The sequence below is a fragment of the Lathyrus oleraceus genome, chromosome 7 (assembly GCF_024323335.1).
Source record: "Lathyrus oleraceus cultivar Zhongwan6 chromosome 7, CAAS_Psat_ZW6_1.0, whole genome shotgun sequence".
Lineage (NCBI taxonomy): Eukaryota > Viridiplantae > Streptophyta > Magnoliopsida > Fabales > Fabaceae > Lathyrus > Lathyrus oleraceus.
Window position 1 is genome coordinate 85,888,347 of NC_066585.1, and position 72,089 is coordinate 85,960,435.

The 72,089-nt window shown below is 36.1% G+C and overlaps 2 protein-coding genes across 4 annotated transcripts; one reads left to right on the forward strand and one right to left on the reverse strand.

The window, feature by feature from the left end:
* The first annotated feature begins 13,198 nt into the window (after positions 1-13,198).
* On the forward strand, positions 13,199-18,995 carry LOC127100730 (chromatin assembly factor 1 subunit FAS2). Of its 3 annotated transcripts, none has more exons than XM_051037999.1 (12): positions 13,200-13,432; positions 13,528-13,639; positions 13,804-13,830; positions 13,931-14,003; positions 14,700-14,803; positions 14,938-15,149; positions 15,238-15,334; positions 15,708-15,780; positions 15,948-16,036; positions 17,712-17,850; positions 17,949-18,049; positions 18,134-18,995. In XM_051037999.1, exons 1-12 carry the CDS (start codon positions 13,319-13,321, stop codon positions 18,676-18,678), a joined length of 1,686 nt encoding a protein of 561 aa, XP_050893956.1. In that variant the 5' UTR covers positions 13,200-13,318; the 3' UTR covers positions 18,679-18,995. The 3 variants fall into 3 exon arrangements, with proteins under 3 accessions (XP_050893953.1, XP_050893956.1, XP_050893954.1); XM_051037997.1 differs by having other exon boundaries at positions 13,201-13,432; positions 18,131-18,995; XM_051037996.1 differs by having other exon boundaries at positions 13,199-13,432; positions 17,949-18,995.
* Positions 18,996-19,573: 578 nt separating this feature from the next.
* On the reverse strand, positions 19,574-22,214 carry LOC127100731 (protein trichome berefringence-like 7). Its single transcript, XM_051038000.1, has 4 exons — positions 21,061-22,214; positions 20,559-20,717; positions 20,050-20,361; positions 19,574-19,972 (listed from the first exon to the last, which is right to left on the reverse strand). Exons 1-4 carry the CDS (start codon positions 21,900-21,902, stop codon positions 19,960-19,962), a joined length of 1,326 nt encoding a protein of 441 aa, XP_050893957.1. The 5' UTR covers positions 21,903-22,214; the 3' UTR covers positions 19,574-19,959.
* Between the last annotated feature and the right edge of the window lie 49,875 nt (positions 22,215-72,089).

The following is a 72,089-nucleotide window of genomic DNA, read 5'->3' on the forward strand; positions in this document are numbered from 1 at the left end:
TGCATTTCAATAGGGCTCTCCTTGTATAAAGCCACCAAAAAAACTAAAAAAAGTCATGCCTGGTCTGGTAGCTACTAAGTACATTAGAATTTATACCATTTGTTTGTAAATGGTAGCCTCATAATCTTTTCCGTTTTCATCCTTCACTACATTCAGGGACAATAAGAATACACACTTTTTTGCATCCTTCCATACCAAACCTGAATAATATTTCAGTTGCAAACTTTTATTGATGGATGAAAATTCCACCTTTACTTTGCTTTACCTTAATCCCCAAGAAATGTCTCATCTTTCCTAAGCTAGTCATGGGAAACTTTCCTTTCATCGAACGCTTAAATGCCTTCGTCATTTGAAAATTATTGCTAGTGTAAATGAGACCATCCACATACAAATTGGCAATACGACTTTTTCCCTTTCTTCCATGTTTGACAAAAAGAATATGTTCATAATGACATTTTTTTAACTTGACAATGCAAAAGTATGAGTTTATTCGGCTATACCAACCAATCGGTGTTTGTCTTAGGCCATATAGAGTTTTTCTCAACACATAAATCATTTTAGGTCTCTATTTGTAATAACAAACATGTTGGTTTATGTAAACATCTTCAACTAACTCGCCATGTAGGAATTCACTTTTAACAATAAGTTGAAAAATACACCATCCCTGGTTTGTAGAAACTATTGGAATAGTTGTAATTATATCCTACCTAATCATAGGTGCAAAGCTTCCTCGTAATAAATGACATGATTTTAAGAGTATCCTTTTGCCACCAATATGAATTTCATTGTATTTTGTTTTCTAGATCCATTTTACTCCATTGGTTTTTAGAACTTCAAGGAGTGTGGTCAGCTTCCAAGTGTCATTATTCTCTATGGATTCTATTTCAATATTCAATGCTCTTATTTAAACCTATGATTGGTAGCTTCTCCATATGTTTTAGGGATTTCATTTGTGTTGAACACTGCAAGATAATTCACTACACATAGTCATTAATATGTCTTAGAGGTCTTCTAATTCTCCTAGATGACTCACTAGACTCATCATTGTTATCTTGACTTTGATTTCATGCTTTTTCATAATTGTTCTCATTTGCATTTCCATCAATCACGTCATGATTTTCGGCCACACTTGGAATTTCTTGAGGTTCAGTTTCACTTTCATCATCTAATTGTGCATGAATTTTTTATATACTTGTTTTTTCCTCCTTGTTAAATTCCCAACTTCTTAATTCATCAATCACAACTTCCATGCTAATGATGATTTTTCCTTCAGTAAGTTCATACAATTTGTAGGCCTTGGATTCTTCACTAACTCCAAGATTTTTACACTTTTGTCATCTATTTTATTTCTTTTTATGCCAGGAACATGAGAATTAGCCACACAACCAAACAACCTAAAGTGATGTAATGAGGGATTTGATCCACTTCATACTTCTTTAGCAGACTTTTTTGACGGTAATGGTAAAACTTGTATTCATGATATAAACTTTAGTTTCACACTAACTCTCCAAACAACTTATTTTGGAAAATGATCCATGTGTTTCTTCCCCTACCAAGAAATAAATGTACCTTTCTTATATGTCCACCCGGGTTGAAAAACCTCTCACCATTTCTTTCTTCTTAAGTATTCCTATACCCATAATGCTCAGGTGTCCATATCTGATATGCCACAATTGAGATGCCATTTACTTGGTTGTATGAAAGTACATTGACATAGATTTTGCTATGATACATTTGAGTGGTTATAATCAAGCTTATATCTTCATGAAAGATTTGACAAATGTCACGCTTAAACATAATGGTGATATTCTTCTACTGCAATTGTCCAATGTTGAGAAGACTATTTCTAAAACAAGTTAAGTAATATACACCAATGATCACATGTGTTATGCTACCAACACATTGCTTTAAATTTCCTCTCCCATAATATACATCTCGGAGTTGTCTCCTAATTTGATATTCTCTAAAATTGTCATCAAATTCGAAGAATCAAGCCTTAGTTCTAACCATATGGTTGTTGCACCAAGAATTTAGATACCACATTTCTTCTTTAGCATAATTCATTGATTCATTATTGGCCATCCGAATAATTTATTTTTCATATTGAATTCAACATATTTGGCATTTTCCTCCCATCTATAACACTCACCTTGTTAGTGACATAACTCATGACACTCACAACATTATACAAGTTCTCTATTTTGTATACCTCTTCCATGATATCTAGTTGAGAATATTCTTATACCTCTCCCAGATCCTTTTCCTCCATTAGAGATTTTCAAATCTTGTTCTTAAATTAAGTCTTTTTGACCTATCATTCTTTGTTTATGCACAAGCGAGCTACTCTGTGATTCATCGATGGAAAAAGTTGTTGCATCATTAGACTCTTCAATTGAGCAAACAACATAGTTGAATATTGATGTCACGAACCTCAAGATCTTATCAAAAACCAAGACTTACTCCATTATTTCTCCATGTATTGTCATTTAATTAACAATATCAATCATTCTTGTAAAGTACACATCAACTGTTTCAGTCTCTCCCAATGCAAGAACCTCAAATTATTGACACAGAGATTGGAAGTGAACACATTTAACCATTGAATAGGCATTATACTTGTAACATATTATCGATCCATGTTCTTGTAGGTGTATAAACAATAAGTGATCCAAAATGGTGGAACTCATGGATATCAAGATACAAGTCAATCATTGTCTACTTAGTTTTGATGATGACAATACTTAAATTCAAATAATTGTTGAAGTTATATCAAGCGGTCAAGGATGCTCAAGGTGTTTGATCAAGCTATCCTACCGAATAAAGCGAAAAACATTTGTTTAAAGTCAACATTTAGTCCAACGACTCTCAAGTGAAAACTTAGGGTTTATGGTCACCAATAGTTTAAAATTTCAACATTTCAGATGATGGTGGTTGATATGGAGATATCTTAAGCCTCATAAAGAAGATGCAATGTTCTTGTGTGACACAAAAATCAAAGATGATGATGATGCCAAGACTTGAAGTTTCAACGTGTAAAAAAGAGGACGTGTGAAAGCTCCACCGATCGTGTTTGTTTTAGTGAACAATGTCTTGTAAAGACACGAGGCATTTTGGGAAGTATTATGGCTAAATCACACACATATTTAAAACATTAAAAAAACTCTCACTTTTTAATTAAAATAACCAAAAAATGTTTTTGGAGCCTAGCTGGTCGATTATGATTGATTAGGAAAGCCTTTTTTTTCAAATTGTCTAATCAATTAGATTTATAGCCTAATAGATTTGATGATGCATAATCGAGTATCTAATGGATCATAATAGTCTCTAAATGATTGGAAATGGCTATATATTTAAACCTCCCATTACGGGCAACCACAGTCGGTTGTTGGCGTTGCCTAGTCGATTAACCTAACCTATTTGGTCATTTAATTGGCTCATATATTATTTCCAAATTTACACTATTTATTGGTGTATAAATGTAGAGATTCTCTATAATTTCAAAGCATTAAAAAAAGTGAAAAATCTCACTTTTCATTTATCTCATAACCTCTCTAAATCTTTCATACATTTCTCACATATTTTATCCATAATTCTTTTGAGAGTGTTCTTGAGTCTCATTGAGGATATTTTTTTATGAGAATAAAGTATAATTTTAAATTTACCAAGAGTTGATTTTTCCTCTCAAGTAAATTATTCTTTCGTAGAAAGTGATTATTTTAGATGGGAGTTAAGCCACTTAAAAAGCTCTTATTTGTTTATAGGGGGGTCATTTTAAGTCTTCGTTTGGTTTGTGAGTCCCGTCATTAAAAAACTCTCTTTTGGTTCATGGAAATCAACCAGTGAAAATCTCTATAATGGTTATTTAGCTCAGCCTGGTTATAATCTCTTATGGCTTATGAGTTCAGCCTTGTATAAAAACTCAGTAGGTTCAAGATCAACTCAGTTAAAATCTCGGTTTGGTTCTTGGTCAGCCCGTGTAAAACCTCAGTTTGGTTCAGAAGATAATCAACTACAAAATCTCTATTGGTTCAAGATCAATAGAGACTAATCGCTTTAAGCATGTTCACTATTTGGTTTAGAGACTAATAACTTCAAGCCCATTTCGTTGTTTGGTTAAAAGTTATAATAAAAACTTCATTTCCTTGTATGGGAGAGGGGAGAGGTCATGGGCTTAATCTTTTAAAAACTATCAAGCAATACTGGATACTCTCAAGATAAATTATTGGGGAAAGGAATATGTCACTTCATTAGGCCGAACCTATATAATTCCCAGGTGTCATTTCTTTTTTATTTTCTATTTAATTACTTTACTTTGAATTTGCGATGCGTACTTATTCAAATGTTTTTGATAAAATATTTTCAAACTCTGATTTTGAAAACGATTTTGTTTTAAATCAAAAATTTTCAAACCTCTACATTCTTCCTCTCCCTCATCTTGTGTATGGAGTCACATGTTCGAGAAGTGGCACCAGAGTGTGACTCATATTTATAGACTAATTGTCTTAGGAGGAAGACGACTTCTAATACTATTTTTAACAAAAGGACTTTCCTAAACACATTTCCACCATTTAATGGTGATACATTTGAATTGTGGAAAGTGAGATTTAAAATATTAATTCAATGTTTTGATCTTGAATTGTAGGAAACAATAGTCAATGGTCAGTTTATCTCTACTCATTGCTTAAATGGTGAAGTAGTAAATAAATCATATTTTCTTTGGACTGTAGAAGAAAAGATAAAGTTTGAAACTGATTTTAAAACTAAAAATTTCTTAGTCATGTCTTTTAAATGGAAATATTTTTTATATGTCCTTAATTGTAATTTCACCAATAAAATATGGGACACTTTGAAATGATCTATAGAGTTTCTCCAAGCATCGAACAAGAGAGAATGAACATATGATGCAAAGAAGATGAACGCTTTCTTCATAAATATTTTTCAAACTTTAGAAGTTTTAAAAATAATGTTAGAACCTTCTTCACCAATACATATCTAAGAAATAAAATTTAGAATCACAAACATGATCCAATCCTTAAATCAAGAGATGCGAATGTTTACAATTTTTAAGAAAAATCCGAAAAGGAAAAAATAATTGAGAAATTGAATGAGCTTATTCAACTATTAAAGGATGGAGGCATGAACTCAAACCTAGAAAAATTTATAGCAACTTCATAAAAGAAATCTTATGAAGAAGAATCAACTTTAGTAATCTTCTTCGAAAGAACATTCTCGGTGGTTGAACGATCCTCGAAAGATTCAATGTCAAATGGAAAAAATTCATCAAGAAGAGAATACGAATAAAAAGAAGTTTCATTCAGTAGAATCCTAGAAATAATAAAGGATAAGGAAGTCTCAATGAGAAATATATTCGGAGGCTTAACATAAAGGAGAACTCTCGAAGAATTAACCTCTGGTAGTGTCTTCGAAGAATCTTCTTCTAACGAATAAGATGAACAAGTTTGCTTGAAAGTCTCTCACAAAGAAGATGATTGTGAGGTGACAAACATATCATACAAGCAGTTGTTTAAATTAAACTCTAAACTGATAAAAGAGCATGATAAGATTGAAAAATGTAACATATATCTTAAAGACTACATAGAGTTTCTAGAAAATAGTAATGAACACTTAAGTATGAAATAAATATTATTAGAAATCAAGCTCGAACATGTGAGACTTGTATATTAGTGAATAAGGAAGTGAATGATCTTCATGAAACCCAAAGTAAATTCACCAATTGGAAATAAATCCTAGATTTGATCCTATCAAATAAAAAAGGTCTTCCTTAAATAAAACTAGATTAAGGTTTAATTCTAGTAGACCGTATAATAAAGAGTTTAATAGGAAGAAATTGAATCGTTATGTTTACAAATGCTTCTACCATGATAGATTTTGCCACTTAGACACTTTTTTTATATAAATTAAGAAGGTGTAACAGTAGTAACCCAAACCTCTTAGAACTCTTAACGCACCATGACCCAAGAAATTTGGGTACAAAAGGTGAAAACTTAATGTGTTTTGTAGTAATGTTTTGCACCTTTAATGAAGCCATAATGTGTATTAGACGAAGTTGTGAAAAGTAAGATGTATACCTTTGATTATATTGATGCTTGTGATCCAAGAAGGCTCGTTGATGGTGTATATCATTGGTCGTGATCAAAATAAACTTTCATTGAAAACAGTCTCAACACTTATGGTATTTGATGATCAATTAACCTCTTAGCAAATTTTGAAGATAAGTGTGTAGTAGATCTATCTATCTTATGGTTTCAACCAATCATAGCATCCAATGATTCACATAGAAGGATTTACAACATTATTTTTTCAGTTCCCTCATGGGTGGGGGGCGTTATCAAGTTTACTTAATATTTAAGGTGATACAGTTTTTAGAGGTTGAATAATAAAAAAACTATGACTAACCTTCTAAATAAGTGGTTTAATATTATCTCATATTTTAAAAATTACTAGTATTAATAAAATGTACGAGCTTCTATCACTTTTGAAGAAAGAGTGTAAAAAAAAGTAGTATGCCAAAGCCAAAATCCAACCCAAGGCCCAAAAGCGCAAAAAAGGTTGGAAAGTAGGGAAATAATTGATTAGGCTAATCAATTAGATAACCTACACATTTCAAAATTCAGACAAAATCAGATTAAATTTTTGCCTCCAAGCAAAACAAATCAATGCATTAAAGAAGAACACATGGATTCTCCAAAATCATCATTACCGGGAATACAAATAATCGATTGGATGAATTATTTAAGAAAATTTTAGTTATAATATTTTCTGGGCCAAAGTTTAGTTATAATATTTTCTGGGCCAAATATTTTATGAAGTTTTTGTTTTCCCAAACCGCCAAAAAGAAAAGTATAAATATGTAATTATATTCCCTTATTTTGCATTTTTTTTTGTCTTCTCTCCTCTTTCTTGCTCTTTCTCTTCCCATGTGTGTGTAAGAGTACTATTTTTGTATTTCATCATCATCACCATTATGCCACCAAAGAAGTTGAGATTCTTCTCTCATGTTCTTCTCACTGATTACTTCTATTCCCAAGAACAATAAGATATATTCTTTAAGGAATTCCGAAACATGACGATCTTAGTAATTCAAACCTTGGATACCAAAATCTTTTAAGAATGTGAACTCTTTAAGATGGGCTTAACAATATTCGTATGCAGCCCTCCAAAGAAAGTGTATCCATATGTAGTCACAATGTTCTTTTTGAATCTCTACCTCACTGATATGATCATCTACTCCGAAGTAAGAAAACACAATACATTTATTCTCTTGGATGAGTTTGTTGGTATTTTGGATCTACCCCATAATGGACCCTACTTCAAGTCAGATGAACAAGTAAAAAGTGACAATTTCAACTACAAAAGTGTTGCATCTTTTTTTCTAGTGAATCCAAAATTATTGATATCCTTTCCATTCACTATAGGCTTTATGCCCCAAATATTCGACTAATTCATTATGTGGTAAATCATATACTATTTCCAAGAAAAAGAAACTTGAACCACTTAACAATACTTGATGTTGCAATAGTGTGGATGCTTGCCAACAAGATTGAGACATACTGGGCAAGTACAGTGATCCAACATATGTTAGGGAGCAAAAGAAAAGGAATATACTTATCATATGGTAACTTGGTGATAAGTTCTAAATTGGGCTATAATTGATATATAAAACCTTGGCATTTTTCAGACTATTTTGCGATTTCATTGTTGAATTCCCCATGTTTACCATCGAATGTCATATAAATTGAAATTGGCTTTGGTATCCTTAATTTGTGTATTAATGTGAAGGAAATGTTGCAAGAAACCATAGAAAATGACACAATTCAAAGAACAAGGAACAAAGCCAATATAGAAGTTTCAGCATGCTTGTCGAGCGAGAGATGGCGAAGGAAAAGGGAGCAAGCTTTGGCGAGCTCGGGGCGAGACCAGATAAATGAAATCCAGGGGAAAATTTGTGTCACGGTTTCCAGGCGAGGCTTGCGACTTTTAGTTCGACGGGCGAGAAAAAGATATTTTTCCCAATGACGGTTTGATGCTCTCTGAGTGCCAAAAAGCAACTTTCGTCGGGCGAGACAGTAAATTTTCAACTTTGTATAAATAGATCCAAATCAGATTTTTGGGCATCTCTTTTAGTTTTTAGAGACTCTCAACAAATAGATAGTTAGGGATGAAGAGAAAACCCATTTTTGGAGAGAGTGAGGCTTAAAAAACAACAAGTTAAGGGTGCTTCTTGAAGATCAGAAGCTGAGTTCAGATCAATCATTGGGAAATCAAGGTTGATTCATGTTGATATTCTCTCTTCTCTTTATATCTGGCTACAATGTGTAGCTAAATCCCTCTCTTGTTGGAATTGGATGTAAGTTTACTGTTATAATATGTATTTTTATTAATGATGGCGTTGTATATAGTCTATTCACGAATCTCTGTCGATGTTATTCTTCTTTACATATTTATCTTATGATTTGAACTGGTATTGAGAAGTACTCTTCGAATATAGACCTAGGATAAACATTCTGTTAGATTCTAAACTCTAGATATAGATTTAGGTTTAACATTCACCGTGAGTATCGATTCTTAATGCTCTGTATTGTTTAATAGGCTGAGAGATCATCAATTAAACAATAAGGTAGAAATCTCATTGGAAGTTTAGACATGAACTCTTTTGTGAGTGATACATGATGATATTGACGAATGTTTATGATTGTGTACAACTGATTGGTAAATTAAGCATTTGATTGGTAGATGAAATTCAACCTTGACAAGTTTTCACCTCTCTGAAACTTTATTTTTTTGTCATTTGTTTCACATAACGTAGCTTTTAAAATAAACCTTGTAAACATAAGCTTACAATCTTAGTAATTATTGAACCACATTGATATCACATTAATCCCTATCGAGACAATAAATAAATACTTACCCATAATAGCACTCATTCGAACACTTGATCACGAAGATTTTGGAACACAACAGATACAACTTTGAAGGGGGGAAATCCGTGCAAGATGTTAAAAAAATAGGCTAAGCAACACTAGAGATGATGCACTACAAAATTATAGATGGGAAAATGATTCAAAAATCTCCTAAAGGGAAGAAAATAAGCATGAAACAAGATGAAGAAGATTCCATAAGTCTAGAAGATTACAACTATGATGTCCCCAAAACACCATCAACTGGAGATTTGATCAAGGACATCATCAAGAGACTAGAGCAAACTAATGAGAAGATCAACTTCTTGGTCTCTCACTTCACCCAAGACTTAAGGCATCTACCACCGAGAATGTTCAGTGATGACAACGAGGATACTAGAGAATATTTTCACTTATGTGTTTTAGCTTTAATATTCAAGTGAGTTTAATTTTTTGTGTTTTCTATAATTATTTCAACCCCGTAATTTCCTGCTTATGCAATTTCAATTATAGATGGATGAATTACGATAATTTCCACCAACATTAACCAACATTCATAGAAACTATCGAATCTTGGAATTGCAGGCTCGATGAATTACGATTATTTAGTCATGGTGAAGAGGATCAAAGCTAAGACTTGGAACTAGAGTTCAGGAATAGAGAATGAATGAAGCAATGAAACCAAAAACAATTAGCATTTATAACTTAAAAAACTGCAATTTTTCAATACGAGAGGGTATGGATTAAACTAGTTGCGATGATACCACTTGCTGAATACAATGGTATTTATCTCATGTATTTCATTAGCACAAGAAGCTTTATATACACACCATATTAAATTATATAAACATGACTTATATCTCAAGTAAAGTTAAGCTTATTCAAAACTAACTAGCAACAAACTTTTATAATAGATTTATGAGTGACGATTTGATATATTGATTGTAGAATTACAAATCTTGTTTAATATTTGTTATTTTAATAATTATAATTATTTATAAAATAATTATGATTGAAATAAATAAATTAATAACAAAATTATTATTGATATTTATTATGAACACTAAATTTATAATTTATTTGTTATTTATTTATTATTTGAAGTCCGTATTTTACATAAATTTTTAATCTAAATCATCTTTATGTTGATCTGATCTTAAATGGACATCCGCGTTAGATGTGTCTATACAAAATTGACTTTTATCGCATAGAATCGGGATCTTCAAATATTTAACACATATTAATAAAAAAATTAGAATTAAAAAAACTGCATACCAAATTATTCATTTGAAGTACTTAGGTAAATAAATGAAAGAAACAATAGATGAAATATTTATTTATTGACGTATTGAGTTTGCAAGTGTGCGTAACAATCAATTATAATATAAAAAATATCGAACCCACGTAAACAAATGTCAAACTAATATGATATATTACCGTTTTATAAATCTAAGACTATCAAAAAATAATTTATTTTGAGAACGTATGTAAATTAACTGATTTTAGAATTTAAATAAACTGAGATTAGAAGATAATTTCCGGATACCTTCGGGACTTAGATGAAATTTAGCATTCCTTTTGATTTTAAAATATTTTTTTGGACGAAATACTAATTTAAAAATACTACTTACTTTCGCGCATTCCTTGTTATGTTTGGGAACCGTAGTTATTTGTTGTCGCTACGCAAGTTACAATTCAAAATAATTTTTGAAAATCGATAAGTCATAATTAATTAATAAAACGATGCCGTTGTTTTAGAAATAAAAAATATAAATTTTATGATCGGATACCAGTCTCACGCCGTCGCGCTATTAATTGATATCTGAGTGCTTTCGCAGTCGCGCAAAACTTTAACTAAAAAAGAAATTTAAAACTGAAAAAATAATTTAATATTAAAAATCAATACCGATAAGTTTTATCAAGTCCAGTTGAAACGACAATCCTCACGTCCCGGACTCTAGGAGCTTAACCGAATATATTTTCAAAAAATATACTGTAATTATATATATATATATATATATATATATATATATATATATATATATATATATATATATATATATATATATATATATATTTGTTTTCACGTAGCAGACAAAAAGATGTATATATGTTTAGATACCTGCAAGCAAGGAAAATAAAATCAATATGTAATATACCAATTGAATCTGAAATGTAAAACAGAATAGTGTAATTAACCATAAAAGCAATATAAATTAAAACAAAATTTATTGACAAAAACATTGAACAATAATTCAGACCCGAAAGTAAGATCAACACTAATAAACAATAAAAAATGATAAAAACAGAAAAAATAAAGCTGAAATAAATAAAGCAGAAAAGTAAAGCAATAAATAAATGAAACATGCAAATTAAAGCTGAAATAAAAATGGATTATGAAATTAATTTGTAAATAAATTCCAACAAGATTGTTGAAATGTTGATTCGGGTACAAAGAAAAAAACTCCTAATTCTAAGATGCAACCATCTCTCAATGTGAAAAACTGCAACTTTTTTAATAGTTGAATTTCTGTTTAAAAACAATGCTCTTAAAACTCTAATAATTTGAATGGTGAAAATTTAGAATTATGGTTATATGTAATGCTAAGAACAGCTGAAAAGAGACTCAATTTGTGTAGGAGGAATGAGAGATTTTTCTACTGAAGTGGGAGATAACTGAGTATGACAGTTACTATTTTTCAGGCCTCAGAGCCCATGGCGGACGCCATGAGTGCAAAGTTGGTAGAACATAGATTGTAAGGTCTATGACGAACACCATGGGTGTTGAACTGCGCTCTTTTGACTTTTCTTTGTGCTTAGCTAGAGTCAGGACTGCCACGTCATGGCCTGCGCCATGACAAATGCCATGATGAACGCCATGAATGCATAACTTATCATTTTTCTCCATTCTTTACTATTTTCGTTTTGATTTTTCGCACGAGTACTTATTCTTGAAAAATACTTGAAATAAACACAATATACCAGCATAAAGCCATAAAATAAAAATAAAACAGACTAAAATGACATGTGTATCGAGTCAGAAACATGATATGTTTCATGATTATCAAACCTCCTCATACTTGAACCTTTGCTTGTCCTCAAGCAAGATGCTACACACATGAAAATATTTGAAAAGTGCATCATTATAATATAAAGACTTAAAAAATAACACTCAAATACTCATACTTGGCTACACAATCTACTTCAGTTAAAATTGTCTTTATAGGTACTAATTATACACTAAAGATATAGTAAAAAATACAATTCCGTAATTTTGCAGTCACAAGCCTCACTCTTATGCAAACTAATATGAATCATGCTATTATTCTCAAGCCTAACTCACTCATTCTTTTTTTTTTTGTCATTTTTCATTCTAGTGCAAGTATTTACGGAGATGCATCTTCAGACTCACATTTTACGCATACGGAGATGCATCTATGAATTAAATTTTAGCATAATAGAGGTGCATATTTAATTTATTTTGAGAAATGGCTTAAAAATGCACATCCGAAGATGCATCTCTGGACGCTAGGGGCATTCACGATTTTTCATTATGTTGGAGGAGCACCCATAAAGGTGGAAATAGCAATCCATAAATTTTTCTTTGAATAACTTTTTTCTAGCAGGTTGACCAAACATTTACTAAGAAGCCCAAAAGAAGGCCGAATCCATAATAAAGAAAAATATTCAGGAACTAACATATCCATGCACAATTTTTAGATGTCCACCACCGGTGAAAAAAAAAAAAAGAGAGTTAAGAAAAGAATGATGTGCATCATGATCTTGTGTTTATCGAACATTTTAAAAAATCCAAAAAAAAAAAAAAAAGCATCCTACCAATTTTTTTTAATATCTAGTACATCACTGTACCAACATTTTGGAAAGCTCGATAAATATGCAGTCAAGCACATGGTTTATACCGAATTAAAAATTCGGTAAAAAATACTAGCATTTTAATATATCTAGTATAACTTCATGTTTTTTTTCAAAAAAATATAGTATTCTAGAAAAAAGTCAAGTAAAAACTCAAATAAATGCTAGTGACTATGGTTTTCGCGAAAAATCCGGCATGTGATCCAAATATAATTTCTATTTTAAAAAAATCGAAACTATTAGATTATATTGGTTGAAGGGTATTATGGTAAAATTGTAGGCCTGTGGGGGTGCTAGGTTAAATTATTAGGGTGCCAGGTTAAAATCTCAAACTTTCACTAGGAAGCCCAAATGAAGGCCCAAATCTACGACACAATATTTTTGTTTCCCGCCAAGTAAAAAAAATCAAGAAGCGCGAAATTCCATTTCTTTCCCTTACCTCAGCGCGTGTCTGTTTGTGCACTTCACTCTTCATCTCCAAAACCTAAATTTCCAATTAGATCGAAAATCGACGCAAAGAAAGAGAAATGAAAGGTGGAACGGTTCAAATCAACTGGCACGAAAGCAAACCCGTCTTAACCCTAGATTTTCATCCTCTCTCCGCCACTCTCGCCACCGCCGGCGCCGATTTCGACATCAAGGTACCATTACCATTCCTTCACTCGCACTATTCAATTAACTAGTTAATCATCAAATCAAGCTCGCATTGAACTGATTTGTGTTCTTGTGTTCACAGTTATGGTCAATTAAACCTTCTGGATCACCGAAGAAGCTTCCAGTAGTTACTTATCTCAACAGCCTCTCTTACCATAGTTCGGCAGTTAATGTTATTCGATTCTCTCCTTCCGGTAACATCACATCACATCGCATTACCGATTCTCGTTTTTTAGGATTAGGATAAGGATAGATCTCAATGAGTGAAATTTCAGTTTTTTTTGAGTAATTTGTTGTTTTAGTAAGAGAATGAAGTTATATTTTCTGTAAGTAATAATTTTAATTTGTTATGCTTCAGGGGAACTATTGGCTTCTGGTTCTGATGGTACTGTCTTGATCCCTACAGTCGAATGTTTTTGAGTTTTTTTTAGATTGAATTGATGTAAGTAAGTAATGTTTCTTAATCGGAATTTTCCTCTTTTCAGGAGGTGAACTGTTAATATGGAAGCTACATTCGATGGATACTGGACAGACATGGAAGGTTCTTAAGATGTTAAGGTAACTTCCTTGCTTTGATTCCTCAATGAGCCTTTACTTGCATTATTTATTAATTCCTTTGATCCTTATTAGCTGCCATTATTTTGAAAATTGTGTTTTTATTTATTTGCAATTTTGGAATTCAATGCAATTTTAACAACTCTTAGTAATATCCTTCGTTATCTAAAGCTAAGCAAGAAATAGGAGCAATACAATGAAAAATAGACAAGGGTATCATAGAAAAAAGAAAATCGTTTTCATCAATACATAAAAAAGTTATTGATTTCCTTGGTTTCTATAAAACACACTTAAGCAGCACTTGAAAAAAAATGAAGATAGTACGTTTTAAAAGTAAACTTTCCCAAAATAAAGACCGGAAGTGTTGTAGGTTTTTGTGAATTTAGTTGGTTAATATGCGTTATGTTGTGCAATAGCATGTTTCACCAAGGTGTAATGTTGTCATGGTTACTTTTAGATGCAAATTCAGAGTTTATATGTTGCCTGTTTTAATTAAAAATAATTATAACAATTTTGTTTGATTTCTTTCTGAATAACTAGATATGGAAGCAAAGGATACTATTTCATAGGAATTGCAAACTATGATTAAGTGCATTCACAATGATCCATCCCACTGTTTTATTTTTATACTATTCATTTTGACATTTATGTTTTATTGCTTCAATTTGCTGGTTTTGATTGATCTTTTGTGTGAATTAGATCTCATATAAAGGACATTATGGATCTGGAGTGGTCTGCTGATGGTGCATATATGATATCCGGATCAGTTGATAATTCTTGTATTATATGGGATGTTAACAAAGGTACGCAGCCGACTACTTATCGGTTCTGAACATGCTTTGACGGTGGTACATGGCAGTTAATATATGAGGTAAATGCAATGGAAGTAGGCATGCTTGGGTTATGTTCTCATAGCACTTGTTTCATTTTGTGTCAGGAACTAACCTTCAGACGTTGGATACCCATGCACACTATGTTCAAGGGGTAGCATGGGACCCTTTAGGAAAGTATGTTGCTTCTCTAAGTTCCGATCGGACTTGCCGAGTTTACATCAGTAAACCCCATAAATCAAAAGGTGTTGAGAGAATCAACTATGCTTGCAAGCATGTTATTTCCAAGGCAGAACAGCCATTATTAAAGAACTCTAAGGTTAGTTTTAGATATCTATTTTTGTATTTGATTTCACTATTTATAGCTAGTACATTCACTGACATCAAATGTAATTGTTGTAATGCAGTCAACAAAATATCATCTCTTCCACGATGAAACATTGCCCTCTTTCTTTAGAAGATTAGCTTGGTCTCCAGATGGTTCATTTCTACTTGTGCCTGCAGGTATTCACTTAGGCAGAAGTTAATCTCTTATTTTTTTTGCCCTAGTTTTGTGGATAAGCTATTGTAATTGCATAGAGATTATTATATAATCAGGCCAGTTCTTGGATCTTTCATAGTCTATCATATTCCATTTACAAGAAAGTGGATGAAGTGGTTAAATTAAGAATTTTAAAATTTATGTATTAGTTGCATACTGATGTCCAGACAGCCTTTCATTCCCACCGCCTTGTTGTTTAGTCAACATCTGTATAATTTAGATTCAACTTATAGGCTGAACCATATATATTGTTTTCTGCCTTTAGAGATGAATTTCTACTTAGCTTTTACTACATGGTTTGCTTCTAGTTAAAAACTTCACTTTTACCCATTTCAGGTTCTTACAAAATCGGTACTGCGTCTGAATCTGTAAATGCGGCTTACATATTTTCTAGAAAAGATCTTTCTCGGTATGTCTTTCAGCTTAGACATTATACAATCCAAAGCATATGTTTGGTCATTTATAATCTAGTAGAATGAGTCATTATATTCAATTATTCATGTTAAGCTAAAGAAGCAAGTTACCAAAATACGTTAATGATGTGTGCTGCTTTATTATTTTGACCTTGATACGCAGGCCTGCTATACAGATTCCCTGTGCAAGCAAAGCTGTTGTAGCTGTCCGGTTCTGTCCTATATTTTTCAATCTCAAGGGAACAAACTCAGGTACTCGTGCACTTAGTATATTTATGTTTACAAACAGTAACTATGTATAAACAGTTCTATGTGGTACTGTTTTGATTGAATTGCCTGAGTAGGATGTGGTCCAACTTAAATATGAAACCTTTTGCCCAATGTTAAAAAAACCAACATGGACCAGTTTGACTGGGAGCCTTACACATAGCTGGTCTGTTCAATTTATGCTGATGAACTGGTCCATATGTCACATAGCCGGCTAAGAATTGTTAGACCTCTTACTAGTTAAGATTATGAGAGGTAGCCTAGAGGTTCAAAGTGAATTGTTAGACAGTTTTATGTTATTAGGCTGAGTTATGCATTAGGCAGCGGTTATGTTATTTGGAGCTGAATATTGGTTGGGACCAGTGTAATCAAATTTCCCTGCTATGACCGCTATGGCGGATTTACATGACGGTTCTTGGGCTCGCTATTGGTAAATATCGGTCGCTATTATGGTTTTTTTCCGCCACAATCCGCAATAACAGCGCCGCAAAGCGGCCGATATGGCGGGATTTTGCCTCTCCGCCATGGACCGCCATCCGCCATTGACAACACTGGTTGGGACCTATGTTATCGATCTCGGATAGTGGCAGAATGGCCGATATTTTAGTGATACAGAAACTAATACAGTTAATACTAATGAAAACATAACTGTTAACTAAAATAAGTTAATCAAAATTAATGAACTACTCATATTTAAAAATAAAAGCGATAAGCCTTGAGCAAAACATACTTGCAAATGCCAATAAAATAGCCTTGTTATCCTTAAAAGTTTTAGGGTAATATTATATCATATATGGCTGATGAGGCCGGAGCAACCGTGTCAGAGCAGCGGCGTTCGGAATTCAATCTCATTATTGCGTTAGTTCTAGCCGGGTCACCCATCTGTTCCGGTACGGCACGACTTGACGCACTTTACTTGGTTTTGCTGTTCTATGCTGATATAATGGCAGAGTTTGATAACATATTGGGACGAACACTTGAATTACTCTTGGATTCTTGTATAGGAATTGCCTATCTCTTTCCTTAATCAAGGTGTTATTTTCTAATTTGTTGTATTGTACAAGAACCTGTTCTCTGTTCTGAGATAACAGTCCAGCGTTTGATATAAAATAAGTCGTTCTTTCTACTAATTTTATCGGTGTAGATATCAATTTCTATCATATTATTAAAAGCAAAGTGTCAGCAACACTCATTCTAGCACCCATTCCAACACTAACTCTTTTGTTGGATGGAATGTATGTAGGTCTTGCCATTTTATGTGAGACTCATTCCTAAAATAGTGGGACCTATACAAGGTTCACCCATTTAAAGAGTGTTAGAGTGGGTGTTGTTAGCACTCTTTTTATTGATAATAGTCTATGTTGTTTAACTATTGGTATACTGGTTTTACCATTGACACTAACCCTGTTCCCCTGCCGAGTTGATTAATTACCATTGACACTAACCCCGTTCCCCTGCTGAGTTGATTAATTACCATTGACACTAACCCTGTTCCCCTGCCGAGTTGATTAATTACCATTGACACTAACCCTGTTCCCCTGTTGAGTTGATTAATTACCATTGACACTAACCCTGTTCCCCTGTTGAGTTGATTAATCAATGAGTTTAATAAAATTTCTTTTGCCTAACCGATGCATTATACTGTTTTTGTTTATTGAAGATGGATTATTTAAGCTCCCATATCGCATTGTATTTGCTGTTGCCACATTGAATTCGTTGTACATTTATGACACCGAGAGCACTTCTCCAATAGCTATATTTGCTGGTCTTCACTATGCTCCAGTAACAGATATTACCTGGTAAGTGTCATAATGGCTAGCAAATCATTTCTAGTTTGAGAATTAAGATGTTTTTTTTCTGGGGAAAGGTTTAATTGTAGTCAGTATTTGTTCTTTAGGTCACCTGATGCCCATTATTTGGCATTCTCCTCGCAAGATGGTTTCTGCTCATTGGTGGAGTTCGAAGATGGTGAGCTTGGATCACCTTACTGTTTATCAAGTAAGCAGACTTCCCTTTCATTTCATGCTATCATTTTCACTTGCACCAGGTTTTTGATTTCCCTATTCCACATTGTTCTAGAAGGAAATGTCTCAGACAAGGATAGTAAAAACACTCTGCAGACAGCCAACGACACTGTACTACCAACTGGGAGTGTTGGTGCAGTTGTAGCAGAAAGCAGAAAAATAGAAGTAGAAGAAAAAGTTGATGGCATGGACATTGAAGTATCTAGGGATATTGGTGCATTTGCATCTGATAGCAGCAAAACTAAAACACAAGATAATCCCGATGACATGATCATCAAGCCAACTGGGAATGTTAGTGAAGTTATAGCAGATAGTAAGAAGAATGAAGCAGAACATAAAACTGATGACATGGTCATTGAAGGAGTTGAAGCAGAACATAAAACTGATGACATGGCCATTGAAGGAGTTGCAGCAGATAGTAGGAAACAATCTCCAAATCCAGATGGTAAACAAAGTGAATCAGATAAACCACAATCAAGTTTAAATGACATAAAACCAGGGCCAGCAGAAAAGACAGGGAATCAATTGTCAAGTTTAAAGAGCACGCCTGCCTCAAATAAGCCAGCTAGGAAGCGCATTACTCCTATTGCCATTGATCCATGATTTTTCAATGCTGGAGAAATTCCATTAACGTCCGCCTGTGTACATCTATTTTGAGCGGCTAACATTTCCAAATCACGCCTTGTTTTTCCTGTTTCGGTTTACATTATATTCTGTAATATAAATTGAATTAAAATGTTGATCTTGAGGAAAAAAATCTTCGTTTTGGAGATTTCCTTGTGAACCTGTTGTTCTAGTCCTAGTATCCAATTGTATGTTTGAAGATAAAAGCAAGACAGCAAAAAATATAATTTATTCATGTACTGATATTTGTGTAATGACTTTTGTGAGGCTAATATGACACTTGCTTACTTTATCAACAGCACATCTTAGTAAACATTTGCATATTGAAATAAATTCTCAAAGAAGTGGAGAGTTTCTCTGGAAAAAGAAAAAAACACATTGTGTTTGGTGGATTTACCAATTGTTGATTCTACTTAGTATCATTAAAGAGTAAAGATTTTCTCCATTTAAAAAAATCAAGAGGTCCATTTAATAGAGAAAAATACATTAAAAAGTTGATCGATTCATCACATGCTGGTTCTCCTAAATATACGACCCACAATATTTTTTAATGTATTTTTCACTTTTTAAATAGTCCTTCAATTTTTACTTTTTGAAAAATGCTTGATCTTGATCCATTAAATCTGTCCAATTCATTAACTAAAAGCTAAGCAATTGGTTGTCAGCTCATTGCTTATGTGCAGCAATTCTGCACCATGTGTTACGCTTTCTGATATTGAGGTAACATCCCAAACAGGTCTCTTATCATATGCAAAATATGTTAAACTAATATGATTTTGGCGCTATTAACGGTTGTTCTTAACAAAAAGATGACCATAATGAAGCAGAAATATAACGAGTTCATTCAAACAAAGAGCAATGACAATCTAGAATAGAAATTGAATGATTCTAATTTCTAACTATTCATCTCTTTATCTTTGTCATGGAGAACAATAGCACTGTCACGACCAAAACAAAAAATCATGACATGCAGACAAAATTGTTACATCCCAAACAATACCTTTTACAGGATACAAAGAATAGGAAAATCAATTAAAAAACTACTATGTTTCATCTTTATGTTGTAGACAATTACGTACAAATTAAATTTATATCTGGTGATTACATTCACAAAATTTGGTGCGGCCGAGCTTGCAGATAGCAGAGGTCAACAATTGCAGAGCTCCAGATTTACAATGTTAGCAGGATATATGAAATCTGATCCGTACTCCTTAGGACTAATTTGAATTTTTCGAAGTAGCGTCGTAATTACCAAGATTGTTAGTCATCTAATCTGCATCCAGAAATAAAATGTGTGAAAAGTAGTTCTTTTACTTATTTAAATGAAGCATCTGAAGCAACCAAACTTACTGTGTGGTTTCATTTGCCCAAAGAGGGATATCATATTCAGGAAAAATTTGGGACAGGATAATTTCATTCCACATATCGGGCACTCCAGGTAGACACCAATGGCTGCAATCCTGACTAGATGGATTATCATTCCAGTTACCAACATGTGCATCACTGCGGGGAGCCGACATAGATGTAACATGAAGAATATTTATAGGAAAATCAACGTCCTTTACAACTTCCATAACTGTGTCTGAAAACGAGTTTTGGTCAGTTGCATTAGTTTCAAATGTCGGGTACTGAGTTACATTGCACGTCCTACGGGTCTGATCACTGCAGCACACATAAAAAGGTTTCAAAGGTTAGTGAATCCTCTGCGTGGCAGAGTTCCATAAATCAAGCATCGCTTGCACACATATAGGTAAAAAATCGTTACAAGAGAAGGACTCATTTTAAGAAATTATATAACGAAAGGTAAAAAATATATACGTAAAGCATAGTGTTATCCGTAATGTGTGTATAATAAATACCTCCAGTGAGACGGCTCAAAAGTCCTAAAAAAGACGCGTGTTCTATTTTTATCAATCTCTCTCTCAATCCAAGAAGTCCAAGTTTCGAGTGCTATTCTATAGGCTGAAGGAATCGACATTCCAAGTTTCAGAGAGCTTCCAACTTGGAAATAACAACCCCTGTTGAATGCAAGAAGACGATCATTAACAACAGAAAAAGACAGCTCTTTGATTCAAATGTCTTCGGATCTCATGTATACCTGTTACGTAAACTCTAAAACCTAAACTCACGATGATGAACCTAATAAGAGAACAATGGCTATGCTGCTATGATGAACTATTCATCAAGGCAATGAATAGCATCAAATCAAACTGCAGCGGATATATTCATACATAAACAAAACTAAGGGTCATGCTCGCAGAATTGCGGTCATCGATATTGTAGAGCATTACAGTAAAAGAAATACGGCGAATGCAACTCAAATCAAACACAGTTGAAATAATGAAAAGAATGGAACCTTACATGTGGAAAAGCTTAGACGGAACCCACCAGTGACCGGTATTGAATATAAGAATATCAGAATTTATCCATTGATGACTTATATCATCTAACTTATCCAATAAAAGTGTCGATTTAACCCTCTTTGGTGCATGGTGAGGAACCTGACCCTGCTGCACCAAGTAAACCGATCGAAAAAACTCGATTGTAAAATTGAAATCACTAAACCTAACTCCTAAAAACCTAATCCTCTTTGTAATCTGATTCTGATTCACTTCATAAACATTCATCTTATCCTCCACACCGGTCATCAACATACAAATCAAAGACTCCCATTGAGTCCTACTCATAGAATCACCAACAAAAACAACCCTTTTACTCCTCAACATTTCCAAAATAGCACCAACATCAAAATTCGGAATATCACAACCCTTAGGTTTCCACCTCCATGTAAGAAAATCCAAATCACTCCTTCCATTACCTAAACAATCAAACCCTTGTTCAACAAAAGGACACTCAGTTGCATTATACAAAGGGTAACCAGAAGAAACCTGAACCCATGTTCCATCAAAAACATCACATTTTGTAAACAAAGATTCACTATTATTATTCTGATCAGAAAAGAAACCTTGTGTATGAAAAAAAGCATGTGTGAGACTAGGTAGAACATAGATGTAACCACCACCAATTGCTATAAAGAATGAAATAACAGAAGCAATGATAACAAGAACTTGAAACCTGAGACCCAAAGAAACACATCCGAAACGGGTTGAGGAAACGGGTTTGGGACTTCCAAGAGGCTGTTGAGATTGAGAATGGGATCTTCTGTTGATGGAAATGCTTCTATTCAAATGCGAACCGGTCATGATTGTGGCAAAAATTCAAAGCCATAACCGTAGAAAGAGGAACTAGTAGTAGCAAGATTTGAAGAAAAACGACATAGCATTGAAGAAGGAAACGACAAATTGAATGAACCCAGATGGGAAAGATTCGATTTTGGAGGAAAAGAGAAGGAAAGGTTGAAGATTTGGAGGAATTAATTGAAGATTGAAATCGGTGGTGATTTGAAGATTTGATTTGATTTTGATGAATAACACAAACAAGAAACTGAAACAGAAACCGAAAGCAGAACGCGGAGAACAGAATTTCGAGTTCTGATTAATAAGACAAATGACTAAACATGTACCTCAGCTACATTTATGCTTTTAAACCAAAATTGTTTTTTTTTTTAATTATTATTATTATTATTATTATTATTATTATTATTATTATTATTATTATTATTATTATTATTTTCCAATGTTTTTATTTAATAATATTTGATATTTTACTTAAAAGGCATAAGTCTTTATTTTAGTGATAGGTTGCAAATAATGTTATAAGCTGTCCTAATAAACTCTTTCAAACAATGTCAGATATGTCTTAACCTTTTATTTCTCTTCAATGAAGTTTAATTTGATCTACTTGACGCTATAGTTGGCGTACCTGTCATCATCATCATCATTGTTTTTTCTAACATCTTCTTTGTACATATGGATATCTCTATTCCTAAATTGAATTAGGTTGAGAATTTCAATTCTCTTTCTCTTCTCTTCGTAATTTTCATAACTTCCATATTCACTTCACTTCTCTTCATCTTCTCTATAAGTTCTCTTTAAAATCTTAAATGACATTGACTTCATTGAATCTCATCCCAATCGAAGAACGCGAATGAGTTTTGCACATTATTCTCCCATTCCAAAACATTATGGTAAATACAAAGACAATAGTAATAGTTTCGATTCAAAGATTTATTTGATCTCGAAGGAGTGATGGATACATAATTGTTGGTGTTGGGATAACACCGTGCTTTGAAGGGAAACAATAGTTATCAATTGTGAAAAATAGTTATGAGTATGTTCAAACTATAGGGTAAACTTTATAAAATCCTTCATTAAAATAGATATTTTAAAAAATGAGCGTGTTTTGTAATTTTGAAGGTGACTTTGTGGTAAAAAATTTACCGTAACTTCAATGTAATTTGGATTGGTTATGAGAGAAAAAATTGATAATAAGAGAGAAAAAGTTAAATAAGAGAGAAAAAGAAACAAATTCATGGTGATTTTGGTGCGTTAAAGTCACCCAAACCTTAACCTATCCTGCTAGAGATATTGTACAAGTTCATTAGTGTTTTTTTAAAACTTGGAATCTATCATTGAGATCAACTGGTCTAAGGGGATCAACTCCAACCTCCACTAGCATGAGCTTATTGAAAGCCATAGAAAAATCTTGTATGTATGAACTGACAAAACATATGAATTATTAGTATATTCTCAAGTCTTAAGCCTTCCCTTACAAAGTCCATTCCATTGGTTTAAAAGTTTATTAGTGTTAACTAAATATGTGGAATAATGGGCTCTATTTGAGTCTTACCTAATGATTTGAATAATTAGCTCTATAAAGAAGAAAAAAGGTCTAATTTATTCCATTTATTTGACATTTTTGTGCAATATTAGCATTCTCTTATTTTTAATTTTGAAGAAGATGAAATATTACGGTTGAAAACTCCATATCATTGAATTTAGGTTTAAAAAAGATGAAAAGGTAAAGATGTTAACAATAAATAATAAAGAGCATTATAACTAGCACACACACCTATATCGTTTTTGTAAATATGGTATAAAAAAATAAATAATCAATTTTTGTTACTTTTTTTAATTTACATTTTATGTCAATTTTTTATATAAAATCTAGTATTGTAGTGATACATTTGAAGGACCCACAATGGACGAGGAGACAGTGTCACCAAGAAAGGACGGTGGAATTCTATCGCCCATGAGGAGGATGACATTGGCCATGATACTCCCACTCGCCTAATATAGGGAAACATGAGAAATGAAATATCTTGGTCAAAGATAATGCAAAAAAGAAGTCAAGGGAATAACCCACACCTCCTTAGAAAATAAGGATTCAATGATTCATTACCATTACTAGGTGAGCGGTTGTGATTCCCAAGAAAACCCAAAAATCTGGCCCATGGGCCTCTATAAATACCTCAATTTGAGGATTAAAGAGATATTATGAATTCACCTCACTAAAATCACCACGAATTAGGGCTTCTCACTACCGCGACATTTCTATAAATCACCATTGTAGATCTATGTGATTGCATGTATAAAGTTAAAAATCCCACTGAAGATCTATTTGAAATTTTGATGACGACAACGATGACTAAAGTCAGTGACAATAACTTTCAACCTTGATGATGATGATCTAACTAAAGAAACATCTCATGCCTCATCAATAAAAGGAGACTCAAAATTAAAGTGCTTATATGATCAGAAGCAATCTAGAAAAGAATCTTGAAGCCTCATATAAAGTGTGAAAGCTCGTCAGATCATGTCTGTCTATCTGAGTGACCCGAGTATTATAAAAGTAAGGAATTAGCTTAGAAGTACTAAGAAAACCCTCTCTCCCCCCCCCCCCCCCCCCTCTCTCTCTCTCTCACACACACACACACACACACACACACACACACACACACACAAACACAAAAACCTAAAATATATTTTCAAATGTTTTATCTTGAAAATTATTTTCTAAGCTAAGCTAAGTGATTAAAAAATTGTCCAAACCTTTTCCAAAATACTTTTGAACTAACCAATCAATTGGTAAGTTGTGCCAATTGATTGAAAAAACTTTTATGAAGGAGAAAATCGATTGGAGCATTAAGCCAATCTATTGGGAAGTGCAAATTGTTTAATCAAGAAATTATGACAACACATTAATAACTTGCAACGACTATATATCCAATATTTCCTATTTGGGCTCGCTAATCGATTAAAAATGAGCTGGACAATCAATTAAAGCTTTGTGCAAATCAACTGACTCATTAATTCAAGCCATGAACCATTTTCTTTTTTTGGAGTTTCCAACTTCTATATAAAGGAGGCTCGCCTCCACTTCATTTCACGCCACTTTCTAACAACTTACGTATTATTTAGAATTTACCTCTCAAAGTTTTCTCTCTCCCACTCTCAAACAAGATATGATTTATTTCAATTAAAATTAAAATTTAAGTCTTCATTTAAATATGAATAAATCTCCATCCAACTGTCAAATAAGTCACCTAATCATATTGCTAAGCCAATTAGCAATGAAATTTGATCCAATCTTTGAACATAAACTCTTCAAAAACACAACAATATTGACCTGTTGCGCAAGGCCCAAATGTCGTACCTTATGCAGTGACATCGCGTCCAACATGTGTCCCTTATGCACCTCCATACAACTTAAGCAAGCTAGATAATATTGAACACTTTGAATACTTCTCCATGTTGTTGTTTGTAAAATGCAGTCAATCCAATAGGAACTACAATGATTGGGATGGAAGTGCAGATAGTAGAAAAAGTACATTTGATGGATGTTTATTTCTTGGAAATAATTTTATCTCTTGGTTCATCAAGAAGAAACATTGTGTCTCATTATCTACTGTTGAGACTGAGTATATTGTTGCAAGGAGCAACTGCATTCAATGGTTCTGGATGAAACAAATGTTGAAGGAGTAAAATGTCGAAAAACATGTCATGACATTATTTTGTGACAACTTGAGTGCTATTAATATTTCAAAGAATCCTATCCAACACAGTAGAACCAAACACATTGACATTCATCATCATTTTGTCAAGGAACTTGTGGAAGATAAAACTGTAAATCTTGAGCATATAGCAACTGAAAAAATAGTTAGTTGACATATTCTTTAAGGCTTTGGATGCAACTTAGTTTGAAAAAATAAGACGTGCTCTTGCTATCTGAATATGTGAGAATTTGTAGCAATCAATTATAGAAGATGTGAAAGAATAGAAATATGTTTTCTCTTTCTTAAGACCATTATTGCACGTGAAATAAGGGTGATTATTCCCATTTCAAATTTGCTTTTTAACTACTCCTTCTCTACAAGGAAGAGCAATCTACACTCATTTATCTATTGTTCTTAGAAAAACTTCTCTTTTTGCTTCTCTCAAGTTCTCCAATTTCCTTTCAATATGTGTACAAAGTTTGAAGAAGCTAAGGCAATATGAAGTCTAGGGTTACTGAGTCCAAGAAGGAAGATCTAGATAAGAATGAAACCATGGTGGAAACACATGTTGGACCATCTATTGGAGCATCAATGTCTAGGAAAAATTATGTAACATAAATTAAGTCATTGAAGAAGAGACATGTTCAAACACACGATTCTGAATCATATGCTGATGAAGACTGGGTTAGTTTCATTGAATCAGGTGGTTGGTCTGGAGAGCAAGTTTGAAGATTGATATTTCCAGGCGTTCCTGTTGCTGGATTTGTAATAACTCCTTAACAATCCTGGATCTGTTATCATATTCTTTGGATTTAGTTCTAAGTTCTAAGTTGTTTGGTAGTGTTTCTATGGTTTTCATTTTTCCATACCCTTGCCAAATTATGGTAAAAAAGGGGAGTAATGGGTGTATGGTGTGTATGTGCTGCAATGTTATTTTGATGTGTTTGTGAAGTATTATTGTGTGCTCACATGCTGGAGCATCTGACCTGTAACTTTATGAACATATGTGGGATGGTCTCTCTATGTGTGTGAACTCTGATGTTTGTGAGCTGATCATCTCTCTGTTGATGTTTGATGAGTAGTGGTAGTTCTGAGTGACCTGTCTAACCTGTCTAACTACTGACTTTTATTGTGTTCATGCGTGATTGATTTTTTTCCTGACTATGAGAGCATTGTGATTATCTTTTTAGTGTGTAATAACCACTTTACTCATGTGCTTCTTCTACTGTTGATGTTTGCTCTGCTTGTTATGTTTGTGGTGTGGTTATGCTGCTCAGTTTGTAAGATTTACTCATGGACATCTTATAAGTTTTGAAAAAGTTGTTTTGCCAAATTTTTTCAAAGGGGGAGATTGTTTTTCCTTTTGATTGGTTGCATTATGCAAAACAATATGGTATATACAATATTTTTTGGTGAAGAAATGACACATGTGGGACATGATGTTTTAGCATATGTGCAACATCTAGCCCTTGTCAGTAGGCTAATGTTGTTGTTGTCCTGAGTGAATTTTCTAGATGTGTGTAATGAAGATTTGTTGCCATGTTTTAGCAATGTGTTAATTAAATTTGTTGACAGATTGAATAAGATTAAATCTAATTAATTGCATATTTAAATTTGAATAAAAACAAATCAAATCTTTTTGTTTGAGGTTTTTGAAAAACAAATCAAAACATAATCCTCTACAAATCTAAACATGATCTCAAATCAAACGCCCATTGGAGAAAAGTCCAAAAATGAGCAAGGTCAATGGTTGAAGGATCCCTAGACTAGGGTTTCTTGAGGCACAGGTTTCATCAAGTTTCATGGCTATATGAATCAGGGTTTGAGGTGTAAGGATCAAATTGAGATGTTTTAAAGGGTATGGGGCATGAACAAACTTTGGATTTGAGGGACCCTTAATGGCATGGCCAAGATCCAAGGTGAATAATGACTTGTGCAAACAAAATGAGGCAAAGAGCTAGGGTTTGGTCCTTGGGTGACCAGATGAATCTTGAAGCTTCTTCCCAGGGGACTCACCATCCAAATTGAACTTGGGGAGTGAGTGAGATGTCTCGACTGATCCTCCAAGCTTTGTGGGATGCTTGAGGATAGGATTAAGGTTAAAGTGGCTTGAGGCACACCTCAACATGATCAGAAGATCTTGGAGCATTGCAAATGAATCTCATGCCTTGGACTTGTGGATTATTGTGGTTATTAAATAAACATGCATATGAGATGATATGTATGAGAGGTATGCTTAAGGTTTAGGGCCCAGGAAGATGCTATGGGGTATTGCAGGGTACAACAATATGCTTAGAAGAAATTACATGAAAAACTTTATGGTATCATGGAGCCACTTATGGATATGTTCACTCCAAAACCTCCACCTGCACCAGAAGTTGAACAAGAAATTGAAGTTACCCCTCCACCTGAATCTGAGACCGGGACTACTTCTAGGATGTAGCCTTCTGAATCTGAATCCATTCCTCTAGTGCTGAAGACTTTGGAACAACTAAAGCAAGAGAATGTAGCTGTTAGATCTCGGTTGGACAAACAAGATGACATGTTCAAGGAACTATCTCAGACTAGCACCAAGGTTGAAGGCATGCTTTAAGTGATTATGTCAATATTTCCACCCCCAACCTAAAACCAAAACCTTTCTTATGTTGTTGTTTAATGTTTTTTTTTGCTAAGTGCTTATATGTATCTTTATCCTTTTAATATCAATGATATTTCCTTTTCTCGCTTCTATTTTATTTCCTTTGTTTTTTGATTGATGCCAAAGGGGAGGAAGAGTAGATACAACTTTGATATTCTTATTTCCCTTCTAATCCCAAACATTTAACTCAGACTCAGACATTTATTTTTTACATCCGACTCTGATAACTAAATAATCTGGGAACTTTGGTAAAATTCACCAATGTTACTTAGAAGAAGTTTTAGTTAATCAGGATATCTAAATTTTAGCTTCATAATTAACCAGGCTATCCAGAAAAAAGAAACATAGATATGTCTTTGAACCAAACTCTGATACAAGCCAGTTTCTAACCAAGCTCTGGTACAAGCCAGTTTCTAACTAAGCTCTGATACAAGGAATCAAGAATTTCTAACCAAGCATAAAAGTTTGACCAAACTCTGATACAAGACAAACTCTTGATAACTAGGCTTTCTGATACAAAAAAAATTATGATACATGGATTCAAGGAATTTTAAATCAGAATAAATTTCAACCAGGCTTTCTCATACAGGGAAGTTCTTACTTTCATGTTGATTGAAATGTTTTATGTATTAAAACTATTTTGAGTCTTAAACTCAGGGGGAGCTTGCAAACCTAACTCCGAAGATTTAAGTTGAGAAATATTTTTGATAGTATAAAACTCAGGGAGCTTACAAATATCACTCTGATATATTTTTTGTGTGATTAAACCAAGTAAAAATTGTTCATCAAAATATACGGTTTTGTCATCATAAAAAATGGGGAGATTATAAGAACAATATTTGGTTTTGCATCCAGCCTTATGTTTTGATGATAACAATACATAAATTCATAAGGAATTTTTTTGTACCCTAATGGTTTTGTTAAGTGTGCAGATACTAGATACAAGTTCTAACTCTGAAGAAGTGATGTGTGACATCATCAGACTCTGAACCTAGTGCACTCTGATTTTGATATATGTGTTCTACAAAGATTGCTCAATGTTTCTAATGTTGTCAAGCTCTGATATCCTACACTCAACAAATATGATATCCAAAACTATGATGACTAAGGTTCTGAAGACTCTGAAGACAAGGTTCTGAAGACTCTCTCATACAGACTCTGATTCTTCTTCTATGCATGCTTCATCAACTCTCTATCTGAAGCCTCTGAATAATTGAAGATAATATCAAAAAGTTTTACATGAGAAAATAGTATAGAGTACAAGATCAATATTCTTTTCACTACACTGATTTTATGGGAAAAGGACTATACTATTGTACCATTGTGTCTCCCATTTTCACAGGCCATTATGGAAGGATACATCTACATTTATGAATTCCATTTCTATCCTCCAACGGATCTTTTCATTGCCTATATAAAGGAGTCTTAGAAGAATGAAACAATGCCAACCCTAAGAGAATATCTTCTACGTGAACATTACATACTGTGAATAATTTGAGAGAGAGAAAAATAAACACATAAGGAACTTTTGTTCATACACATTCATAGAAAATATTTTGTATGAAATTCTTTGTAATTCATTTATGTAATTTGCTTTCTTAGAAGCATCTTGTAACACACTTTGTATCTCAAATTTTGAGTTGTATTTCCTCGAGAGACCAGGGTATAGTCAGAATTTATTAAGAAGACATTGATAATTAGTCTTTATGGTTGTAATCAAGTTTGGTTATAGTGGATTAAGTCCTCGTGATAAGGTGAAATCACCTTGGAGGGTGGATTGGAGGTAGCTTTGTTAACAATGAATCATGATAAAAAATATTTGTGCCCATTATTTTTATTCTAAGCTCTCTCCTTGTTGTTTTGGGTAGCAAAAGATTTTCATTTTAGAACCTAATTCAAACCCCCCTTTCTTGTGTTTCAGTTACCTTCATTAGGCCCCTACCAATGTCAAGATGACCAATTTTTTAGAGTTTAAAACTTCTAGTTGCATATTTTCTTTTGCTTTTAGTATATTTTACTCTAATGTAATCCAAAAAAGTATCCAAATCATAAAAAATTTAAGGGAGGTAGAGCATCGACTTTGGTTAAACTATAAACCCTTTTCCTAGAAATTTGATAAAAGCGCTTATTCATAAAATGAGGGACTTTACTCAACCTTAGACTTTTAGCCACAAAATATTTCAACAAAAAAAGACAAAGCAAGATTATTCTTAAAAGTCAAAGATGAATTATAGAAACCATAAACTAAAATTTCATAACCAACAACTCGAAATTACAATGGCATACTTAGTTTCCTACTACCAAAAGTAAAACCAAAATCAAGTTCATCGTACAATTAAACAAAAATAAGTTTCTTTCTACAGAAAAATACATAAAAGGTTTTTTCAAAACAAATTCAAAACCAAAATCTAAAACTTTGCTAACACCTCTCACTGACTCCACTATTACTAATAAATCATTTTACATCTTCAACTTGCTTTCCCTTGGACATGTCTCCTTCAAGATTCCAAATGCCAACAAAAACACGTTTATATGGGGTGTGAAACCAATATCAAGCAACCAATAATCTACATTAGCATCAACTAAATTAGACTAAAAACAAACAAAAGCAATTTTTTTACCTCCATACTTATGTTTGTACTCGATCCAAGTTTTAAAATTTGCACAATAAAGGTTCTCGTGTTCCTTCTCATTACATCAAAATCACCAAGTAGTTGTCTTAAATATGCCCAAGGACCTCCAGCTAAGTGATGCTAACCTATAATTGGTTTTTGGAATTCTTGATTCTCGTGAAAAGTATTGGATGGGTTTTTGTTTTTCCAACTACCCTTGCCATAATGGGGTTTGGTTGGACATATAGTAAGACAATCACAATCTTTTAATTCTTACGCTTTTCTTCCTCAATATTGCTCTTGGGAATAAAATCGTTCATACTTAAATATATCCCAATAGTGTTACTGATAGCAGGCCCATACGTACCAGAAATAAACCCAAGTGGATGCAAGACTATAATCCAAAATAATATGATTTTGTTGTTATATTTGTTATGTTATTTATTTAAGTGGGCTTGCCCCATTATTCCAATCCAATAGGATTCTGCTTGTATTTAAAGCACTTGTGGCTTATTGAAATCCTAGAGAATTATTCAGAACTTTTATCTTTTATCCTTTTAAAACCCTAGATCTGAAAAAATAGTTGTTGAACCTTTTACCAATTGGTGCTTTCATATCTTGAATTCATGGCCCCCCCAAACCCCAACCCTTCTTCTAGAGAAATTGTAGAAGAAGCTGTCCATACTGCTCACATACATATTGACAATGTTATGAACCAAATCCAACAACAAATGGACGAGAGTTTTAATAGGACAAATGCAGATTTGGAGCAGATTCAAATCAGAATGGACAATAAAAAACAAATTTCTGACTCTAGATATGAAAACATCACAAGTATGCTCACTAAGCTAGCATCTCTAAAGGAAAAGCAACAACCTGCTACTATTCATACAACTACAAGTTCATTAGGTATCACTCATGCCCCTCTTTCCATCCCTATGTCAACAACCCATATTAATTACATTTTCACTAATGCCAACGCTACCAATGGTTTTCCTATTTTCACCCATGCCCATACACCCCTTACACACTCAACTACCCTTTCTCACATCCCTCCACCACCTGTAGCTACTGCTTCCATGAGGAGTACAGCCGTCCACATACCCAAATTTTTTACTTCCCCAACTACCTTCACAACCATACAAAATTATAATATCCATATGTTCCCCCATTTTACCTATACCCAAATACAACAACACCTTCCACTACCCCCTTTTCGTACATCCAATTTTGAACTTGCAATGTTTGATGGTTCGAACCCATTAAAATGGTTATTTTAAGTTGATCTATTTTTCAAATTTTACCAATTATCACCTGAAAGTAGATTGTCCATGATGTCATTTTATATGAAAGGTGAAGCCTTATGTTGATTTAAATGGATGCACCAAAGCTAGCTACTACTAAATTGGCCCTCGCTCACTTAAGCTTTGGAATTACGTTTTGGTCATTCAACATATGCTAATCACCAAACTTAATTTCTTAAGTTAAAACAGGTTGGTTCAGTTGTTGAGTATCAAGCCACGTTTGAAAAATTGGGAAATCAAGTTGTTGATTTATCTCAAGACACCATCCTCAACTGTTTCATTTTTGGTTTAGCACATGATATTCAAAACGAAATAACAATTTATAGACCTGTTTCTATTTCTCAAGCTATTGGGATTGCAAAACTGATTGAGTCCAAAATTATAGATGCAAAACCTAAATTTCAAAAACCATTTTCTAGAACTCTTAACTGTCCACCCCCTATCACATACTCCACCACAACTTACTTCTACCCCTAAAATCCAATCTACACCCCAAACCACTAAGCTACCTATCCGACGTCTGCCCAATACCCAACTACAAGAGCGTCGTGCTCAAGGACCATGCTTTAATTGTGATGAAAAATTTATACTAGGCCACAAATGCACTTTAGGAAAATTTCAATTATTAATGGTTGATGAGGATGAACCAAACACACAAGAACCACAAAAAAATTGTGACGTAACTGCTCCAACATCTGACCCAGATGACACTTATTTCCAACGGTCCCCTCAAGTTGTTGGCAACCAAATTTCTACTAAGACACTAAAATTCACTAGTTTACTAAATGACTTGACAATTATAGTTCTGATTGACACAGACAGTACTCATAATATTTTACAACCCCGCATTGCCCAACATCTCAAACTTCCAACCAAACCAATTCCAAATTTTCCGATCATGGTTGGTAACGAGTCTAAATTATTATGTTCGGGACTCTTCCCTCAAGTTCCAATCACACTATAAAATAATTTATTTTTTTATCCCATTCCATTTACTTCCTATTAAAGGAGCGGATGTTGTCATGGGTATTGAATGATTACGAACCCTTGGTCCTCTCATGGATGATTTCTCAATCCCAAAAATTTCATTCACCTATCATGACAATGAAATTACTATCACGGGTGATCCTAAATCCCTCCTTTCTCCCTCTTCCTACAATCAATTTTTTCACTTTCTCCACACAGACTCAATTGCTTCTATCCACCTCATCCTTTACCAATCCTTACAAGTGTTAGAACAAGATTTGGTTTTGCATCTATACCTTGAGTTTTGATGATAACAATGTTGTATTTATGTGAGAAAGTTTTTGGTACTCTAATGGTTTTTTTATTGTGTAGCTTTAACAACCAATTCTAATTCTGAGTTTATGACGTGCAACGTCATCAGTTTATGAACATTGTGTTCCAAATTCCGCTTCTGCGCTAATCATAAGATGTTCTGAAAGATATAAGTTACTGCTACAATGTTCTTTATGCTTTTATGCTGATTCAATCCTGAGAAGTTTATGAAGATACACTATGTTGCTGCTGCAACATTCTCTCCGCTTATGCTTCTGGACATGACTCTGATTATTAAGCTTTTGAAGAATGTCAAGCTTATGAAGTTTTATTACTTAGCTGAAGATTCTGAAGATCTCAAGCTAGACGTTCAGGTTATCAAGGTTCTGACATAACAGTATGAAGATTCTGAAGATACTGAAGATCTCAAGTCAGACTGTTGACGTTGTGAAGGTTCTGAGTGTAGATTTAGAAGTTTCTGAATCCAGTTGTATGTTTCTTTATTTCATGATTCATCAACTTTCATCAGAAGCCAATGAATTTGAAGATAAGATCAAAATGGATACATGATCAAATAGTACATGGTACAAATCAAATGTTCCTTCCACTACCTGATATCGTGGGTAAAGGACAATACTATACATCACACCTGTCACTGAATTTATGGGCAAAGGATTGTACGTTGTGTAACTCCTTTCACCAATCCATTAATGGACAACTGCTCTATTTGGTATCCCCATTTTGCCCTCCAACGGTATTTTTTCTTATGTTATATAAGTGGGACTTAGAGACTTAAAGAAAAAACTGCAACAATTTCATAAGACTATTTTCTACGTGAAAAAGATCTAGACTTTGTTCATATTTTTCTTTAAGTGTTTTGTATTTCATTTGTGTAAAATTTGCATGTGTAGAAGTATCTTGTAACATAAAACCTTTGATTCAAACGTGTTATTTGTGATTCCTTAAGGAGACTAGGGTATAGTCGGATCCTTCAGAAGATAAAGAAGGTTATTCTTTATGATTATTGTAACCAGTTGATCATAGTGGATTAAGTCCTTATGTATAAGGCAAAGTCACATTGGCAGGTGGACTGGAGTAACTTTGAGTTTCAAGCGAACCAGGATAAAAATACGTGTGTTTTTATCTGTTTGTTCTTAGTGTTTTTATGGTGTTCTTGAGTTGGTAAAAAGCTTTTGTTTTTAAAACCCAATTCTAATCCCCCTTTATTGTGTTTTCACACCTTCAATTAGCATCAAATCTCTGGTTCTGATTGTGATAAAGTTTTTATCAACACTTCACTGTGTTCAGTATCGGTCCAGTTTATGTGAGAAACAATGGTCGCTGCTAACAACAACTCTGCCGCTACTAACAACAATGAGAGAGATCACTACAGTGCTAAACCACCAATATTTGATGGTGAGAAGTTTGATTACTAGAAAGATAAAATCAAAAGTTTCTTTCTTGGTTATGATGTTGATCTCTGGGATCTTGTAGTTGATGGTTACGTTCATCCAGTTAATGCTGAAGGAAATAATATAGCAAGAAGTTCTATGACAGATCAACAAAAGAAGGATTTCAAAAATCATTATAAGGCTAGAAATATATTGCTAAATTCTATCTCTTATGCTGAGTATGAGAAGATAAAAAACAAAGATTTTGCTAAGTCCATATTTGATTATCTGAGGATGACTCATGAGGGGAATGCTCAATGAAGGAGACAAAAACTTTGACCTTAATCCAGAAGTACGAAGCATTCATAATGGAAGATGATGAAACCGTTGATATTATGTTCTCAAGACTTCAGATGCCTGTTGCAGGACTGAAAGTTATGGATAAATGATACTCTACGACTGACCATGTCAAGAAGATAATCAAAAGTCTCCCTAAAAAATGGAGACCTAGGGTCGTTGCTTTGAAGCTGGCGAAGGATATTAACATTATTAGTCTTGAATAACTTGTTAGTTCTTTAAGAAGACTTGAGATAGAACTCGAGGAAGATGAACTTCAGAAGCAAGGTAAGTCCGTTGCTTTAAACTCTAAGCCTGAGAAGACAAGAGCTTATCAAGCTGAGGAAGAATCAAAAGTTTCTAATGATGACTCAAAAGATGATGACGAGTTATCAGTGATTTCTAAGAGGGCCAATAGACTCTGGAAGCATAGAAAAAATGGTCAAGGAAAGTTTAGAGGAGCTAATGAGATTGTTGGTTGTTCTGATTCTTCATCTGGGCAAAAGAAGCAAGGTCCTGTTAAAGAGGTTATCTGCTTTGAGTGCAAGGAGCCAGACCACTACAAGAATGAATGTTCTAAGATGAAAAAGGATAGAAGTCCTAAGAAGAAGTTTTCTAAAGGCAAGAAGGGGCTGATGGCCACATGGGATGACTCAAAATCAGAAGAAGAAGATTCTTACGAGGAACAAGCCAACATTTCATTAATGGAAACAACAACTGATCCAGAAGGTTCTAGAGAACCAGAAAATAAGATGTTGTCTGAATCAAAATCAGACTCTGATTCTGAAGAGGTATTTTCTGAATTATCTCGTTCTGATTTAGACTTATGTCTCTCTGAAATACTGGAAAAGTACCAGAGTCTTCAGAGTAGGTACAAGGACCTTAAACAAGTCCAAGTAGTTGCTTCTGAAATTAGTAGTGAGCTTGAGAAAGATATTTCTTCACTAACTGAAAAAATAGTTTCTTTAAAAAGTAACAACTTTACTTTGAAAAGTAAAATTTCAAAACTAGAGGAAGAAATAGTCTCATAAGCTTCTAGTACTGATTGCGACATTAGATATGACAGAGCATTCCAATACTTTATGGCTAAAAGTATAAATAGAAGCAAAACAGACTCTAATCTATGGAGCTAGCATAAATGGAAATAAATGTTTAAGTTGTACAAAAAGTTTAAAACCTGATGAAAGTCAGAAGGTAAAACTGAAACCTCTCTATGAGCATTTCCTACCTGCTGGCACTGAGCTTAATTTTTCTACAGAGACACAGAAACTTACTAAGGATAAGAACTTAATTCTAAAACCTAAGTATCATGCATAAATTTCACTTGATTATCATGTTGCACAAAGACCCAAAGGTGTAAGAAACTCTAGGACAACCAACAAGAGAGGACCCAGAAAGTGGGTACCTAAGGATAAAATCGTCCATGTTACAAACTGTTGGTGTAAGCCCTAGAGGCCAATACTTTTGGTACTTGTATAGAACTATTTAAAGGCATTTTCTTTATTATGGTTGATTAAGTCCCTGGAATAGATAGTCCGTTTAATGTAATAGGTGTGACTTAATCATGAGAACACATTAAACATAAGGACACTATTCTTAAAGTATCCGTAGTCGAGCTTTAATGTGAAGTGGGATAACATTAAAGCATTAAGACTATTATGTTTGTAGACTGATGATCACATCTCATGGATCATGGATAAAGAGTTATCAAGTCTTAAACATAGGTATGAATATTAGGAGTAATATTTATACCGGATTGACCCGCTATGAGAATACTATATAGAAAGTTATGCAAAAGTGTCATAAGTTATTCTCATGGTGATAATAGTGTATACCACTCTTCGACCTGAAACCACTATAGATCATAGATGTAGAGTCGAGTGCTTTGTTGCTGATCTAACGTTGTCCGTAACTGGATAACCATAAAGACAGTTGATGGGTACTCCATGAAGCATGCTGAGGGACATGAGTGTCCTAGATGGAATTTGCCAATCCTGCGTAACAGGATAAATGTCTATGGGCCCAATATTGAACTGGACAAGGGTGACACAGTCTATACCTTGTGTTCAATATAGACATAAGGGCAAAGGGGTAATTATACACATAATTATTATCACAGGAGGTTTTGTCAGATCACATGACATTTTCGTGACGGGTAGCAGTGATGTGTTGCTAGATACCGCTCACTGTTTATTATGTTAAATGCGTGATTTAATATAATTGCCAACGCCGCGAAAACCTATAGGGTCACACACAAAGGACGGATTGATGAGAGATAGAATAATTAAGGAACATCGTAAGGTACGGTGTACTTAAGCAGAATACGAAATATGGTAAGGTACCAAATACTTAAGTGATTTTGGCATATTATGAGATATAGGCCAAAATGCACTTAAGTGGGCTTTTTGGCTTGAAGCCCACACAAGTGGTTCTATAAATAGAGCTCTTGTGCAGAAGCTTTGTATGTGAATACAGCACAACTGAAGAGTTGGAATTTCGTATCTCTCTTTCTCTCACTCAAAGCCTTCATTCACAAACAGCTAGCACTGCGATTGAAGGAATCCGTTCGTGTGGACTGAGTAGAGACGTTGTCATCGTTCAACGTTCGTGATCGCCCCGTGGATCTGTATCAAAGGTTTTGATCATTATCAGAGATCTGCACCAAAGGTTTGAATCGCCACAAGAGGTAACGATTCTATCACTGATCATGCCCATTCGTAAGGATCACTAAATGGAGAAATTTTTAAATTCCGCTGTGCCTTGGATGGCAATTCTCCTACAGTGGTATCAGAGCCACTTACGAAACCATGAATCTGATATCTGTTTTTGTTATGTAATAATATGATTAAAACAGAATGAATCAAAGGTTAAATTGAGATCAATCAAGTTACATATATGTGATATATGTAACCCTGATGCAAAATACATTATATATGATATAATGTTCTTGTTTCGTTCATTCAAAAACCTCCATGATTGTTTTCCTTTGAGCGATCAATGGTCGTTTGCTTCTTGATCCGACATTAGTATGGTGAAGCAATGACGTGTTGATCAATCATACTGAATTAACAATCGAGACGTGTTTGACGGTCTGAAATTGGTGCATTAGGGTTAGTGACGACACAAGGGTTGTGTTGTCAGAGAGTTATGCGATTGGGGTTTGAACGCACAAGAGTTGTGCTTCCTAAACACTTTTTGGAACAGTGTTAACCGGTTAACGCGTATGGTTAACCGGTTAACGGAATGCGAAATAATTTTTTTGAGATTTTCGAACAGTGTTAACCGGTTAACGCATTTGGTTAACCGGTTAACGCAAGGCGGAAAACAGTTTTCCAAGACATTTTCAAACAGTGTTAACCGGTTAACGCATTTGGTTAACCGGTTAACGCAAGGCAGAAAACAATTTTTTCAGATTTCAAAACAGTGTTAACCGGTTAACGCATATGGTTAACCGGTTAACGCAAGGAAATTTTCGCCCATTCGGCTAACTCAGTGCTTTAAAAGTGTCAAGTGTTGATACGAAAAGCGACATCGATTTTAAATGAATTGTTCATTAAAATGTGATGATCGGTCGTCGAAATTTAATTTGATTTTAATTAATTAAAGGAATTAATTATAATAATAATAAAGTGTTTATTATTGTCTTGTGGTGATCGGTTATGGCCTTAGTTTTCCTTTGTTTTGTTTTGGGTTTTTAAAATACGACCTGCGTGTCGTGCCTCTCTCTTAATCTCCCAAATGTAACTTCTTTTCTCATCTCACTCCCTCGTATGTAAAACGAGTTTCTTTTATATAATGTAATGATATGAAGAAAGCAAAGAAGTCAATGCCAAAGGAGGACAACCTTGAAGATCTTGCTTGGAGAAGCTTAGATCGTTGTAGGTTAGCTTAGGTTCTCTCATTGGCTTGGGAGAACAATTGCGCTAGGGGCCATAACTGTTTCATTTTGTATGTATGTAACACCCCAATTAAAATAAGATAATTATTTAATTTAAATTAATATTTTTTTTTATTAATTTAATTGAATAATTGGAATTTGGGATTATTATTACTATTATTTTGGAATAATAATTATTGGGATAATTATTTATTGGAAAATATATATAAGTTGGAATTAAGGAAAAAGTCCCATTTTGGAGTAAAAAGGTTTTTACGTGAAAAACAGAGAAGCGATCGTGAAAGAGGAAAAGGGCAAAGGCAGAGCAAGAGGAAGAAGGTTGGAGAAGAGAAGAGCTTGAAGCTTGAGATTTGCCGGATTAACTCAGGTAAGGGGGGTTTATCATCGGTTAAAGGGTATTATATGATAATATGTACTGGGTAGTGATAACCATTGTTTTATCTCTGATTAGATTGATGTATGATGAATTTGTGGAATAGTGGATGAATGAAATTGGATGATAATTGAAAGGAATTCGTAGAAATTTAACATCTATGCACATAACAGCCAGTGGATGAATGAAATTGGATGATAATTGAAAGGAATTCGTAGAAATTTAACATCTATGCACATAACAGCCAAATGACGTTCGCCATTATGCCTTCGGCGTTCGCCATTTGGGTTTTTTTTCAGAATAAGAGCGTTTAACGCTAATGGCGTTCGCCATTAGCCTAATGGCGTTCGCCATATCAGTTTGACAGACAGTTTTTCCAGAATGAGAGCGTGTAACGCTAATGGCGTTCGCCATTAGCCTAATGGCGTTCGCCATATCAGTTTGAAGGGCAGATTTCGCGTTTTAAACTCCCAGATGTGATATCGTGGTAATGTTGTTGTTGTTTTGTTGGGTCTTGAGTAGTATAGGCATTAGTAGAGTGTGCTAATACTGTTTTTGATTATGTGGCATGATATGATATGCTTATGTGATAATATACTGATGATGTGTGATGGTATGCATGATGCTGTGAATGTATCAGTTATGTGTGCACTTATGAATAGACTGTTTTATGGCTTAGAGTGTGAGCATATGTCTATTCTTGAATTGTTGTTGATGATGTAGCATGGCTAGGTGATTAGCATGCATATTGTGGCCTTTATGGTGGTAGCTAATTCCCATTGTGAGGAATTAGTGAGTTAGTCATTATGGATTGTTGTCGATGTTTGCATGCTAGGTGAATTAGCGTGCATAGCATAGCCCTTGAGGGGTGGTAGCTAATTCCCGTGGTGAGGAATTAGTGAGTGAGTCACTAGGTCTCAAATGAGTGGGACTAGTTGGACTTGGTAGCCGTGCCTGGATTTGGACGGTGAGGTGAACTATATGTTCACAAATAGTCGGTACCGCATGCATGGAGTCTCATTGCATAATATGTGTATGGCGTATAATATGAATGGATGTATTCCAATATTATACGTGTGTTTGTGTTGATATTGAGTATGAATATGAGTTGTATTGGTATTGAATATGATGTTTGAATTGATACTGCCGTTATTGAGTGTGTAGTCTGGTTAGAGTGATTTGATGCGTTAGTTACTTAACATTACATAATGTTGTATAATGCTTATTATATTGATTGAGGAACTCACCCTTACACCTATTTTTCAGGTAACGAGCAGTGAGTTGAATAGGAGCTAGTGCTTGGAGTCTAGTGTAGTCTCCTAGTGGGTCATGCTCTGATAGATGTAACATCGGGAAGGGATGTTTGAATATTTTATTGATTGGTTGTGAACCATTTTGCATGTAATATGTTACATGATGTGAATAATTGAATTGATTTTATCCGCTGCGTATTATGCAGATACTTTATAATTTGGATTAAGTAAATGAGCATGACAGGATATTCTGATGATGGTTGTGAAATGATTGTGTGACACCCTTCGGGGCATAATTACTCTGATTGATATGTTGCTATTTTAATTGAAATATTTGGGGTATTTTAGAAGGGTGTTACATTAGTGGTATCAGAGCATAGTCGGTCGTGTCGAGTCGTAATTATTTTGTTTCCCCTGTACGGAATAGGTGTTGTGTAACCCTATCAGTACTTATTGTTTCATCTTGTTAGGTTCTCAGAATAGAGATGGCTGGAAGAAGTAGAGACGATGCTGTGATTGCTGAGGCTCTGGGTATGCTAGCTGGAGTACTTGGGGGAAATCCGAATGTTGTGGGAATGGGAGCTGCTCGTCAACTGAGTGAGTTCCAGAAGAACAATCCTCCAATGTTCAAGGGAGCATACGATCCAGATGGTGCTCAGAAGTGGTTGAAGGAGATCGAGAGGATCTTCCGAGTGACTGAGTGTGCCGATAACCAGAAGGTCGGGCTCGGTACGCATATGCTGACAGAGGAAGCAGATGATTGGTGGGTTGCTACCCGCACTGAGTTGGAAGCTGCCGGAAGTGCTGAGGTCACTTGGGCGGTGTTCAGAGAGAGATTTCTGAGGAAGTACCTTCCAGAGGAGGTCAGAGGAAGGAGAGAGAAAGAGTTCGTAGAATTGAAGCAGGGCAATCGGTCTGTTACTGAGTATGCTGCTAAGTTCACAGAGCTGTCGAAGTATTACATTCCCTATGATGAGGCTACTGGAGAATTTTCAAAATGCGTGAGGTTTGAGAACGGGTTACGTCCCGAGATCAAGCAGGCTATTGGGTATCAGCGGATTAGAGTGTTTTCTAATTTGGTCGACTGTTGCAGAATGTTTGAACGGGATACCAAGGCCAGAGCGGAAAGCTATCAGCAGAGGGTTGATAGGAAAGGCAAGAATCAGAATGATCGTGGGAAACCGTATGCAGCTGGCAAAGGTTTCCAGAGACAGAGTGGGATGAGGAGACCTAGTGGGGGAGACTCCAGTGTCCCTGCCAAATGTTATAGATGTGGTCAGGCTGGACATCGTTTCTATGAGTGTACCAGTGCTGAGAAGAAGTGTTTCAAGTGTGGAAAAGGTGGTCACTTGGCGGCAGAGTGCCGGTTGAAGACTGCGACTTGTTTCAACTGTGGAGAGGTGGGTCATATCAGTCCACGGTGTCCTAAGCCGAAGAAAGAGAATCAGTCGGAAGGCAAGGTCTTTGCTTTATCGGGTTCTGAGACTTCTGCAGATGATCGTTTGACCCGAGGTACGTGTTATATTAATGGCTTTTCTTTCATAGCTATTATTGACACTGGTGAGACCCATTCCTTTATATCTTTGGATTGTGCTGTGCAACTTAAATTAGAGATATCTGAATGCATGGAAGTATGGTGATTGATACTCCTGCGAAGGGTTCAGTGACTACTACTTCAGTTTGTTTAAATTGTCCTTTGAGTATTTTTGGTAGAGACTTTGGATTGGACCTAGTGTGTCTTCCACTAGTGCAAATTGATGTTATCCTGGGTATGAGCTGGTTGGTGTCTAACCGAGTTTATATCAACTGTTTTGATAAGACTGTGAGCTTTCCTGAGATTGAGGAAGAAAAGAGTTTGTTTCTATCAGCTAGGCAGGTGAACGAGGAAGTAGCAGATGGGGCAGAGTTGTTTATGCTGTTAGCGACTTTGGAGGCTAAAGATAAATTGGTGTTTCCTGAAGAAGTGAACAAATTACCGCCAGAGCGTGAAGTTGAGTTCTCGTTTGATTTGGTACCTGGTACTAGGCTGGCGTCAATGGCTCCATACCGTATGTCTGCTGTTGAGTTAACTGAATTGAAGAGTCAGTTGGAAGATCTGTTGGATAAGAAATTTATTCGTCCGAGGGTGTCACCGTGGGGTGCACCGGTGTGGTTGGTTAGAAGAAGTTAGTTTCCTGGTCATGTGATTTCAAGAGGTGGTGTTGCTGTTGATCCTTCTAAGATAGAAGCGGTATCTCAGTGGGGAGCTCCGAAGTCTTTTGCTGAGATTCGAAGTTTCCTTGGTTTGGCTGGTTATTATAGGAAGTTCATTGAGGGATTTTCTAAGTTGGCGTTACCGTTGACAATGTTGACTAGAAAGGGGCAAGCGTTTGTTTGGGACTCAAATGTGAAGAAGGTTTCCAAGAGTTAAAGAGAAGGTTGACTACTGCTCCTATTCTGATATTACCGAGTCCGTCGGAACCATTGAGGTTTCTGTGATGCGTCATTGTTGGGTTTGGGTGGTGTGTTGATGCAGAATAAGCAGGTTATAGCTTATGCTTCGAGACAACTGAGGGTTCATGAGAGGAACTATCCGACGCACGATTTAGAGTTGGCAGCTGTGGTTTTTGTTCTGAAGTTGTGGAGGCATTACTTGTACGGGTCAAGATTCGAGGTTTTCAGTGACCATAAAAGTTTAAAGTATTTGTTTGATCAGAAAGAGCTGAATATGAGACAGAGGAGATGGTTGGAGTTCTGGAGGATTATGACTTTGGTTTGAACTACCATCCGGGTAAAGAAAACGTAGTGGCTGATGCGTTGAGTCGGAAATCATTGAATATGTCTATGTTAATGGTTAAGGAATTGGATTTAATTGAGCAGTTTAGAGACTTGAGTTTGGTGTGTGAGAGTACTCACAATAGTGTTAAATTGGGAATGTTGAAGTTAACGAGTGGTATTCTGGATGAGATTAGAAAGGGTCAGAAATCCGATGTGCTTTTGGTTGATAAGTTGACTCTAGTGAATCAAGGTCAAGGTGGTGAATTCAGAATTGATGAAAATGGTGTTTTGAAATTTAGTAATCGGGTGTGTATTCCGGATGTTATCGAATTTAAGAAGAGTATTCTTGAGGAAGGACATCGTAGTGGCCTGAGTATTCATCCTGGAGCTACGAAGATGTATCATGATTTGAAAAGGTTATTTTGGTGGCCGAGAATGAAAAGAGAAATCGCGAGTTTTGTTTATTCTTGTTTGACTTGTCAGAAGTCGAAGATTGAGCATCAGAAGCCGTCTGGGCTAATGCAACCGTTGGCTATTCCAGAGTGGAAGTGGGATAGTATCAGTATGGATTTTGTTTCTGGTTTGCCGAGGACAAATAAGAATTTTGAGGCTATTTGGGTGATTGTTGATAGATTGACAAAATCGGCTCATTTCATTCCGATTAGAATGGATTATCCGTTAGAGAGATTAGCCGAGTTGTATATTGAGAAGATTGTAAGTTTGCATGGTATTCCGTCGAGTATTGTTTCGGACAGAGATCCTAGATTTACATCGAAGTTTTGGGAAGGTTTGCAGAAGGCTTTGGGAACTAAGCTGAGATTGAGTTCTGCATATCATCCGCAGACTGATGGTCAGACTGAGAGGACGATTCAGTCACTAGAGGATCTTTTGAGAGCTTGTGTTTTAGAAAAGAGAGGTGCGTGGGATTGTTATTTACCGTTGATTGAGTTTACCTACAACAATAGTTTTCATTCGAGTATTGGTATGGCACCGTTTGAAGCTTTGTATGGTAGGAGATGTCGGACACCTTTATGTTGGTATGAGTCCGGTGAGAGTGCTGTGGTTGGACCGGAGATTGTTCAACAAACTACAGACAAGATTAAGATGATTCAGGAGAAGATGAGAATTGCTCAGAGTCGACAGAAGAGTTATCATGATAAGAGGAGGAAGGCACTTGAGTTCCAAGAGGGAGATCATGTGTTTCTTCGTGTTACTCCGATAACTGGTGTTGGTCGAGCTTTGAAGTCAAAGAAGTTGACACCTCGATTTATTGGTCCCTATCAGATTTTAGAAAGGATAGGAGAGGTAGCCTATCGTATCGCTTTACCGCCGTCGCTTGCGAATTTGCATGATGTTTTTCATGTGTCTCAGTTGAGGAGATACATTCATGATCCGTCGCATGTAGTCCAAATAGATGATGTACAGGTGAGAGATAACCTGACTGTTGAAACATCACCTATAAGGATCGAGGATCGAGAGTTGAAGCAGTTGCGGGGTAAAGAGATTGCCTTGGTGAAGGTAGCCTGGGGAGGACCAGCAGGTGGCAATGTGACCTGGGAACTTGAGAGTCAGATGAAGGAGTCTTATCCGGAGTTATTTGCTTGAGGTATGTTTTCGAGGACGAAAACTCTTTTAGTGGGGGAGAGTTGTAACACCCCAATTAAAATAAGATAATTATTTAATTTAAATTAATATTTTTTTTTATTAATTTAATTGAATAATTGGAATTTGGGATTATTATTACTATTATTTTGGAATAATAATTATTGGGATAATTATTTATTGGAAAATATATATAAGTTGGAATTAAGGAAAAAGTCCCATTTTGGAGTAAAAAGGTTTTTACGTGAAAAACAGAGAAGCGATCGTGAAAGAGGAAAAGGGCAAAGGCAGAGCAAGAGGAAGAAGGTTGGAGAAGAGAAGAGCTTGAAGCTTGAGATTTGCCGGATTAACTCAGGTAAGGGGGGTTTATCATCGGTTAAAGGGTATTATATGATAATATGTACTGGGTAGTGATAACCATTGTTTTATCTCTGATTAGATTGATGTATGATGAATTTGTGGAATAGTGGATGAATGAAATTGGATGATAATTGAAAGGAATTCGTAGAAATTTAACATCTATGCACATAACAGCCAGTGGATGAATGAAATTGGATGATAATTGAAAGGAATTCGTAGAAATTTAACATCTATGCACATAACAGCCAAATGACGTTCGCCATTATGCCTTCGGCGTTCGCCATTTGGGTTTTTTTTCAGAATAAGAGCGTTTAACGCTAATGGCGTTCGCCATTAGCCTAATGGCGTTCGCCATATCAGTTTGACAGACAGTTTTTCCAGAATGAGAGCGTGTAACGCTAATGGCGTTCGCCATTAGCCTAATGGCGTTCGCCATATCAGTTTGAAGGGCAGATTTCGCGTTTTAAACTCCCAGATGTGATATCGTGGTAATGTTGTTGTTGTTTTGTTGGGTCTTGAGTAGTATAGGCATTAGTAGAGTGTGCTAATACTGTTTTTGATTATGTGGCATGATATGATATGCTTATGTGATAATATACTGATGATGTGTGATGGTATGCATGATGCTGTGAATGTATCAGTTATGTGTGCACTTATGAATAGACTGTTTTATGGCTTAGAGTGTGAGCATATGTCTATTCTTGAATTGTTGTTGATGATGTAGCATGGCTAGGTGATTAGCATGCATATTGTGGCCTTTATGGTGGTAGCTAATTCCCATTGTGAGGAATTAGTGAGTTAGTCATTATGGATTGTTGTCGATGTTTGCATGCTAGGTGAATTAGCGTGCATAGCATAGCCCTTGAGGGGTGGTAGCTAATTCCCGTGGTGAGGAATTAGTGAGTGAGTCACTAGGTCTCAAATGAGTGGGACTAGTTGGACTTGGTAGCCGTGCCTGGATTTGGACGGTGAGGTGAACTATATGTTCACAAATAGTCGGTACCGCATGCATGGAGTCTCATTGCATAATATGTGTATGGCGTATAATATGAATGGATGTATTCCAATATTATACGTGTGTTTGTGTTGATATTGAGTATGAATATGAGTTGTATTGGTATTGAATATGATGTTTGAATTGATACTGCCGTTATTGAGTGTGTAGTCTGGTTAGAGTGATTTGATGCGTTAGTTACTTAACATTACATAATGTTGTATAATGCTTATTATATTGATTGAGGAACTCACCCTTACACCTATTTTTCAGGTAACGAGCAGTGAGTTGAATAGGAGCTAGTGCTTGGAGTCTAGTGTAGTCTCCTAGTGGGTCATGCTCTGATAGATGTAACATCGGGAAGGGATGTTTGAATATTTTATTGATTGGTTGTGAACCATTTTGCATGTAATATGTTACATGATGTGAATAATTGAATTGATTTTATCCGCTGCGTATTATGCAGATACTTTATAATTTGGATTAAATAAATGAGCATGACAGGATATTCTGATGATGGTTGTGAAATGATTGTGTGACACCCTTCGGGGCATAATTACTCTGATTGATATGTTGCTATTTTAATTGAAATATTTGGGGTATTTTAGAAGGGTGTTACAGCGCTAGGGGCCATAACTGTTTCATTTTGTATGTATGTATGTTGATGCATGTGAATGTATGTTGATGCATGTGAGAGACGGTTTATATGATAAACAAGCTGGTGAGATCAGAAAATTGCAATTCCCTCAAAACTAAATATTAAGTTTTAAGCTTTCCAAGTTTTAACACTCATCAAGACTAGTATCGAATAATGTAGGTTTCGCCTACGCGAGGTGCATGTTCTATATTAGTAAGGTGCGATGGGATGATTGTAATATCCAACTGTTAAAACAATGGGTCAAACTTAACTAAACAAATTATAATAAGATTATATATATGTTTAGAAGCAAGAGTTGGAAATGATCCATATGATGGATTGGAATAAGGAGTTATTCACCCAATTGAAATTTTCGAGAGTTGTATGAGATACAATTGGAAGGAGTTCCTACCTAAATAACCTAGTTTTGTGTAATCCGCCTACGCGGACTTAGAACGAAGTGAAATATGGATCTCGACCCACTAGAAAATCTTCCAACGGGATTTTCCGAATCAGATGATGAGGGTCATTTGTTTTGAGTAAAATAGTGGGAGCATATTTAATTAAAGGCCTAATTGAATATGTCAATGATACTTATATTTTCATTAATCCTTATGTAGATTACCATGACAACAAACACCTCTAACAACATCCTGCGATCAATCCTTGATAAGGAAAAATTGTCTGGGACAAATTTTCTGGATTGGCACCGAAACCTGAGGATTGTCCTCAAACATGATAAAAAGTTGTATGTCTTGGAGACACCTGTTCCTGAAGAGGAACCTCCTAGTTCTGCACCTAAGGCAGAAAGAGATGCTTATAAGAAGCATGTCGATGATGCCAATGAAACTGCTTGTCTCATGCTAGCTACCATGAACTCAAAATTGCAAAAGCAACATGAGAACATGTCAGCGTTCGATATGATCGAACACCTGAAGTTGCTCTATCAAGAGCAAGCAAGGCATGAGAGGTTTGAAGGTTCAAAAGCCCTTTTTCAAAGCAAGTTAGCTGAGGGAGCCCCTGTAGGTCCCCATGTACTCAAGATGATTGGGTATGTGGAAAACCTTGAGAGATTGGGTTTTCCTCTCGAAAAGGAACTTGCAACTGATTTGATCTTGCAATCGTTGCCAGATAGTTTCAGTCAATTTGTCCTAAATTTCAATATGATTGATATGGACAAATCTCTTCCTGAACTGCTCGCCATGTTAAGAACTGCCGAGCAGAATCTGAAGTCAAAAGGGAAGTCCATTCTGATGATCGGAAATGGAAAGAGACAGAACAAAAGGCCCACTAAGCAGAGTGATAAGGGGAAGGGTAAGGAAGTTGCCAATCCCAGACCCACTGCTGCTTTGAAGCCTAGTGGAGGCATAGCAAAAGAAGGCACCTGCTTCCATTGCGGTAAGACCGGACACTGGAAGAGGAACTGCCCAAAGTACTTGGAAGATAAGAAGAATGGAGTAGAGACTTCAACTTCAGGTATTTTTGTTATTAATTTATCTACTTCTGCATCATGGGTATTAGATACTGGATGCATTTCTCACATTTGTACAAATGTGCAGGAACTAAAAGGAGTAGAGATTTGGCAAAAGGTGAAGTCGACCTACGAGTTGGCTATGGAGCAAAGGTTGCTGCTTTAGCCGTAGGAACTTTTGTATTGACTTTACCTAGTGGTTTAATAATTCAGTTAGAGAACTGTTATTATGTACCTGCAATTAGCAGGAATATTATTTCCATTGCTTGTTTGGACAAGTTTGGTTTTTCATTTATAATAAAGAACAATTGTTGCTCAATTTATTTGAATGATATATTCTATGCTACTGCACAAATGAACAATGGACTGTATGTCCTTGATCTTGAAATGCCTATTAATAACATTAATACAAAAGGGTGAAACCTAACGAGTTAAAACCAACTAGGTAATAATATTAAAACTCTTCGATCAGATCGAAGTGGTGAGTATTTAATCCTAGAGTTTGATGACCATCTGAAAGAGTGTGGGATCCTATCCCAACTTACTCCTCCTGGAACATCCCAATGGAAGGGTGTATCTGAGAGAAGAAATCGAACCCTGTTGGACATGGTCCGATCCATGATGAGTCACACCAATCTTCCAAACTCCTTTTGAGGACATACACCATTGACATTAGCTTACACACTTAACCGTGTTCCATCCAAAAGGTTGAAAAGACACCATATGAGATATGGAGTGGTAAGAGACCACATATGTCTTACATGAAGATTTGGGGTTGCGAAGTTTATGTGAAACGACAAATTTCAACTAAGCTTGAGCCCAAATCTGACAAATGCTTATTTGTGGGGTATCCTAAAGAAACAAGAGGATATTATTTCTACAATCCTTCTGAGGGCAAAGTGTTTGTCGCTCGAACTTGAGTTTTCCTAGAAAGGGATTTTATTTCCAAAGGAATCAGTGGGAGGAAAGTAGAACTTGAAGAAATTCAAGAATCACAAAGTATCGATACACCTATGGAGGAATTAGAGCAGGAAACACCAGTAGTTGTGTAAGAGCAACCTGCTCAAATAGAACAAGACCAGCGTAGGTCAGGCAGGATACGTCACCTACCTGAGATATATGGATATCTGATCAAGGTGATGTATTACTCATGGATCAAGATGAGCCTGTGACCTACTCATGGAATCTTTGCCTTGATGAAACAGTAAAGCTGTATGGATTCATCAAGAACGAAGATGAGCCTTGTGTCTACAAGAAGGTTAGTGGGAGCATGATCGTATTCCTGGTATTATATGTAGATGACATATTACTCATTGGAATCGATATCCTTACCCTGCAACAAGTAAAGGCTTGGTTGGGGAAATACTTTTCTATGAAGGACCTGGGTGAAGCAGCCTATCAGAATCTATAGAGATAGATCATGAAATGCTTGGCCTAATTCAGAGTACATAGACAAAGTGCTGAGACGCTTTAATATGAATGATTTCAATCTGGTTATGTGTTTTGCTTAAATGGTGGCACTGTGAGCTTGAAAAGTTCAACGCAAGATATAGTTGCTGATTCTACAACTGAGGCCGAGTATATTGCTGCCTTAAGTGCAGCAAAGGAAGTTGTTTGGGTCAATAAACTTGGCATAGTCCATAGCATTGTGGATCCCATTGGTCTATATTATGATAACAATGGTGTTATCGCACAAGCTAAGGCGCCTAGATCTCACCAACGATCCAAACACATACTTAGGCGTTGTGCGAAAATATGTAAAGTACATACACTTGACAATGTTGCTGACCCACTGACAAAGCCTCTTGCGCAGCAGAAGCATGATGGCCATACTAGATCAATGGGCATACGGGGTATGCCTGATTGGCTCTAGTGCTAGTGGGAGATTGTTGGTGTAAGCCCTAGAGGCCAATACTTTTGGTACTTGTATCGAACTATTTAAAGGCATTTTCTTTATTATGGTTGATTAAGTCCCTGGAATAGATAGTCCGTTTAATGTATTAAGTGTGACTTAATCATGAGAACACATTAAACATAAGGACACTATTCTTAAAGTATCCGTAGTCGAGCTTTAATGTGAAGTGGGATAACATTAAAGCATTAAGACTATTATGTTTGTAGACTGATGATCACATCTCATGGATCATGGATAAAGAGTTATCAAGTCTTAAACATAGGTATGAATATTAGGAGTAATATTTATACCGGATTGACCCGCTATGAGAATACTATATAGAAAGTTATGCAAAAGTGTCATAAGTTATTCTCATGGTGATAATAGTGTATACCACTCTTCGACCTGAAACCACTATGGATCCTAGATGTAGAGTCGAGTGCTTTGTTGCTGATCTAACATTGTCCGTAACTGGATAACCATAAAGACAGTTGATGGGTACTCCACGAAGCATGCTGAGGGACATGAGTGTCCTAGATGAAATTTGCCAATCCTGCGTAACAGGATAAATGTCTATGGCCCAATATTGAACTGGACAAGGGTGACACGGTCTATACCTTGTGTTCAATATAGACATAAGGGCAAAGGGGTAATTATACACATAATTATTATCACAGGAGGTTTTGTCAGATCACATGACATTTTCGTGACTTGGGTAGCAGTGATGTGTTGCTAGATACCGCTCACTGTTTATTATGTTAAATGCGTGATTTAATATAATTGCCAACGCCGCGAAAACCTATAGGGTCACACACAAAGGACGGATTGATGAGAGATAGAATAATTAAGGAACATCGTAAGATACGGTGTACTTAAGCAGAATACGAAATATGGTAAGGTACCAAATACTTAAGTGATTTTGGCATATTATGAGATATAGGCCAAAATGCACTTAAGTGGGCTTTTTGGCTTGAAGCCCACACAAGTGGTTCTATAAATAGAGCTCTTGTGCAGAAGCTTTGTATGTGAATACAACACAACTGAAGAGTTGGAATTTCGTATCTCTCTTTCTCTCACTCAAAGCCTTCATTCACAAACAGCTAGCACTGCGATTGAAGGAATCCGTTCGTGTGGACTGAGTAGAGACGTTGTCATCGTTCAACGTTCGTGATCGCCCCGTGGATCTGTATCAAAGGTTTTGATCATTATCAGAGATCTGCACCAAAGGTTTGAATCGCCACAAGAGGTAACGATTCTATCACTGATCATGCCCATTCGTAAGGATCACTAAATGGAGAAATTTTTAAATTCCGCTGCGCCTTGGATGGCAATTCTCCTACACAAACATCCTTAGCAACTCAGTCAAAACACTAGTCATGGTACCTGGATAGTGGATGCTCGCGATATATGATGGGAAAAAGGTCTATGTTCGAATATTTGGAACTTAAGTTTGGAGGCTTCGTTGGTTTCGGAGGAAACCAGAAAGGAAAGATCACCGACTCCAGAACTATTGATAACAGTAAACTTCCTTCTATTACTAATGTTCTTTTGGTCGATGGTTTGATGCATAACTGATTATCTATTAGTCAACTTAGTGAAAATGGTTATGATGTCATTTTTAATCAAAAGTCCTGTAAGGCTGTTAGTCAGAAAGATGGTACAATCCTTTTTAACGGAAAGAGAAAGAACAATATTTATAAAATCATACTTTCTGATCTTGAGGATCAAAATGTTAAATGCTTAATGTCTGTTAATGAGGAGAAGTGATTATGAAGTTTGGTCCATGTTAATATTGTAAGAACAAAGTTGGTTCTACAAATATATCTCTAAGATTTTGATGATAACAAAGGATGAAACAAAATGATACTCTAACGAGATTTTTTCTTAGTATGCAGGACTCTGATCAAACATCAGATAGAAAATTACATTAGGTAGAAAATATTCGATTATCAGATGCTACTCAGAAAGAATGTGTCTAGAAGACTCTGATTCTGATCAACGCAGATACCCAGCACAACATAAAGAAGTCAGACTCTGATAAAAGAATACTGAATCCAGACTCTGAATCTGAAGAAGTCTAGAGCATTGAGAAACTCTGATACAATTAGACATATTTATCCTCTGAAGGCAAACTCTGATCTATCAAGACTCTGACGTAGACTCACCAGCTCAGAATGTGTAACCGAAAAGAAATCTGTATTTGGAAAGAAACTATTTCAAGAAGGAAATAATGAGGCTCTCAAAACTGTTTTAGAAAGAAACAAGGAGAGTAATGACATTAAACATTCTTCAATGACCAAGATCCTGTCATCACTCCAACGGTCCTTCACAATGACTATATAAAGGACGAAATACTTCACAAGAGAAGACACCCGAGACACACAAGAAATCTCATTCATTCTCTCTCATTTTTCACGAGCTGCTGCTCTTACGTGAAAAGTTATTGTTCTTATAATTCTGTAATATTTGCTTTTTGTTAGAAGCACTTTACATTACAATTTATACTCTTGTTTGAACTACTTCCTCAAGTGACTCTGCGCAGTCTGAATACTTGAGAGGGCTGAGAGATTATTCTCTTAGACGTTTGGTTGTGTAATCTTTCAAGATTAGTGGATTAAGACCTTTTTGAAGGTGAAATCACCTTGGCCGGGTGGATTGGAGTAGCTTTGAATTTCAAGCGAACCAGTATAAAATTCTGCATCATCTCCTTTTTATTCTGTGTGTGTCTGATTTCTGAAAAAGTTTTTATTTCCAAAACAGTTCAAACCCCCTTTCTTGTTTTTCTCAACCTTCAAACATGAGTAGGATTTATCAACTAAATAAGCTTGGATTAGTCAAAGGCTTACCCAATTTGAAGTTTGCTTTAGATTCTCTTTGTGAAGCACGTCAGAAAGACAAGTTTTCTAAAACATATTTCAAAGCAAAAATTGTTGTTTCTACCTCTAGACCGTTATAACTTCTGCACATTGATTTGTTTGGGCAAGTGAAAACTGCCTCTATCAGTGGTACGAAGTATGGATTGGTCATCATTGATGACTATAGTCGTTGGACATGAGTAAAGTTCTTGAAACCCATGAATGAGTCACATTTTGTGTTATGTACTTTCTACTTACAAGTGAAAACGGAGATGTATTTCAAAATAGTCAGAGTCAAAAGTGATCATGGTGGCGAATTTGAAATAAACATTTTGAAAATATTTTTGAAGCTAATGGCATTTCCCATGATTTCTCATGCCATAGAACTCCACAGAAAAATGGGGTTGTAGAAAGGAAGAATATGACTTTACAAGAAATGACCCGCACCATGATCCAAGAGACTGATATGGCTAATAATTTTTGGACAAAAGAATTTAACACAACTTGTTATATTTAGAACATGATTTCTATTATACCTATTCTGGGTAAGACTCCCTATGAATTGTGGAAGAACAAAAAGCCCAACATATCTTACTTTAATCCTTTTGGTTGTGAGTGTTTTATGTTGAACACTAAAGAGAATCTTGACAAGTTTGATTCAAAGGCACATAAGTGCTTATTGTTAGGATATTCTTAATGCTCTAAAGGCCCTATAGTCTTTAACATTGAGACATGAATTATCGAAGAATCAATTCATGTTAGATTTAGTGATAAGCTTGACCCTGAAAAGTAAAAGCTAGTTGATAAATTTGCAGATATGAAGATTAACTTCTTAGAATCTAAAAATAAAGACTTAGAAGGAAAAGTAAAGAGTGCTGAAGCAAAAGACTCAAAAGCGACTCAACCAGAAGCCATTGTTGATCCAACTCATCAGAAGAAGAGTAGATCAAGAACTTATCATTCTGAAGAATTGATTCCGGGAGATAAAGACGCACCATTCAGAACTCATCCTCTTTCAAACATTCTGAAGAAACTCTTCTGGGTTTGGTATCTCTAATAGAGCCCACATCTATTGATGAAGCTCTTCTGGATAATGAAAGGATTTTGGCTATGCAAGAGGAACTGAATTAATTCACTAGAAAAGACATGTGGGATCTTGTTTAAAAACCAAAGGGTTTCATGTCAGTGGAACCATATGGGTTTTCTGAAACAAGCTCAATGAGAAGGGCGAACTCGTAAAAAACAAGGCTCGACTGGCAGCACAAGGTTATAGTCAGCATCAAGGTATAGACTATACAGAAACCTTTGCTTTAGTTCCCAGGTTAGAGTCTATTTGTCTTTTAATTTCGTTTGCAGTCAATCATAACATCATTCTTTATTAGATGGATGTTAAAAGTGAATTATTAAATGGATACTTTTCTGAAGAAGTGTATGTGAACCAACCCCCTCGTTTTGAAAGTTCTCAAAACCCATATTTTGTGTTTAAACTTAAAAAATCGTTATATGGTCTGAAATAAGCTCTCAAAGCTTATGATAGACTAAGTAACTTACTTTTGGAAAATGATTTTACCAGAGGGAAAGTGGACACAACTCTTTCCTGCAAAACCTTTAAGAATGATATTCTGGTTGTGCAAATTTATGTTGATGATATTATTTTTGGTTCTGCTAATGCTTTGTTGTGCAAGGATTATGCTAAGTCAATGCAGGTAGAATTTGAAATGAGTCTGATGGGAGAACTCAATTTCTTTATGGGAGTCCAGATTTATCAATGTTCAGAAGGAATGTATATTCATCGGAGAAAGTATACAAGGGAACTTTTAAAGAAGTTTAACTTATTAGAATGCAATCCAGCAAAGACTCCAATGCATCCTACATGTATTTTGGAGAAATAATAGGTAAGCAGTAAGGTAAGTCATAAGCTATTCAGAGGTATGATAGGCTCTCTTCTTTATCTAACCTCTTATAGACTTGATATTTTATTCAGTGTATGCATATGTGCTTGCTTCCAATCAGATCCTAGGGAAACCCGCTTAACTGCTGTTAAGAGGATTTTTAGGTATTTGAAAGGTACTAATAACCTTGGTTTATTTTATAGAAAATCAAGTGAATATAAATCAGTAGGCTATTATGATGCTAACTATGCTGGAGAAAAAATAAAAAGGAAAAGTACTTTTGAAATTTGTCAATTTATGGGAGACGGTCTGATCTCGTGGTCTAGTAAGAGATAATCAACAATTGCACTTTCAACAGCCGAAGCTGAGTATATCGCATCTTTTGGATGCAACACTCAGATGCTCTGGATGAAGAGTTAGATGGAAGATTATAAGATATTTGAGAGTAACATTTCTATTCTCTGTGATAATACTTCTGCTATTTGTTTGTCTAAGAATCATATCTTGAATTCTAGGGCTAAGCATATTGAAATTAAACATCACTTTTTACATGACTATGTTAAATAAAAAGAGTATTTTCACTTAAAATTTGTTGATACAGACCATCGATGGGATGATATCTTTACAAAACCCCTTGATGAAGATAAATTGATTTTCATTCTGAAAAAATTATTTATGGACTCTTGTACAAAATGAAAAGATGAATTTCAGAATGTAAAGCTTCAAGAACTCTAGATTAGGTTCTGAGAATTTATTTGTTGATTCTGAGACATGAGCTTTCTGAAGTTAGGAAGTTTGATGAGTTAGAAAGGTTCTCATCAGAAGCAATCTTATCAATTTGTCATCTTAATTTTAAACATTTGTTACATTAAATGTTTGTCATTTTGTTTGATATCATGTGGTTCTAAGTGGTGACAACTGTCCCACTTTATGAGCATACGTGATGTTAGCGTGACACATTTGGTTTCACATTTATGGGAATTAGGTTAAAATCACCTAAGCATCCCCCCTTGTATGTATTTTTTTGTTAGCCTTTCATCATTGCTTATTTTCTATATAAACCCACTTCACTCACATTTTCAAACTATGCTCACATCTACTCCCACACTTTTCTCTCTTTCAAACCTCCAAACACCCTCTCTGCAACTGTTCTTCTTCATCTTCAACATTCTTCAATGGTTGGTCAAAAACAACAACAACATGCTTCAATATACCCGACGATTACCCTTTAATCTACTTTGTGATTATTGTAATTAGTTGATGAAGCATGAAATGAAGAAACATACAGTTAGATTTAGAAACTTCAAAATCTTCAGTCAGAACCTTGGCAGCGTCGGCAGTCTGGCTTGAGTCTTCAGAATCTTTAGAATCTTCAGTTAGAACCTTGATAACCTCAATGTCTGGCTTGAGATCTTCAACTAAGTAACAAAAATTCAGAAGCTTGCCATTATTCAGAACCTTGATGATCAGAGTCAGGTAGATTAAAGGGATCCACTAACGAATCGATATTATCCTCGAGACAACTTTCCATGTAGTACGCCATAATTTCCGGAGGATCGATCTTGGTAAAGATATGATAGTTTTCCATTGGGGTACTACTACTGCTGATTTCTTACTTGGAGGGAGGAGTGTTCTTATCAGTAATAAACTGAGGAGAAGATTGAGTTTGTTGTTGTTGTTGTTGTTTTTGATCAGCCATTGAAGAATGTTGAAGATGAAAAATAATAGTTGCAGAGAGGGTGTTTGAAGGTTTGAAACTGAGAAAAGTGTGGGAGTAGACGTGAGCGTAGTGTGAAAATATGAGTGAAGTGAGTTTATATAGAAAATAAGTAATCATGAAAGGCTAATAGAAAAATGCAGACAAGGGGGAACGCGTAAATTTTTTAAACCTAATTCCAACAAATGTGAAACCCAATGTGTCATGCTAATATCATGCATGCTCAGAAAGTAGGACATCTGTCACCACTTAGAACCACATGATATCAAACTAAACAAGAAACATTTAGTGCAATAACTATTCAAAATCAAGAAGATAAATCGATAAGATTGCTTATGATCAGGACCTTTCTGATTCATGAAACTTCCTAACTTCAGAAAGCTCATGTCTCAGAATCAACAAATAAATTCTCAGAACCTAATCTAAAGTTCTGGAAGCTTTACATTCTAAAATTCATCTTTTCATTCTGGACAAGAGTCCATAAATAAGTTTTTCAGAATGAAAATGAATCTATCTTCTGCAAGGAGTTTGTAAAGGTATCAACCCATTAATGGTCTGAATCAACAAATTTTAAGTGAAAAATACCCTTCTGAACATATTCACATAAAAAGTGATGTTTAATTTCAATATGCTTAGCCCTAGAATGCAAGATACGATTCTTAGACAAACAAATAACAGAAGTATTATCACAACATAGAAAAGGAGTGTTACTCTCAAATATCTGATAATCTTCCAGCTGACTCTTCATCGAGGGTATCTGAGTGTTGCATCCAGAAGCTGCGATATACTCAGCTTCGGTTGTTGAAAGTGCAATTGTTGACTGTCTCTTACTGGACCACGAGATCAAATCGTTTCCCAGAAATTGACAACTTCTAAAAGTATTTTTCCTTTCTATTATGTCTCCAGCATAGTCAACATCATAATAGCCTACTGATTTATATTTAATTAATTTTATATAAAACAAACCAAGGTTTTTAGTACCTTTCAGATACCTAAAGACTCTCTTAACAACAGTTAAGTAAGTTTCCCTAGGATATGATTGCAAGCAGGCACATAAGCAGACACTGAATAAAATATCAGGTCTATAAGCAGTTAGATAAATGAGAGAGCCTATCATACCCCTGAATAACTTCTTATTTACCTTACTGCTTACCTCTTCTTTCTCCAGAATGAATGTAGGATACATTGAAGTCTTTGCTGGATTGCATTATGACAAGTTAAATTTCTTTAGAAGTTCCCTTGTATACTTTCTCTGATGAATATACATTCCTTATGAACGTCGATCAATCTGGATTCCCAGAAAGAACTTGAGTTCTCCCATCAAACTCATTTCAAATTCTTCCTGCATTGACTTAGCAAAATCCTTGCACAACAAAACATTAGCAGAACCAAAAATAATATCATCAACATAAATTTGCACAACCAGAATATCATTCTTAAAGGTTTTTCAAAAGAGAGTTGTGTCCATTTTCCCTCTGGTAAAATCATTTTCCAAAAGGAAGTTACTTAGTCTATCATACCAAGCTCTAGGAGCTTGTTTCAGACCATATAACAACTTTTTCAATTTAAAAACAAAATCAGGATTTTGCGAACATTCAAAACTAGGGGGTTGGTGCACATACACTTGTTCTGAAATATATCCATTTAATAATGCACTCTTAACATCCATCTGATAAAGAATGATGTTATGATTGACTGTAAACAAAATTAAAAGACGAATAAACTCTAACCTGGCAACTGGAGCAACGGTTTTTGTATAGTCTATACCTTATTGTTGACTATAACCTTGTGTTACTAGTTGTCGCATTACGCGAAAAAACCGGCGGGAAAAAGACACAGAGCTGCCACCGTGCGTTATTTATCCCAAAGGAGGGAAAGGAAACGCTCGAAGTAAAGCTGGAAAGGAAATGGTCTCACGACCAGAGATTGATAGGATCGGGAGTCGGTTATGCGAAGGGAAGGTATTAGATCCCCTACGCATCCGTCGTACTCGACGGGATCCACGCTAAAAAAGAATAGAAGAAAGGTTGCCAAAGAGACTGCTCAAAACTGCACACACACTGGAATAAAACACAAATGAAAGACGGAAGAAGGGGACTCGGTAGGATGTCGCATCCTGGGCCTACGTAGTTTGTCAGACACAAACATCAGAGTCGACGTAGTTCGGGGAAACGGGGAACGTGCTCGCTAGGATGTCGCATCCTATACATACGTATCTTCTCTAACCAGAGGAAGAATCAGAGCACTCGTAGCTCGGCTAACACACGCCAAAACAAAACACTAAACAGAGACGCTGAGACGTCAAAGCAAACTGGAAATGGAATGCCAATCGCTGGTCTTACATCCAACTCCACACAAAGCAAACAAATGGGAAACCGAATGCCAATCGCTGGACTTACATCAGACTCCAAGCACACGCACAACACGGGAAACCGACTACCAATCGCTGGACTTATGTCAGACTCCGAACAAAGAACAAACAAACGCAGGAAACCGACTGCCAACCGCTGGACTTATGTCAGACTCCAGACAAAACAAACACACACGGGAAACCAACTGCCAATCGCTGGACTTACGTCAGACTCCAAACAGAGAAACGCAGACAGAAGGGTCTCGATTGCAACTAGGGCAAGAGAAAGGGAAGATCTCAATCGCAACGAGGGCGAGAGAAAAGGATTAAGGTTAGTCGTTAGTCAAACTCGACAAGACATCGCATCTCGTGCCTACGTATCTCATCTGGACATGAGAATCAGAGTTACCGTAGTTCGGCTAAACTATTTCTATTTGTTTTGTGTTTTTTAGGTGAACAACGTTACTACGCAATCTACCGGATGCTCGACCTTGGGAGACTTACTCACCTGAAGAAGAAGGAGTTAACGTGTCCTTAAGAGGGGATCAAGTTGGTTTGTGTTTTAGGAAATCTCACGCAAGAAAGGAAGTCCTAGACGAAGGAACCGTGCTACCTTAATTGACATGCAAACGAGACTACGTGGAGTCTAGCAAACCTAGGGGATACAATCACACCACACAAACACATACAACATTAAGTAAACACACCAACAAGGGGCTCAAACATCAAGGTTGGGCTTTAGTCAAGGGGTCATATCAACCTCGACAAACAAGCCAAATACTGGAAGGGTGGTCAGGCTCTTAACCTCTAACATTGAGAGTTAGGGTGAGCAGATGAAATGGGAGATAAGGGTTATGCCTCATAGCTCTTAACCCAGGCCTGGGTGAGCTTGGATCAAAGAATGTGTGGGAGTCCAGAATGAGGAACTCTATTCCACAATGACTGACTCTATGTACAAGATTTTGGTTTTTATTCAAAATGCGTCAACACATGGTGTGAGCAAGATGAAGGACTCAATTGAATAGCAGGGGATGGATTGCACATCCCTTCTATCTGCCAATGCCTCTTCACTTAGGAGGTCTTTGCATGTACAAGGCACAAAGATAAACAAGCACAAACATTGCCTCTTAAGGAGGGCTTCAGACAGGTGCCTGCCAAAATAACATGACAGGTCTTCCAGACTACATGGAGAGTAGGAAGTTACCTAGGTGGTATGCCAACCACAAGCAAAGCAAAGCAACTCAAACAATGAGTTAAAGCGGCTAAAGTACCTGTAAGAAAAGCTAACCAATCAGTACTATGTTCAGACAAACAACCAACAGATAACAACAGTCAGACAACCAATATACACAACATGCAAGCTGATGTGCAAGCATTCAAATTGTTTCATCATCTCAAATGACCTACAAACAGCAAGGGTTAGTGGACAAAGTAACTATCAAAGCTCAAGTGATGAGGCAAAATGAACCATGGAGCTTAGATGCTTGATCCTGAAATACACAACTCAAATGTGAGTTCAAACCCCTAGGACAAAGCCTAGGGTCAAAGGTGGAGTAAAAATCCAAAACAGAAGCTAATACTCAACATGAAGCAACTTTAAGCAAGTAAGAACATGTCCTAAAAAGGACCAAGTCAAAAGCATTAAGCAAAGTCATCTCATGTGCAAGAGAAGGCAAAGGCAAGTTCAAAGCTCATAAATGATCATCATGAATCAAAATTCCATATTAAAACAGAAATGAAACAAACAATTATGGAAAATTTTATGAGCATACAACATGTCCAATATAATCATCATGCCAAAAATCAGAACCAACAGAGGCCATTTGATATGGAAATAAAATTGCACAAGCAAGACATCCAATTGTGTGACACATATTGTCACACCTAAAGTACATGTATCCCAAACAGTGAAGACAATAGCAAAAAATGCCAAATAAAATCACACAAATCCATCAACATGTTAAGAATCATCATGCAAAATTTCATGGCATTTGGATCATGTATGAGCATTTTATGATAGGATGAATGAGGCAATGTCACAAATGCACACATGTTCAAAGAGTCAAGCACAAACAAAATTCCAGCCATGCACAACTTCAGAAATTCACCTCAAAAAATAGAAGACATTTCAAGGATCAAGTAGCAAAAAACCTGGAATTATTTGGATTATTAACCTATTTTTTATGATTTTTTAAAGATCATGTATAAAATGAACTAAAAATTGCAAAACATAAAAAATAAGGAAAAGAAATGAAGAAATGGCAATTGCTGGAGGCAGAACTCAAACTCAGTACAAGCGCTGGCGTATCAAATTGCAGCAGCTTTACTAATTGACGTGGCGACACAGTCACCAGTCAAAGGCACACGAGGCGCTAGTCAAAGAACGGTATCCACTCGTTTGGCCAACAGGCAGCTTGCGTGGCACGTGACAGGTAAGCCCTAGCGCTTATAACCAGATGGCGCCTACACTGTTCATGACAGCGGGGTTAGGGTGGAAACCACCGTCTTCCTCATGAAGACGGTGGATGAACAGTAATGTTCATGAATTTTTTTCCAGTTTTCGCGAAACCACATACCAAACGAATTGTCTCAATGTGTAGGTTCCAAATCCCCAAATATTTTGGCCTAATCTTCAAAGAATCATGCAAATCGATGAAAATAAAATCTAACATCCAAACTTTAATCTCATGTAACTCACTCAATTCTTATCCGTTTTTCAAGAATTTTATATCAGTGTAATCAGGAGAACAAGCACTACAAGACTATGTGCATAAAAAAGAGAATTAGGAGATTCGAAATTTGCACCTTCTTGAAGCTCCAACAAGGCAGTAGTGAATTCTGGTGATTCAAGGCTTGGCACGTGTACAATTCCACTCCTGAGCACTTGTTATGAAGCTCTATGAAGAAATTGAGGCTTGGAACAACTTAGATCTTGCTCAAGTCTGAACTTCCATGCTTGTGTTCTTGAGCTTGCACCACACAAATCTTGGCCAAATGCTGCAAATAAGAGCTTGATCTACACCAAATCAATGTCACAGAACCAGAATATGCAAGAAAATAGCAAGGTTATGTGGAAGAAATTTGAGTTTGGAAGAAGAGAAATTTTGGAGGGAAATTTTCAATCTAGATCTAGAATTGTGAAATCTGAAAATTCTGTTATGATTAGCTACTTATATGACATGTTAATCCATTTCCTAACCATGCTTAGGCTTGGCTAATTAAATTTTAATGAGAAAAGAGGTGTTATGCAAAATTTGGTTTTTTCACCCCATGCATGCAATCCCACGTGAACAGTAACAATGGCCATGCATTTTCACTTAAAATCCTCTTATGAACATGTTGGAATGGTTAAAAAGTCCACATGATGCACCAATTTTGAATTCATGATTTTCCCTCCAAAAATCACATGTATGCACCAATGATCATATGATGAAATTTCATGCAATGTGATGAATGATTTGGAAAGTTCATGTCATGAGAAGAATTATGCAAAAAGGAGCACTCATTTTGGAGTTCTAGATCAAAAGTTATGGCTCTTTGAAGTTCCATGCACACTTGGCAATAATTTGATCATAACTCCTTAACCATTCATCAGATGCTCATGATCTTGGACGTTTTGGAAATGGGAGAGAGAGATCTTCAACTTTCATGTTGGACAAAATTTCATTTGAAGCTTCTTTGATGTTGGAAAGTCAAGTTGAAGTTGGTCCAAAAACTTGCCATTTTTGGAAACTTGAAATTACAGGTCACTTTCCATTTCTGGAAACTTTTGCTCTGGCTTCAAAATCTTCAAGGTAGATGTTTGACATGTTGAATAAACCTCTTTGGGACATGAATGAAGTGTCTCAAACCATTTCTCCATCTCCTAGCCCTCAGTTGACTTGCAGTTGACTTTTATGGGCCCCAGATGACCTGAAACTGCACTGTGGACTTTGAGCCTCTAGCACTTGGTCACATTGCTTCAAAATGAACCTTGGCTCATGTAAGCTCTCTAGAACTGCCATAGGGCCTTTATCTCATGAAAAAAAACCTTGCTCTTTTGCACTGATGAAATCTCCTGATGCCAGCCAGTTGAATGTGATGCAATGCACTATGTAATGTTAATGTAATGTCAATGTAATATCAATGACCTAAAAATGAAATGAATGCATGAACGGGGGGGGGGGGGGGGTGCAAATTTGAGGTGCTACAGCTGCCCCTATTCAATCAACTGGGGTAGAATGAATATTCGATTCCGCAAGGGGACAACGAATCTTACTCGACTGGGGATAAATTGCGCGAACAAGGCAATTATCCAAACAACTGGGGTAGAATGAATATTCGATTCCGCAAGGGGACAACGAATCTTACTCGACTGGGGAAACACGAAGGGCTTCGACCGAAGAGTGCATGAGAAGTATTATCTATAGCCGTCCAAACGTAGATAATACCCTCGCATGGAAGATCATCCATAACCGGGTTGTAGGTTGTCAAAGGATAAATCATCCAAAAAGAAAGGCATCGAGATACCAGACTAGGTATGTAAAGATGACCAATCAAAAGGGGAAACCACAAACATTACCGGCAAATGGTGAATGAAAGAGGACCCACTAAGGATAAAATGGCTTGCTCGGAGCAATTATCCAAAAGGAAGGGGAAAGACCCGTTGGGGATAAGATTGCTTAATCAAAGCAAATATCCAAAAGGGAAAAGGACTATCAATACCGAAACTGGATAATGATAACCGCAAAGAGGGGATTACATCTACCGGTTCGTAGGTAGAAAACCACGGAAAAGTAACCGTCATCGACTAGGATGAGCATAAGGGTTGACTCCACAAAGGGGAGAAAAGAGGGTTCACATCTACCGGTTAGTAGGTAGAAGACCACAACAATCTGCTGAGGAACAGAATGGGAGAAAATAGGATTTACAACTACCGGGTAGTAGGTAGAAGACCGCAAAAATCCGCCAACAACCAGAATGAACCCCAAAGGTTACCTCTGCTAGGGGATGAAAGTAGGATTTATAACCACCGGTTAGTAGGTGGAAAACCGTAAAGATAGGACTTACAACTACCGGTTAGTAGGTAGAAGCCAACAAAATCCGCTGAGGATAAGATGAATGAGTGCCGGTTAGTGAGCAACTATTCGTTTATACCACAGGGAGGCACAAGAGACAGCCAATAGGAAGCCAATTTAGGATCGATCCAAAAAGGCAAACTGAATCAAGACTCATCCTAATGAGGAAAGAACTCAATAGGGAACACCCATCCCGTTATGTGTGTAGGGAGGGAACAGAAAAAACCGTCATCCACGAGGATATAATTCAGTGGGGAGTGCAGAAGGAAATGGTAGACACTTTCTGCTTAAGGGGCTGACTCTATATGGAGAGATCAGACACACCAACATCCGCTTGGGGAAATCTACTAGGGAGATCTGTATCACCAATTAGCAGGAGACAACAATCAACAGATATATGGAAAAAGATGCAACATGGATATCTAAATATTATGATTATGCGTATATGCATTATGCATGATGAATGCTGACAAACAGACAGGTCCAACACACATAGGTCCCGAAATCAACCACCCGGTACTACCCTTCCAGAGGGAAAGCCAAAAGTGAAGGTGAGAAAAACAAGAAAGGGGGGGTTTGAATTGTTTGAAAAATAAGCGCTTTTGCAAAATGAAATCACACAATGATTTTATACTGGTTCGCTTATAACACAAAGCTACTCCAGTCCACCCGGCCAAGGTGATTTCGCCTTCAACAAGGACTTAATCCACTAATCTTGAAAGATTACAAACAACCCCTAAGAGAAAAGAAAATCTCTTAGTCCTCTCAAGTCTACAGACTACAAAGAGTCACTTGAGGAAATCAAATAAAAATAGATACAAGATGTGTAATCTAGAGTGCTTCTAAGAAAGCAAATATTACAAACTTAAGAACAAATTTTTCACTTGATAAGCAAAAGCTTAGTGAAAATCTTTGAAGATCAAAGATGTTTTTCTTGAGCGTGATATGATTTCAGTATAGTTTTGGCTAGTGATTTCTTCGTATTTACTGAATGAGATTTCTTCTCTATTTATAGGAGTTGAAGTAGAGTTGAAGTAGCGTTGAATCTATTGGATATTGAGATGTAATTACGCCATTCCATTAATAGCTTCTGCAGTAGACTTTTTCACTTAGAAGTGACTACTTACCACAATTAGTATCTTTTCTCTTGGAAGTGGAGATTAACGTCTCTTTCTAATTGAGGAAATCCATTTGCAGAACTTTAACTTGGCTTAAACGTTACTTCATCATGATTAACAATTCTGATTAGTCTTTGTGTATCTGGAGAAATTGGCTTCTGATGTTATTTCTTGAATGTTCAGATGGCGCTGATAACTTCAGAGTTTGCAGAAGACATTTGTTCAGAGTCAGAGCTTCTAGACTTTACTTCATGTTCAGATGCTTCTGATACTTGCAGTTTTGTCCAGAGTTTAGAGCTTCTTGAATGAGATTCCTCTTTAGATGCTTCTGATACTTGAGATTTTGCATCTGATCTTGTTTTGCATCTGATGACATCATCAGATTTATTTCTTCTTTCTTTAGAACCCTGCACACTTAGAAACTTTTCGTTAGGGTACCACTTTTGGTTTCATCCTTTGTTATCATCAAAATCATGGAATCTATTGTAGAACTATTTTTGTTCTTACAATCTCCCCCTTTTTGATGATGACAAAACAAATAAAAATTATCAGATGAAACATGAAAAATATTAGATCAGATAGACAAAAGCTCCCCCTGAGTTAGTACTAGGGAGTTCAGAAGTTCTTACCAGAGCTTTCCAAGTAATTAGGTTTCTGAAAACTTTCTGCAAATGCTTAACTTTAAAGTTAGAGTTATTTAATCAGAGCTATTATTTAATCAGAGCTATTTATATCAGAACTATTTCTATAATTGTTGCAGAATGCTTAAGGTTTTAGACATAATTTTCATCAGAGCTATTTAATAATTTCTCCCCCTTTTTGGCATAATCAAAAAGACATAAAACATAAAAAAAATAGAGAGAAAAACACTTCATTAAACAAAAGCACAAAGGCAAGCAGCAGTCAAAACATCAGATTCAACAGAAATATCAGAGCTAAAAAAGAAAAGACAGAAGCAAAAACACTAGGCAAACAAAAAAATCCTAAGTGCCTAAGGGTTTGGAGGAGGAGGAAGTCTCTGTAGTAGCATGGCAAACATATTCTGGAGATTTTCATTCAGAGCGTCTTGCTTGTCCATCCTTGCCCGGAGCTCACTCTGATCTTGCTTGATCTCTTTCTGATCTTGCTTGATCTCCTTCAGAGTGTTAAGAATCAGAGGGATCGCAGAGGAAGACTCCCCCTGAATCAGAGCCTGCTGAGTTTCAGCTTCAGCAGCAGCTTGGGCTTCTGCATCTGCTTTAGCCTTGGCTTCAGCTTCCTGAATTCTCAGAAGTTCTGCTTCTTTTGCCAGGCGTTCTTCTTCCAATCTCTTAGCTTCTTCTTCAGCTTCCTTAGCTAATCTTTCTTCTTCTAATCTCTTGGCCTCAGCTTCTCTAGCCAGTCTCTCTTCCTCTAACCTTCTGGCCTCAGCTTCTCTAGCCAGTCTTTCCTGGAGTCTTTCCTCAGAGTCTCTGATGTAGCCATTTCTGACTTGTTCAGAGATACTCTTCAGCCTATAAGACTCAGAGGTCATCCAACTAATAACTCTGTTCCAGTGTGTCCTAACAGATTTAGGATCATCACTAACTTCAGAATTTTTAGCCAGAGACTTGATCTTCTGGACTGAAGCTTCTGCAACCTGTATAATGGCCTCCTCAAGGGTAGGTGTGATAATTTTAGGTTCAGGTTCAGGTGAATGAGGTGGAGAGTTTTGAGGGCTGAGATTTAGAGGTTGAGGTTCAGTTTCTGGTTCTGGCTGGGGTTCAGATTCTGCTTCTGGTTGAAGTTCAGAATCTGGGTCTGGTTGAAGACTGGGGGATGAAGCATAGAGTGGGTTTACATCTAATGGGTCAGAGTCTGGGCTAGGTACAGCGGGAATTAATGGTGGAGTGATATAAGGTTCAGATGGGCGAATTACAGATGGTTGAGTTTCAGAGGGTGTGGTGGTTGTTTGTGGTGGAAGGGAAGTTTGATTTTCAGAGGTAATGGTGGTTGTTTGTTGTGGAATAGAAGTTCGGAGGGGTGAGGTTACTTCAGTTTGTGTTTGAGTTTGTGGGGCGAAATTTTTAGCATAAATTTCAGCTATTGTTGGGGAGTTTGGGTCAGAGTGTTCTTGATCAGAGGACTCATGATCAGAAGACTCTTGGTTAGAAGAAGGAGAAAGGTAAGGGGGTGATTCATACTCAGAGGATGATGAAGAGCTGTGGTGATATAGTTGATTAGGGTCAGAGGTTGTTGTGAAGTTACGGGCAATTTTTAGAACAGGTGGAGGTTGAGAGGTTCTAATGGTTGAAGGAGGAATTTCTGAGGTTGTAAAGATGGGAGGTGTTGGGAGAGGAGTAGAAGAAGCCATTACAGGTACAGAAGTAGCAGGAGGAATGGACTTACCAGAAGAAGAAGAGACTTTCAGAGGAGCTTTGGTTCCAGAGGATTCTCCAGTTCTGGGTTTCTTTGCCTTCCTTGCTTCCTCAGCTATCTTCTTCTCAGAAATGCCTCTTTTGTATCTGACCAGATCTTCTACAGAATCCAGACAGTCTTCAAGGCGGAAATCAGAAACGTCAATGCCTTCATCCAGACGATCCTGAAGATAGATGGCAATGGCATCTCTGGGTTCATTCTTGAAGAACCTTTCAAGGCCATGAGGCATCTTCCTCTGATCCTTCAGAGCTTCCCAGGTCACATTCATAGTGGGCTTGACTCTGATGTCTTTGATGATTCCCATACTCCTCAGATTTTTGGCATTGAGAGGCTTTCCAACGTCAATTGCCAGATCATCCATACATCTGGTCTTCTCCAGAGCATCTACCAGTCCATGCTCAATGAAGATATCAGAGAGCAATCTTCCCAGAGGAACGTAGGATCTGGGCTTCATATTATTCCTGGTTTCTCTGACTGAATCCCTCAGATATCTGAAGAGGAGAACAGGGAGGTTGATTGGAATACCCTTCTGAATACAGTAGAGGATGCACTTCTGATCAGCATTTATATAATCTGAAGAGTTGGAAGCTGGACGATGATGGATTGTTCCCAGAATAATCTTCAACCAAACTCGGAGGTTCTGATGAAGCTCCTTGTTCTTAGAGGGGTTTCCTTCAACATTTGCTTTGAAGATTGTAGGGTTAATGACTTCTGTGATGCGCTTGGACCTTGGAGGAATGTTGTAAATCCTTTTACCTCCAGTTCTCTCCATGTTCAGCAAAGAGGCAATAGATGCTTCTGTGATGATGATCTTCACTCCCAGAACAAAAGAAACAATGAACTCATCATCAGCATCTGCACATCTCCAGAACTCTTTCACCAGAAGAGGATAGATTGGACCATACAATCTGTTGAAGTAGTTTTCCCAACCTTGCTTGCGAAGATCTTCAGTTAAATCAACGCCATTTCTTCTCAAATTCTCAAAATCTACCAGCGATTCACATAGAACATCCAAACATTCAAAGGGAGTTGAAAGGTTTATGTGTTGTTCGCGTTCCAAAATGTGAGGTTCTTTGTAAACTGGGGTTGTGGTAACATCTACAACCATGGGTGTTTGAGTGTTTGAGGTTTGGGGGTTAGAAGCAGCTTCCATTTGTTGGGAGAAGTTAAAAACTGCTTGTTCTTGAGGATTCATGATGAAGATTGATGAAAAAGATGAAGAACTGAGAGAGTTGCAGAGAAAACTTTGAGAGAGGGTTTAGGGTTTAAGAGTGAGTGAGAGTGATAAGTGTGTGAAATGTGAGAAAAGTGTTTATATACCAAAGGGTAAAAACACATGCAAAACGACACAATTAATTGCGTTGGAACAGAACACAAGATTTGCACGCTAGGGGAGGAAAAATGATTATAGCTAATAAATGAAAGTCTAATCCCAACAGTAAGCACACTGCTCGAGGAGATTTCAAGCGTTCTGACCTTTGATTTCTTTTGACAGCTGTCTAGAAGTTCTAGGGTTAGACGCATGTTCCCCACGTGTTGATGTTTCTGATCTTCAGGAATACCAAGAGATTGGTTCTGAAGATTTCTAACTCAGATATCTTCTTAACTTGGTAGAAGTATCAGAGTCAGAGGCAGAAGTGTATTTGTTTTTATCAGATTCTCATTTTACATGTTCAGAGCCAAATTTTACTCAGGACAATTTTTAATGTTCAGATTTTCTAAGATGAAACGAAATCTATCTTCAGCTAGAGGCTTAGTAAAGATATCTGCCCATTGATGTTCTGTATCAATGAACTTCAGCGTTACTATTCCTTTCTGAACATAGTCTCTAATAAAATGATGTTTAATTTCTATGTGTTTGGCTCTGGAATGTAGAATGGGATTCTTACTTAAACAAATAGCAGCAGTATTATCACAAAGGATAGGAATGTTACTCTCAAAGATTTGTAGATCTTCTAGCTGATGTTTCATCCAGAGCATCTGAGTTGTGCACAGTGATGCTGAGATGTATTCTGCTTCTGCAGTTGATAGAGCAATTGTTGACTGTCTTTTGCTAGCCCAGGAGATTAAGTTGTTTCCCAGAAGCTGGCAATTTCCAGATGTACTTTTTCGTTCTATTCTATCTCCTGCATAATCTGCATCACAATAACCAGAAAGCCTATACTCTGATGTTTTCTCATACATCAGGCCCAGGTTAGGGGTTCCTTTCAGATACTTAAGAATTCTCTTAACAGCTGTTAAATGAGATTCTCTAGGATCTGATTGGAATCTGGCACAAAGACAGACGCTAAAGAGAATATCAGGACGAGTAGCAGTCAGATAGAGAAGAGAGCCTATCATACCTCGATAGAGCTTCTGACAAACCTTGTTGCTTACCTCTTCTTTCTCCAGAATGCAAGTTGGGTGCATAGGAGTCTTTGCAGAATTGCATTCAGACATATCAAACTTCTTTAGAACGTCTTTAATGTACTTGCTTTGATGAATGTACGTGACTTCTGGAGTTTGATTGATTTGAATTCCCAGAAAGAACTTTAGTTCTTGCATTAGACTCATTTCAAATTCTGCCTGCATTAACTTAGAAAATTCTTGGCAAACAGAAATATTAGCAGAACCAAAAATAATGTCATCAACATAAATTTGGCATATCATGAGATCATTTTTATGATTTTTACAGAAGAGTGTAGAATCAACTTTCCCTCTGATAAAATTTTGTTCCAGAAGAAAATTACTTAAGCGTTCATACCAAGCTCTGGGAGCTTGTTTAAGTCCATATAAGGATTTCTTAAGTTTGAAAACATGTTCTGGAAAATTTGAGTTTTCAAAACCAGGAGGTTGATTTACATACACTTCTTCTGAAATATAACCATTTAGAAATGCACTCTTGACATCCATTTGGTATAATTTTATAGAGTGATTAATAGCAAATGATACAAGAAGACGAATAGACTCTAACCTTGCGACTGAAGCAAAAGTTTCATTATAATCAATACCTTCTTGTTGACTATAACCTTGAGCTACCAGTCGTGCTTTGTTTCTGACAACTTCTCCTTTCTCGTTCAGTTTGTTTCTGAAAACCCATCTGGTTCCAATGACATGAGTGCCTCTGGGTTTTGGAACGAGATCCCAGACATCATTCTTGGAGAATTGATCTAACTCTTCTTGCATAGCTGCCACCCAATCGTTATCTTGAAGAGCTTCATCACAGGACGTAGGCTCAATCAGAGACACTAGTCCCAGAGGAATATCTTCAGAAGTTCTGAAGGTAGATCTGGTTCTAACAGGTTCATCTTTGTTTCCCAAGATCAAATCTTCAGATACGTTGCTACGACTCTTAACTTTCCTTGGAATTTCTGGAGATTTAATTTCTTCAGAGTCTGGAGTGACAGTTGCTTCTGGAGTTTTCTCAGATTCTACCAGAGTGATCTCTAAATCTGCAAACTTTTCAACTAGCTTTGACTTTTCAGGGTCAAGCTTATCATCAAATCTAACATGAATTGATTCCTCCACAATTTTGGTTTCTGTGTTGTATACTCTGTAGCCTTTAGAGCGTTCTGAGTATCCTAACATAATACCTTTCTGTGCTTTGGAATCAAACTTGTTCAGATGTTCTTTAGTATTTAATATAAAACAAATGCATCCAAAAGGATGAAAATAAGAAATGTTGGGTTTTCTTCCCTTACACAGTTCATAGGGAGTCTTATCCAGAATAGGTCTAATAGAGATTCTATTCTGAATGTAACACGCTGTATTTACAGCTTCTGCCCAAAAGTGCTTTGCTACATTTGTTTCATTGATCATGGTTCTGGCCATTTCTTGGAGTGTCCTATTCTTCCTCTCTACAACTCCATTTTGTTGTGGAGTTCTAGGGCAGGAGAAATCATGGGATATTCCATTAGAATCAAATAATTCTTCAAAATCTTTATTTTCAAATTCTCCACCATGATCACTTCTGACTCTAATAATTTTAGAGTCAAATTCTTTTTGCACTTTAGAACAGAAACTGGTGAATACAGAGTGAGACTCACTCTTGTGCTTTAGGAATTTTACCCATGTCCAGCGGCTGTAATCATCAACGATTACTAGTCCATACTTCTTTCCATTGACTGATGCTGTTTTCACAGGACCAAATAAGTCAATGTGAAGAAGCTCCAGAGGCTTGGAGGTAGAAACAACATTTTTCTTTTTAAAAGATGTTTTTGAAAACTTTCCTTTCTGACAAGCTTCACACAGAGCATCTGAAGAAAACTTCAGTTTAGGTAAGCCTCTGACTAACTCAAGTTTAGTTAGCTGAGAAAGTTTCCTCATGCTAAT

Coding starts and splice junctions, on each gene's coding strand:
- LOC127100730 (XM_051037996.1), top strand. CDS start 13,319: ATGAAAGGTGGAACGGTTCAAATCAACTGGCACGAAAGCAAACCCGTC. Junction 13,433..13,527: donor GCGCCGATTTCGACATCAAG/GTACCATTACCA, acceptor TTGTGTTCACAG/TTATGGTCAATTAAACCTTC. Junction 16,037..17,711: donor TCTCAAGGGAACAAACTCAG/GTACTCGTGCAC, acceptor TGTTTATTGAAG/ATGGATTATTTAAGCTCCCA.
- LOC127100731 (XM_051038000.1), bottom strand. CDS start 21,902: ATGACCGGTTCGCATTTGAATAGAAGCATTTCCATCAACAGAAGATCC. Junction 20,718..21,060: donor CCGTCTAAGCTTTTCCACAT/GTAAGGTTCCAT, acceptor TGCATTCAACAG/GGGTTGTTATTTCCAAGTTG. Junction 20,362..20,558: donor TTTGAGCCGTCTCACTGGAG/GTATTTATTATA, acceptor TGTGTGCTGCAG/TGATCAGACCCGTAGGACGT.